Source organism: Manihot esculenta, chromosome 2, assembly GCF_001659605.2.
Source record: "Manihot esculenta cultivar AM560-2 chromosome 2, M.esculenta_v8, whole genome shotgun sequence".
Classification (NCBI taxonomy): Eukaryota; Viridiplantae; Streptophyta; class Magnoliopsida; order Malpighiales; family Euphorbiaceae; genus Manihot; species Manihot esculenta.
Window position 1 is genome coordinate 24,657,187 of NC_035162.2, and position 72,089 is coordinate 24,729,275.

The window sequence follows — 72,089 nt, forward strand, 5'->3', positions numbered from 1 at the left end:
TCTAATAATATATAATTGACTATTATAATTTTATTTAATTTTATGTTATTTCCAATTCAATTTATCATTAATTATTATTTTTTCAAATAAGTATTCAAAATATTTTTAATATTTAATAAATTTAATATTTTTAAGATAATATAATTTAAAAAATTAATAAAATAAATTATTTTTTAATATGTATAAAAATTTATATTTAAAAAATAAATTTTTATAAAAAGTGAATAAACTATTATAATTAAATCATGGTAATTTTTATTTATTATTTATTTATTAAAATATATTTTTAATAATATCATTATCAGCATTTGCAAATATATCTTTCAATTATATATAGTTTATCACTATAAAATTGACTTTTAATAATATTTACGGTAGAGTAAAAAAAATTTCTTTTCATTATTGTTGTAACAGGTAAATTTATAAAAAAAATATTAAAATAATATAATATTTTAATATAGAATTTACTATTAAAATTTATTTTTAAAAAAAATATTTTAACCAATTAAAAATTATTTTGGTATAAATAAATTAATAACGAAGTGAAATAAATAAAAAAAACTATAACTTAATAATAAAAACAGTATATAAAAATAAATTAAATAATGAGTAATAACCTAAAAAAAATTAAGTGGAGACTGAAACTTGAAATCTTGAAAATGAAAAGCAAATTTTTTGGATTGAAAAATAATATAGAAGATGAGGGACTAAATAGTAAAAATTTCTTTGATAAATGAATTAAAAAATTTAAAATTATAAAATATAACGATAATCTAATTAAATAATTTTGAAATAAGGATGAATTGATAAGTTTTTTAAACATGTAGGGACCTAATGATAATTTGTCATGTTTTAAGAAAAATTACCTATATGCTCTTTAAAAATTTAAAAATTTCAGGCGGACCTATAGCCCTCTTGACCATGAATATGGGTCCGTCTCTGGTGAGAAATTATATATTGTAAAATTACATACCTGATATACAAATACATGTTAATCAAAATAAAATAAATAGATAAATATATAAAATCTATAATAAGCGAATAAGTGGACCTTAAAAATATAGTAATAAATTGGTAGGTTTCTTTTAATAAAAAATATAACTACTCTGACCGCGGATTCATTCTCCCTATCAATCTCTCCATTTCTTTTACCCATTCTCTGGCTATTTTATTGGGGGACTTGGTAGTTATAGGTGGATTGGGGTTCAGTAGCGTTGAAACCTTTAGCTGCAGGGAGTACACTCAGGGGTGTGTTGAGGCCCCTCAGCTGCAGCATTTGCCCCAGCCAGTGGGCAATATTTTAGAGCTAAAGAGCCATGGCTTGTAGCTCTTGGTCAGACAAGGTGGTTATGGGTGCGTTCCCTGCCGAGCTCGGTGAGAGATTAAACAGTACAGGTGGTTGGTTTGATGGGGTTGTGGGATTGGAAAATTAAAACTGTTGACCTTCCTGAGTAGAGCTCAGGTCGTTTGGGGTATTGTTGGTGTGATTTTCGTTGTGGTTAATCATGTGGATCTTAGTGGGTGTTATGGAAATGGAAACTGCGGTGATGAAAATATCTCCTTCATTCCTACAGACGGTGCCAATTGATGTTCTGAAATCTAGAGAAAATAGGGTCTACAAGTATGTATCTAAGCTTGGTCTGAGGGGTCACGTATTCTCCCTTTATCTCTCTTTTCATTTATCTTCTAGTGATGCATAACTGCCACCCTCCTACAGTGCCACATGTCCTTGTCATGCAGACCTGTACGTACATACGTACTTGCTCGTCATGCGACCATTTAATTTCCCTTTTGATGCATGCTGGTAGGGCCGAGGCGTAGTCGGGCCTGTTCTCCTACTCTCTATCACATCACTGGTGCTAGGGTCTCCTTTGAGTGATCCAGGTCTTGGGTCAGTCCGGCCTGCTTTAATCACGGGCTGGATGGCGCGTTAATGGATCAGCCTGCTTAGTGGGTTCTATTGGACTTTGGGTCTGTGTAATACCCGGCTAGACTCCGGTATCGGAATTCCTACTGTCCGGTGGAATTTCGGATGTCGAAAACCTCTAGAAGGGTAAAATCATGTTTTTATAAAATGTTTTCATGTATTTTATGTTTTTATTTGAGAAAGAAAATGAGTTTTGAATGGAAATAATCTTGGAGGAAGACCCAGGTTCGGCCGCCAAACCTCAAGTTCGGCCGCCGAACATGCATGCACTTCGGGAGTGCTTTAGGCCCCCGAAGGCATAAGTGAGGGAAGTCCAGGTTCGGCCGCCGAACCTTATGTTCGGCCGCAGAACATGGCATGCATGCGGAGGCACGTTAGGCCCCCGAAAGTGGCCTGGCCAGCCACCTATAAAGGTGTCCCCTTGTCCGAACGGGCGAGCTTTTCTCCCCATCTTCGGCCAAGGTGAGTCTCTGCCGCCCTCATGCCGATCTTAAGTTCTTCCTTCAAATCTTTCATGATTTTCATGAGTTTTCACCTTTGTTTTGAAGATTTTTGAGCAAGGAGCAAGTTTTGGAACTTGGAGATTCAAGGAGCTCGATCTCTCCCATCTCCGAGCTTGAATCGTTTCTCCTCTCGATTTTCAAGAGGTAAGCTTAGATCCAACCCTCCTTGCATGTTTTAAGTAAGTTTTAAGTTGTTTCATGGGGTAGAATGGCATGTATAGGTTTATGTCGAACATATGGGGAATGTATGTTGTTTTTGTGTGTTTAATGCAATATGGTTGGGGCTTAGGCTAGCTTGAGACCCCTATGCGATTATATGTTTGGTTGTGCATGTTTGGGAGTGTTGTAGAATAGGTTTATGCATGTTTGAATGGTTTGGGAGGCATTATGCACAAGAGGAGGCTGAGTTCTGCCATTTGGAAGAACTCAGGTTCGGCCGCCGAACCTGCCTGTGGAGGCAAGCTTTCGGCTGCTGAACCCTGCCCCCGAAAGTTGGACTTTCGGCTCTGGAAGGGAGTTTCAGCCACCGAAGGTGCCGCCGAACTTGCATGAGTTTTGCCTCTGGAGGGAACCTTCGGCCGCCGAAAGTGCCGCTAAAGGTGCATGACTTTCGGCTCTGGAGGGACTTTCGGCCGCCGAACCTGCTGCCGAAAGTGCCCTGTTCAGCCTTCCTTTGCATGATTTCTATGATTGTTTTAAGGTGTTTTAGGGGGTTTTTGGGGAGTATTTTTAGATTCATATTCATGTATGTTTGGTCCCTCATTTGAGTCCACCTGTGTAGGTTCGGACCCGAGGAACCGAGAAACCCAGCAGTAAGTCAGCTGCTTCAGAGTCTTGTCAGAGCTAGCCAGAGGTGAGTGGAATAAACCTTAATACTTTAAATTAATAAAAGTTCTAGCATGATACATGCATCATGAATGCCATGAGATATATTAGGTTGTTTGCATTAGAATTCACGAATATGTTGCATTGCATAATTTGATGTTGATGTGGATGGATGTTGGATGACCCTTTAGTCCTCGTATGATATGATATGATGATGATATGCTATGAAAGTCCAGATGTGGCCTACACGACGCTCCTGGCACCATGTAAGTGAAAGTCCGGATGTGGCTTGCACTACGCCCCGGCATTATTGGATATGTATGCTATGATATGTTTAAGAGAAAGACCAGATGTGGCCTGCACTACGCCCCTGGCATGATTGGACTATGTAGAGGACTATTGGTGACAAATCCATCCTTGATGTGAATTGTTTGTGATGTGATGCATTCCATGAAAGCATGAAATTTTAATATAATGTTTTTACTATTCTGCTCACTGGGCTCTAGTAGCTCACCCCTTTCCCTTAACCCCCAAGTTTGCAGGTACGAGATAGATCAGGAGGTCAGCAGGAATAAGAAGTTATATTTTATGTAATAGTTAGAAGTGGACATGAGAATGACGTAATGTAAAGTATAGTACATGCATGTAATGTAATGATATGTTATTGAGGATTAGTATTGTGCTTGACCCTAGTATGTATAGTTAATCCCCTTTTTGTATACATGATCTATGTTTTATTATGTTTATGTTTAACCAAGCTTAATGTACGATATGATACCCTATTGGAGCATTTGATGAGGGCTCCAATGTGTGGTTTATGTTTATAGTTATGTGCATGCACAGGTTAAGCTTGGTAAAGGAAAGAAAAAGTTTACAGTTTTATGTGTATGTATGATCATGTATGGGATTTGACAGGTATACAGGTTGTATGTTAGGCTTGCTACGGGTCCCGGCGACCTTAAGTCGACCTGGATCCTAGCGCCAGTAGCGATCCGATTTTCGGGTCGTTACAGAGTTGTATCAGAGCCCTAGGTTCATATGGTCGGACCTAGAGTGTCGGGCTCATAGATGTTATAGGAGGTCAAGCATAATAGGAAGGATCATGTCCACTAGGATAGGATGTGGAGTCCTGTCTTGTATGATGATGTGAAATGCCATGATAATATACATGTGCATTAATGCTATGATATCTATGTTATGTATGTGATGCAGGTTCATGTGTTTCCACATGAACCATATGATGCTAATGATCTATGTGTTATGTGCTGTTTTTCAGAAAACAGGATGAGAGGAACTCGTCGATCTGCACGATTGACTGGAGTACCACCTCAAGACGAGGGCACTGATGCCCGTCCTCCTGCATTGCCTAGGGCAATGTCAAGTAGGTCCAGTAGAGAAAGAGTAGTAAGAGACCCTAGAAGGTCTTTGGATCTGGGTAGAAGCAAATCAGTGAGGGGAACAGTTCAGGGAGGAATGTCAGAAGATATGGATGTGGATCAGAGGAGGGATGGCAGTCTGGGAATGAGTATGTCTGAAGAGGGCATGGGAGAGTCACAGGGAGGCACTCAGGCCTCGGGGTTTGCTCAGCCACCCCAATACCCACTCTTTTCTCAGAATCCCGGGTATTCGATGAGAGGTACATCAGATTACCCTAGCTTTAACCCTTATCCTTCCCACATGCCATACCTACCTTTTTACCTACCATACCCACAGTACCCCATGTATCCACCCCCACCTTACTATCCAGGTACAATAAACCCTACATCAGAGAATGTTGCACCTCCTCCACCACCAGTAGAACCCACTGTCCCAGACACCCAAGTACCTAGGCCTAGCTCATCTGGAGGGAGCAAGGTCAAGATGACCGATTACATGAAGCTTGGTGCTCCTCAGTATGAAACAGGTGATGACCCGTTTGAGTACCTTGGGAGGGTCAAGATGATTACAGATGAGATAGGAGCTAATGACAGTAGAGCCATTCAGATGGCTGGGTTCACACTGAAATGCAAGAAGGCCCGTGAATGGTTTAAAAACAACGTGAACCCGAGGGTGGACAGTATGTCCTGGGAAGAATTTGTAAATGAGTTTGCAGGATGGGCTTTCCTTGAAAGCTCTAGGGAGATGAAGATGGTGGAGTTTGAGCAGTTAGGGCAGACAGAAGAGATGAGTGTAGATGAGTACACAGACAGATTCTTGGAGCTGTTGCCGTTTGCAGGGCAAAATCTTGATTCAGATCAGAAAAAGTCAAGGAGGTATATCATAAGGCTTCATTCCAGGTATTTCTCCTTGATCCAGTCAGCAGAGAGGGAGAGTTTTCATGCCATAGTGGATATGGCCCGGAGAATGGAGGCTAGTGCAATTATTGAAGGGAAAGTAAAGCAGTCTGTTGCACAGTCTTCTGGTTCCAAGACCCCAGGTGGGGGAAGGTTAGACTCTTCTTCTTTGAGTGCAGCAGCTTCAGGTGAAAGGAAAAAGTGGGACAGAGGCCCCAGGAAATCCAAGAAGAACAAGTTCTGGAGCAAGATCAAGTCAGGTCTGGGATTAGGAAGTGGCTCAAGCTCTGGTGCAGATAACGCAGTATGTGCGAGGTGTGGTAAGCCACACAAGGGAGTGTGTCAGGCTGGGACGAATACATGTTTAAGATGTGGTCAGGAGGGACATATGGCTCGGGAATGTCCTAGAGCTGCTTTTATGACACAGCCCCAGCAGACAGCTTCTGGTAGTGTGGCACAGCCAGTAGCTCCAGCCGCGACTCAAGCCAGTGGCAGAGGCAGAGGGAGAGGGGCAGCCTCTTCTTCAGCAGGTTATAGAGGTGAAGGTCCATCAGCTCCAGCACGGATCTTCACTATGACACAGCAGGAGGCTAATACATCCAACACCGTGGTGTCAGGTAATCTCATCATTGGCTGTTCAGATGTTTATGCCTTAATGGACCCGGGTGCATCTCATTCTTTTATTGCTCCGAGAACCGTTGAGAGGTTAGGGTTGATGGTCTCTGGGTTAGAGTGTCCCCTATGGGTCAGTGGACCCAAGTGTGACCCGTCAGTGGCAGAGTCAGTCTGCCAGTGTAGTCCAGTTTTTGTTGAGGGAAGATGCCTTTCAGCCGACCTTGTGATTCTAGATTTGACAGATTTTAACGTCATTCTAGGGATGGATTGGCTATCTACCCATGGTGCTACCTTGGACTGCAGGGACAAGGTAGTCAGGTTTAGAGATCAGAACGGGTCAGAGGTCGTCTTCAGAGGAGACAAGAGGGGTACACCTAGAGGTCTGATATCAGCTCTTCAGGCTCGTAGGTTGCTTAGGAGGGGATGTCAGGGGTTTTTGGCTCATGTGAGAGAGCTTAACAGTCAGGTTAGAGAGCCCAGCCTCAGTGCCAGTGGTCAGAAAGTTCTTAGATGTTTTCCCAGACGAGCTTCCGGGTTTACCACCTGCTAGGGAGATAGAGTTCGAGATAGAATTGATGCCTGGAACCAGACCGATCTCTATCCCTCCCTACAGGATGGCACCAGCTGAGTTGAAGGAACTGAAAGAGCAGTTGCAAGAATTGGTAGATAAGGGCTTCATCCGACCGAGTACCTTGTTCAACGGGCACTCCAATGCTTTTTGTGAGAAAGAAGGATGAGTCCCTCAGACTTTGTATCGACTACAGGCAGTTGAACAAGGTCACTACCAAGAATAAGTACCCGTTGCCTAGGATCGACGATCTATTCGACCAGCTAGCAGGAGCGGGTTGTTTCTCCAAAATAGATCTGAGATCTGGGTACCACTAGCTGAGGATAAGAGAGGAGGATGTGCCGAAGACGGCCTTCAGGACTAGATATGGGCATTTTGAGTTCCTTGTGATGCCGTTCGGGTTAACCAATACCCCTGCAGCATTCATGGATCTCATGAACAGAGTTTTCAGACAGTACCTGGATCACTTTGTTATTGTCTTCATAGATGATATCTTAGTGTATTCCAGAAATGCAGAGGAGTATGCCCAGCATCTGAGGACATTTTTGCAGACCTTGAAGGAACACGGCTTGTATGCCAAGTTCTCCAAGTGTGAGTTCTGGTTGAGGAGCATCTCATTCTTGGGGCATGTAGTATCAGAAAATGGAATAGAAGTGGACCCCAAGAAGGTAGAAGCTGTGGCTAACTGGCCTAGACCCACTTCAGTGACAGAGATCAGGAGTTTCTTGGGTTTGGCTGGTTACTATAGGAGGTTCGTTCAGGACTTCTCTAAGATTGCAGCTCCTATGACCAGACTAACTAGGAAGAATCAGAAGTTTGTGTGGACCGACCAGTGCGAAGAGAGTTTTGAAGAGCTTAAGAAGAGGTTAACGTCAGCACCGGTGTTAGCACTGCCAACTAGCAATGAGGACTTCACAGTGTTCTGTGATGCATCCAGAGTGGGTTTGGGTTGTGTGTTAATGCAGAATGATAGAGTGATAGCTTATGCTTCTAGACAGCTAAAGAAGCATGAGCTGAACTATCCTACACACGATCTTGAGATTGCAGCTGTTATCTATGCACTCAAGATGTGGAGGCATTACCTCTATGGGGTAAAATATGAGATCTTCACAGATCATAAGTGTAACAGCCCGGAAACCGAACTGCTACCGGCACTAGGATCCAGATCGACGTAAGGTCGCCGGGACCCGTAGTAAGCCAGCTATATTGTCTGTGTACCTGTGAAATCCCATACATGATCATACATTTTCTGTCAAAACATAAAACTTTTCTGTACTCCAAGGCTTAACCTGTGCATGCACTATATCTCTGCTATTTTATCCCCACTCTAGGCGGATAGAACCCATAATGTTAAGCCTGGTTTTTCTCATATTCACTAACAATAAAAGAAACATACATAAACTGATCATGTGTTTACAACAAGGGAGTACAACTCTTATAAGTCAAGCACACGTCTATACACTGTACATCTCTTTACAATTACATGTCCACACTAGCTATTACATAACTCTTCTTCTTCCACACTCTGCTGGACTCCTCTCTGAACTCTGAACCTGCACAACTGGGGTTAGGGGAGAGGGATGAGCTATACAAGCCCAATGAGCAGAACTATAAAACATAATCTGAAAAGCATGATCTCATGGCATGCACAACAACACATCATCTCAGGGATAGACATGACCACCAAAAATCCCAATACTAAAAGGATGCCTGGCCTAGCCAGGTCTTACAACTTCAATTTGCCTGGCTCAGCCAGGTCTTACTATCTCTGCTGCCTGCTCTAGTCAGGTCTTACCTACAGATGGCTGCCTGGCCCGGCCAGGTCTTATAACAGAGCTTGGGCTATTGGAGTCGCCTTGGTCTATCCACAGCCTCATACGCATCGTATATGCAATGCAGCATATTCGTGAAACTAATGCAAGCATCCTACTAGACTCATTATGATGCATGATATATGCTCAAAAGTAGTTTAGTTCTGAAAAGAGAAGTTCCACTCACCTCTGGCTGACTCTAAACTACTTCTGCAGGTTCTGAACTTGTGCTCACTGCTGCTCTCTGGGGTTCCTCTGGTCCGTTCCTACACAGGTGGACTCAAATGAGGGACCAAACTAACTCAAGAACATCTCTCTGAAACTCCCTAAAAGCCCTCTAAAAGATCCCCAAATAATCACATAAAACATGCAAAAGAAAGCTGGACAGGGCACTTTCGACGGCAGGTTCGGCGGCCGAAACCCCTCTCCAGAGACGAAACTCAACCTTCGGCGGCACTTTCGGCGGCCGAACCTTGCCTCCAGAGACGAAAGTCCCAAGTTTCGGGGGCAAGCTTTGGCAGCCGAAACTGCCTCCACAAGGGGTTCGGCGGCCGAACCTTCCTTCGGCGGCCGAACCTGGTTTTGCCCGTTGGGCAGAACCCTGCTCTGTTTCATGCAAACTCAACACCAAACGTACCCAACATGCATATCAACTACTCCCAACTAGCACATACCAGAAAACATGCATAAAGAGGTCCAAAACTAGCCTAAAACCTCAAACAAACACATCAAACAACACTTCACAAGCTGGACCATAAACATCTCCCAAAAACCTCCCCGAAACCTAATCATGCATACTACCCATACAACTCCCATAAAACCTTCAAAAATCATCAAAGAAGTTCAGGATCCACCCTTACCTCCTTAAGAACTTGAGGATGAGTGATCCTAACGTGGAGATATGAAGAAAAGCTCTTCCAAAGCTCCAAACTTCCAAACTTGCTATTTGTGCTCAAAACCTGCAAAACACACCAAAACCCTTAAAACCCTTGGAAGATTTGGTGAACAACATGAAAAACATGAAAGTCAACTTGGGAGAGGCTGGAACTCACCTCTGGCTGCAAGTGGAGGAGAAATATCCTCCTTCCATCGACCCTTGGCCCTTTTATAGGTGGCTGGCCAGACCACCTTCGGCAGCCGAACGTGAAGCCGAAACCATGCAATGTTCGGCGGCCGAAAGTAACCTTCGGCGGCCGAACCTTTGCATTTCTCCCTTGTTGCTTTTCTATCAAAACTCATTTCCTTTACCACGTGAAAACATGCAAAACTCTGAACAACACATGAAAACATATGTCTTACCCTTCTCGAGGGTTCCGACACTCAAGATTTCCCCCGGTTTACAGAGAGTCCAATGCCGGACTCAAGCAGGGTATTACAATAAGAGCCTGCAGCACATCTTGAGTCAGAGAGAGTTAAACTTGAGGCAGAGACGGTGGGTAGAACTACTTAGTGATTATGATTGCAAGATTCAGTACCATTCGGGTAAGGCGAATGTTGTAGCAGACGCCCTAAGCCGAAAATCACTTGGCAGTTTGTCCCATATCACAGTAGAGAGGAGGCCGGTGGTGAAAGAGTTGTACAAGCTCATTAATGAAGGTCTATAGTTAGAGTTGTCTGGTAGGTACTTTAATAGCCCAAATGAGAGTGACACCTGTGTTCTGGAGCAAGTGGCTCAGAAACAGCACGAGGACCCAGAGCTAGTGAAGATTGCCAAGACCGTGCAGTCAGGTAAGAATGATGAGTTTAGATTCGATGATAAGGGGATCCTCCGTTATGGGAATAGACTATGTGTACCAGATGACATCAGTTTAAAAGGAGACATTATGAGGGAAGCTCATAATGCTAGGTACAGTGTTCACCCTGGAGCCACCAAGATGTATCAGGATCTGAAAAGAGTGTATTGGTGGCCAGCTATGAAGAGGGAAGTGGCATAGTTCGTGTCCGCTTGTGAGGTTTGCCAAAGGGTGAAGCTGGAACATCAGAAGCCGGCTGGAATGCTTAACCCACTACCGATTCCCGAGTGGAAATGGGAGAATATAGCTATGGATTTTGTGGTGGGGTTACCGGCAACGTCCAACAGATTAGACTCCATATGGGTGATTGTGGACAGACTCACCAAATCTGCTCACTTCATCCCTGTTAGGAGCAACTATTCTGTGGACAAGTTGGCACAGGTGTATGTTGATGAAGTTGTCAGGTTGCATGGAGTTCCTGTGTCTATAGTGTCTGATAGAGGGCCCCAGTTCACCTCCAGATTTTGGCGGAGTCTGCAGGATGCTATGGGTACCAGGCTAGACTTCAGCACTGCTTTCCATCCTCAGAATGATGGACAGTCAGAGAGGACCATCCAGATTATAGAAGATATGCTCAGAATGTGTGTGCTAGATTTTGGCGGTTCTTGGAGGCAGCATCTACCCTTGGTGGAGTTTGCCTACAATAACAGCTATCATGCTAGCATAGGGATGGCTTCATATGAAGCTTTGTATGGGAGGAAGTGCAGGTCACCTGTCTGTTGGGAAGAAGTTGGAGAGAGGTCCTTAGCAGGGCCAGAGATAGTTGAGATCACCAGCAAGGTGGTGCCCATTATCAAAGAAAGAATCAAAACTGCTGTGAGCAGGCAGAAAAGCTATGCAGACATCCGCAGAAGACAGGTAGAGTTTTAGGAGGGAGATCTGGTATTGCTCAGGGTGTCTCCTATGAAAGGAGTGGTTCAGTTTGGGAAGAAAGGTAAGCTAGCTCCACGGTACATTGGACCCCTTGAGATCTTGCAGAAGATCGGGAATGTATCATATAAGTTGGACTTGCCTGCTTCCATGGAGAGAATCCATCCGGTTTTCCATGTTTCTATGTTACGAAAGTTCGTGTCAGATCCGGGCAAGGTTCTTAGTGAGCCTGATATGGAGATCCTTGGAGATCTCACTTATGTAGAGTAGCCAGTACGGATCCTAGACACTCAGATCAGAAAGCTAAGGAACAAGGAAATCCCGATGGTGAAAGTTCTTTGGAACCACCACAACATCGAGGAGTGTACTTGGGAGACACAGAAGTCTATGCTCCAGCAATATCCTCATCTCTTTTAAGGTTAGTATCTATGTGTTTTATGTGTTTTGTTTGTATGATATGCTTTATGCTATGCATGTGCTAGTTGAGGAACATTCGGGGACGAATGTTCTTAAGGGGGGAAGAATGTAATACCCGGCTAGACTCCGGTATCGGAATTCCTATCGTCCGGTGGAATCTCGGATGTCGAAAACCTCTAGAAGGGTAAAATCATGTTTTTATAAAATGTTTTCATGTATTTTATGTTTTTATTTGAGAAAGAAAATGAGTTTTGAATGGAAATAATCTTGGAGGAAGACCCAGGTTCGGCCGCCGAACATGCATGCACTTCGGGAGTGCTTTAGGCCCCCGAAGGCATAAGTGAGGGAAGTCTAGGTTCGGCCGCCGAACATGGCATGCATGCGGAGGCACGTTAGGCCCCCGAAAGTGGCCTGGCCAGCCACCTATAAAGGGGTCCCTTTGTCCGAACGGGCTAGCTTTTCTCCCCATCTTCGGCCAAGGTGAGTCTCTGCCGCCCTCATGCCGATCTTAAGTTCTTCCTTCAAATCTTTCATGATTTTCATGAGTTTTCACCTTTGTTTTGAAGATCTTTTAGCAAGGAGCAAGTTTTGGAACTTGGAGATTCAAGGAGCTCGATCTCTCCCATCTCCGAGCTTGGATCGTTTCTCCTCTCGATTTTCAAGAGGTAAGCTTAGATCCAACCCTCCTTGCATGTTTTAAGTAAGTTTTAAGCTGTTTCATGGGGTAGAATGGCATGTATAGGTTTATATCGAACATATGGGGAATGTATGTTGTTTTTGTGTGTTTAATGCAATGTGGTTGGGGCTTAGGCTAGCTTGAGACCCCTATGCGCTTGTATGTTTGGTTGTGCATGTTTGGGAGTGTTGTAGAATAGGTTTATGCATGTTTGAATGGTTTGGGAGGCATTATGCACAAGAGGAGGCTGAGTTCTGCCCTTTGGAAGAACTCAGGTTCGGCCGCTGAAGGGGCTTTCGGCCGCCAAACCTGCATGTGGAGGCAAGCTTTCGGCTGCCGAACCCTGCCCCCGAAAGTTGGACTTTCGGCTCTGGAAGGGAGTTTCGGCCGCCGAAGGGGCCACCGAACTTGCATGAGTTTTGCCTCTGGAGGGAACCTTCGGCCGCCGAAGGTGCATGACTTTCGGCTCTGGAGGGACTTTCAGCAGTCGAACCTGCCGCCGAAAGTGCCCTGTTCAGCCTTCCTTTGCATGATTTCTATGATTGTTTTAAGGTGTTTTAGGGGGGTTTTTGGGGAGTATTTTTAGAGTCATGTTCATGTATGTTTGGTCCCTCATTTGAGTCCACCTGTGTAGGTTCGGACCCGATGAACCGAGAAACCCAGCAGTAAGTCAGCTGCTTCAGAGTCTTGTCAGAGCTAGCCAGAGGTGAGTGTAATAAACCTTAATACTTTAAATTAATAAAAGTTCTAGCATGATACATGCATCATGAATGCCATGAGATATATTAGGTTGTTTGCATTAGAATTCATGAATATGTTGCATTGCATAATTTGATGTTGATGTGGATGGATGTTGGATGACCCTTTAGTCCTCGTATGATATGATATGATGATGGTATGCTATGAAAGTCCAGATGTGGCCTACACGACGCCCCTGGCACCATGTAAGTGAAAGTCCGGATGTGGCCTGCACTACGCCCCGGCATTATTGGATATGTATGCTATGATATGTTTAAGAGAAAGACCAGATTTGGCCTGCACTATGCCCCTAGCATGATTGGACTATGTAGAGGACTATTGGTGACAAATCCATCATTGATGTGAATTGTTTGTGATGTGATGCATTCTATGAAAGCATGAAATTTTAATATAATGTTTTTACTATTCTGCTCACTGGGCTCTAGTAGCTCACCCCTCTCCCTTAACCCCCAGGTTTACAGGTACGGGATAGATCAGGAGGTCAGCAGGAATAAGAAGTCATGTTTTATGTAATAGTTAGAAGTGGACAAGAGAATGACGTAATGTAAAGTATAGTACAGGCATGTAATGTAATGATATGTTATTGAGGATTAGTATTGTACTTGACTCTAGTATGTATAGTTAATCCCCTTTTTGTATACATGATCTATGTTTTATTATGTTTATGTTTAACCAAGCTTAATGTACGATATGATACCCCATTGGAGCATTTGATGAGGGCTCCAGTGTGTGGTTTATGTTTATAGTTAGGTGCATGCACAAGTTAAGCTTGGTAAAGGAAAGAAAAAGTTTACAGGTTTATGTGTATGTATGATCATGTATGGGATTTGATAGGTATACAGGTTGTATGTTAGGCTTGCTACGGGTCCCGGCGACCTTAAGTCGACCTGGATCTTAGCGCTAGTAGCGGTCCGGTTTCCAGGTCGTTACAGTTTGCTTCCTTCTCCAAGGTCCGACCTCAGCCCGGGTGTCAGAAGTCCAACGGCCATCAAAATACATCATGGTTAAGAGACTAAAATTTTTTTTGTCTACTTTTAAACACATATACACGACGGAAATCACAAAGAATTCAAAGAGAGAGATTTAGAAGATTTAGAAAGAGAAATAAATATATTTAAAGTTTTTCTTTTTTATCTTATTCTTTTGATTTGTTATTCACGATTATTTTAAGATGATTTTTGAATAATTTTTCAATAGAGTTTCTTGTTGAATTCTTTGAGCAACTAAATTTTTTTTTAAAGGATTTGATATAACTTGGATTATTGATTCTTTTTAATTTATTTGAATTGATTTTTTTTATCAATTTATTATTTAATTCTTGAGATCAATATACTTATGAGATATTTAAATGATTTTATAATGAAATTAATACTATATAGAATAATTTTAGGAGTGAAATGAGAATTGAATAATATAAAAATATTAATTGTATTAGGAATGAAAGATTTGACTTGTAGAATTTTAAATAAAATAATTATTTATAAAATTAATTAGAAAATTATTGATTACCATAATATTAGAAATTAAAAGTATATCATGTAGTGGTAATTTAATTAATAATAAAATTTATTTGTATTATTATTCAAAATAAATGCAAGAATACATAAAAAAATTTAATAACTTTATGGGTAATGAGAATTTTGATTTTAAATTTTATAAGAGAAATTCAGATCCTTTTATCTTTTTACAATTTCGATCTCTGAGAAAAATTCAGGAGTAATGTATACTACTCAATCATAAAAAAATTTAAATTTTAATTTTAATTTTAATTTTTTATTAATAAAATTAATAATTATATAATTAAAGCACTCTAAGACTTAGCCTGGTGGAAAGTGCAAAGGTTCGACTCTCCCAATCCCTATTTCAAAAAAAAATAATAATAATTATATAATTAAAATCCACGCAAGCCCAAGTGTCAACTAATTAATTAATAATGTCACATTTCATTTAACGTCCATCCGCTGGAATTGCAAGTTGTCTTCATCTCCGTTTGATCTTCTTTTTCTAATTATATTATTAGTAAAAGAAGATTCTGAATTCTATTTTCGAGTTTTTCTTTTTCTTTTTTTCCTTTTTTTTTTTTTTTTTTTCTTTTTACCTTTTTTCAAGCAAGCTTGGGATGAAATACAAATATGATATTTGGTTCGTCAAAGCTACTTCTTGCATTTATTTTGAACCCATAAAAGAAAAGAAAAGAAAAGAAAGTATTAAAAATTGTAAAGCAACCACGAATGAGAACTATATATAATTACCGATACTGGGGGAGAGATAATATACTCCATAGGAATATAATAATAATCAAGATGAGATGTGGAGTTTGGACCTTCTCATATACTTGTTTTTTAATATTTATAATTATAATAAATTTTACTCGCATTTGTGTATTTTTTAAATTTAAAAAAAATATATATTTTAAATTATTAATTTTTATATAAATAGAAAAATTAAATAATTAACAATTTGAAATTAAAGAGACTAAATACTTAACTATTTTGAAAACTAGAGAATGTATTTTTAAAAGTAGGAGTACATAATTGTGCATGCCAGTTCTTGACCTGGTCTTAAAATTAAGTTTCTCGTCTATACAACCCTGGAAAGAAGTTTTACTCCCTGCCAAAGATTTATTCAGATTCGTTGCCAGAATTTTTTCTCTGGTTAAGCTCTTTCTGTGGAGAATTCATTTCACTTGATGATTGTACCTCCAAAAGATTGAAATTGGACACTGCTAGAAACTATCATTTCAACGTCATTATTGGATTTCATACACAAAGTGATCACAGTGGATGTTAAGGAAACCAAGTTCCATAAATCGATTATTGAAGAAGAAGGCACTGAAGCTTTCCTGACCACTATAACTTGGCAAACGAAACTGCCCTCTGTAGCATGCTCCAAACTTGCATCTGATAATAATGATGTGTGTTTGGGGTGTGCTGAGTTCGGCTTAGCGGGTGATGGGGTAAGCAAATGGGATTTAAGGTTTGCCTCTCCCTTGTCAGGTGATGTGGAAAATCACAAAGCCACGTTTGGCAGCTATGGTTTTAGTTTATAGTCCACTCGTCTCTCAATCCAAAAAATGTTTGGATGAGGATAACAATGAGGAACAAAGTTTCCACTCAAGCCTTTGCTCTTTTAACAATGTTGTGCTAGTTTCTCGGAGGGGTTTTGTCTTTTTTGAATTAAAAAAAAAAAATTAACATTTTAAATCCAGCCTAACTTATTTGTCAAAAAGAGAATTGATCATCCAAGTAGTAGCCAGACTCCACATTAAAGCTGTCAGACAGACACCTTCATCAAAAATATATATATATATATATATAACCAGCTCACCGCCCAATATTCAAATCTGCCTAGCAGGCTTTAGAAATGTAAAGCGAATTAGGGAGGTTATAAAATTTTAAAATTATTATTATTTATTTATTATTATATTATAAGAATATATTTAATATTATTTTAAAAATATATATTTATTAATTATTTATAATATAATAATAAATATTTTTAATTATTTTTTATAATATATTTTATTATTTATAAGATTTACTGATAAATCGTTACCATAATTTTTTTTATAAAATTTTATTTAATTGTTATATTATATATTATAGTAATATATTTTATTATTACATATTATAAAATATATTTAGTCATGTTAATAAAAAAATTTATAAAAAATCTGTTCTTCGCTTTTTAAATATAAATAAAATATATTTAGATAGTTTTGTTATATTTTTAGTACTCTCTAATTTTTATAATATAATATTAAATATATTTTATATAATGGTTAAGGTTGTTAATATAATATATTTTTAATTTTATATTATATATATTATAATAAAAACACATTTTATTATTTATATTATAAAATATATTTAATTATATTATTAATATTTAAATAAAAAAATTTTTGATACTATCTAATTAAGTGCTATAAAATTAATATTATTAATGTAGCCGAAATTAATATCAAAATCGCACTAATAAAAAAATTTCATAAATAAAATTTTCAACGACCATAAAATTTTCGACGATTATCAAATCTTTTAAAATTTAAATTCATTTTACAATAATTTTTCACATATTTTAAAAAATTTGTTATTAGATTTGTTATTGCTGAATTTAAAAATTTAGTATATATATTTCGAATTTGGTACCTTTTGGACTATGAATCAGACCTAGATTAATAAGACTTAAAATAAAGAGTAATTGGTGAAACTTTTATTTCTATAAACCAAAAACTCTTTTTTGTATGCTAATATCTCATCAATTTCATAACACTCCAAAGATCTTGTTGTCAATGTTATTTTACGCTAATAGGCCATATACACGCCTGATATTTCATAAGTACTCTAGAGATTGTGTCATAATCTCATAGAAGCAGTCCCATGCCATACTTGTATAGGTGATATCATCAAATATATATTGTAATTTATACACCACCCATAAGGGATGTGAATATCATTAAAAGTTTTCATCTCATCCTCTCATTAATCCAGTCTAGCACTTCTCACATCATAAGAAACAACAACGTTAAATTATGCTAACATAACTAACAAGTGACTTGTTGAGTTTCTATCACTATTAATTTCAGATTGGCTAACTTTCATTCCCCTTTATGTTTCATTTATTAACTTCTTTCTTAAAAATTTAGTCAGAGGATTGGCAGAATCCACTTTTAACTCCACATAAATAATGAATATAATTTCACTTCTCAGCAGCTTGCTCAATCATATTATGTGTTAGACAAATATATCTATTTTTATTATTGAAAGTTCTATTATTTGTAATAGTTATTGCCATTTGGCAATCACAATACACGAAAGATATTGATTTTATTCTCAACATAATATTTGCTAAGAAACTTCTTAACCACTAAAACTTCATTGTGATATAATTTCAGAGCAATAAACCTTGACTCCATAGTAGTTTTGACAATAATAATTGATTTCGAGTAATTGCACCACTAATTAAATATATAATTACTAGTGGATTTTATTTCATTTGAATAGAAATTTCAATTAGTATCACTGTATTCTTCTGATACAGTGGGACATCCACTATATAGAATACCATAACTCATGGTATCTCTCAAATAATTCTTTAACTTTGACTAAAGTAGCCCAATGATCATGATTGGATTATTTATAAATTTACTCAATCTACATAGCATAAGCTATATCAAGTATGAAAAATTCATTCAATGCAACAATATTCTATTAATATGTGCATATCTAAATTGAGTAATAATATCATCTCTATTCTTCTTTGAGAATTAGCATTATATGGGATATTCACTAGTTTGACATTGAGATGTTTAAACTTCTTTGCTTTTGTGATATAATTATACTATCATTCCAATTTTAATTCCCCAAATCACATTTATTCCCATTATATATTTTATATTAAATTTATATATGCTATATCATAATTTGTATTGAATATAAGCATATGACCACATATAACAAGTAACCACCCATTCATCATTTATAAACTTTATAAACATGTACTTATCAACTTCAATAGAAAAAATAATGACTTAATCAAACTTGGTCAAATTTCTCATGGTCCTGTTTAAGTGCTTGTTTCAAAATATATAAAGATTCAAGAATTTTATAAACTTTATTTATTCTTTCCTCAAGTTGTATCACAAACTTTTTCTTTCAAATCTCTAAAAAATAAAAAACCAATTGGTAAATAAAACTCTATACAATGAAGCTAAAATAATTAAATTTGAACCCCTTATTTTAAGGATCAATAGACATAATTTTAGCAAAATACCTCCACACTTTTAAATATTTTAGCTCAAACTTATAATTTTTTATAATTCATAGGAGTCTTATCAATTTATATATATATATATATATTATTTTCTTCCATTATAGTACTCTTAATATTACTATGAATAAAAATAAATAAATAAATATAAGTCTATCATTCAAAATAATAGTATAAGAAAAGACCGTCATAGGACTTATAAGTTATAAAAAGATAAGATTTTTAAATTTATTTATTTGGTTCATGGATTCCTAGCTAAGTAGATATATCAATTAACCAAGAAAATAGTTTGGTATTTTAGAACTAATAGGAATAACCATAAGATTAAAAAAAAAATTATTGATATTAAGGCACTTATACGCTCTTATTCAAATATTCCGTACAAAAAATAATTTCTCTCCTTTTTTTATTATTTTGGTCATAAAGCATATTTTTAAAAAGATACCTCCACACTTTTAAATAATTTAAGCAAACTTATTATTTTTTCCATAATTTAAATGGGCTTTTCATTACATATATATAATTCTACTTTCATTTTCTTTATAATACTCTTACTATAAATAAAAATAAAAAATAAATAAATAAATTTAAGCCTATAATTAAAATAAATATATATTTTATTTTATTCTATTACAGTGCTCTTAATGTTATTGTGAATAAAAATAAAAATAAATAAATGCAAGTTTATCCTTTAAAATAAGAGTATAAGAAGAAAGGACGATTATAGAACTTAATAAGTTATAAAAAGATAAGATTGTAAAATTTATTTGTTTAGTTCATGGATTCCTAACTAAGCAGGTATATCAATTAACCAAGAAAATGGTTTGGTATTTTAGAACTAATAAGAATAACTATAAGATTAAAAAATAAAAATAAAAGGAAAAAAATATTGATATTAAGGCACTCATATGCCCTTATTCAAATATTCAGTACAAAATCTTATCCAAAGAAAATAAAAATTCTACTTTAGGATCTCGATTATTGAAAATTATTAATGTTAAAAATTGGTGGTAGACAATGAAATTTGGTGAGTTTATTATTATCATTATTATTATTATTATTATTATTCTTTAATTTTTTTTTTGTCTTCCTTCGATCTACCAGAGAGAATAGATATAGATCAAATTTTAAATATTTGGACTCAATTTGAAAATAAGTGTTGAACAAAGAGCTGACAAACGATAAGAAGAAAGACAAAAAAGAAAGAATATATAACTCACAAAACAGGAGGAATAAAGCTGCGAAGGAGATTATATATTATTCAATGAAATGACCGCCTATTTATAGGCTTACAAAAGACACGTTGCACCAACATTTTACTGAGTCATAGGAACGTGGCAAAACAGATTTACTATCAACTAAAGAATCGGTAACAGCAAAACGACTAGGTAACTAAAGCTAGCTAATAATTCGGTAGACCACTAAGCCATTAGCTAACAAATAAATAAATAAATAAAAGAAGATGGTAATAAGCTTGGTCAACAAATGACCACGTGTTGGTGGCTGGTGTTGATATCTTCAATACTCCCCCTCAACATCAGCTTCTTCTTTGTTCGCCCCGCCAAGCTGATGATAAAAACTTTCGAACTTGTTGCCACTCAAGCCTTTTGTAAATAAATCTGCAGCTTGATTTTCTGTTCTGACATGCTTCAACTCAATTTCCTCTTGCAAGACTTTCTCTCGGATAAAGTGGTAATGCACCTCCACATGCTTAGTTCTTGCATGAAAAACTGGATTTTCCGCCAAACATATTGCTGACAAATTATCGCAATACAGAGGAATTGGATACGTCACCGATTAATGCAAGTCCTCTAACAGTTGCATAAGCCAACTGCTCTCTTGAGCTGCCATCGCTGCTGCTCGGTACTCCGCTTCGGTGGTTGACAAAGACATTGTTGGTTGTCTTTTGCTACACCAAGAAATTGCTCCCGACCCAAGCATGAAAACATACCCGGTAGTTGAGCGTCGAGTATCATAGTCACCTGCATAGTCAGCATCACAATAGCCAACTAGTTTACAACCTCCTCCTCTTTTGTACATAATACCATAGCCAAGCGTATTCTTCACATATCTCAGAATTCGACGAACTGCATCCAAATGAGGCTTCTTCGGATGTTGCATGTACCGACTCATCACACCAACTGCAAAAGAAATATCTGGTCTAGTTAAAGTTAAGTAGATAAGACTACCCACCAACTGCCGGTACATTGTAGCATCTTCTAAATCTTTCCCTTCATGAGCACATATTTTGGCGTTTGGCTCCATTGGTGTTGAGATTGGCTTACACTTAAGCATTCCAAACTTCTTCAGTAAATCTTTGGAATACTTTTGCTGATGGAGAAATATTCCTTCTTGAGAATGATCGACCTCTATACCAAGAAAATGCTTGAGCTGTCCAAGTTCTTTCATCTAAAAGCGAACTGACAAATTCTCCTTGGTTCGAAAATTTTATTCTTCACAATCTCCTGTGATGATTAAATCATCCACATATACTAGCACGATAGCTAGCTTCTCTCCTTTAGCTTTGACGAACAAGCTAGCATCCGCACTTGTCACCAAATAACCACTATGAGTAAGAAATTCAGCAATCTTGCCATACCAAGCCCTCGGTGCTTGTTTTAATCCATAAAGCGCCTTCCGTAGCTTACACACATACTCAGGATGATCTTGATTCTGAAAGCCCATCGGCTGGTCCATGTAGATCTCCCGATCCAGCTCCCCATGCAAAAATGCATTCTTCACGTCCATTTGCCTGAAAGCTGCAAGTGCTAATAGGACTCGTACAGTTGTAAGCTTTGCAACTGGACTGAACGTTTCATCATAGTCTAGTCCATATTGATGAAAGAACCCTCGAGCTACCAGGCGAGCCTTGTGTCTCTCTATTGATCCATTTGTGTGGCGCTTTATCTTGTATACCCATTTGCAAGAAATAGGCTTAACATCTCTTGGCTTTGGCACGAGCTCCCAAGTCTGATTTCTGTCTAGCGCGGCAATTTCTTCTTCCATAGCTTTAATCCATTCTGGATTCCGGAATGCTTCCTCGAATGTCTCCGGCTCTTTTGCATCTGCTTCTTCCACTATGGCGGCATTGGCATACTTTGGATTTGGCTTTCTAATTCTTGTTGACCTTCTTAGTGGAGTTGGTACTTCCACTCCATTAGGCTCATCTTGTTCGCTTGGTTGTTGATACACACCAGTTTGCCAAGGACTTTGGGCTACACCTTCTTCGACATTGCCTTCGTCATCTACATCTTTAGCTTCACCTAAACCCAATTGAATTTGAGAAGATTGCACCACGTCTTTAAAAACATCTGAGTTTGGCAATTCTTCCTTGTCTGAGAACCACCATGAAGAAGCTTCATCGAACACCACATTCCGGGATGTGTAGCACTTTCCGGTTGTAGGATCACAACATCTCCACCCTTTTCTTTGACTGTCATATCCTACAAAAATGCATCTAACAGCCTTCTTGTCCATTTTGCTACGTAAATGATCAGGTACAAATACATAGCAAACACATCCGAAAACTCTGAAATAACTAACTAAAGGTTTCATGTTCCACAATTTTTCAAAAGGTGAAGTAAAACATAACCTTTGTTGAGGAAGCCTATTGATCACAAATGCAGCCGTCCTCATTGCTTCAGCCCAAAAACGTCCTGGTACATTCTTCGCGTGAAGCATGCTTCGACAAATTTCTGCCAGATGCCTGTTCTTCCTTTCGACTACGCCATTCTATTGTGGAGTGCTAGCACATGTGAACTGATGGCGTATTCGGCATTCTTGAAGGAATTCACAAAACTCGTCTGAGGTATACTCTCCCCCATTGTCACTACGTAGACAACGAATTCCTTTGCCAACTTCCGCTTCTGCTACCTCCTTAAACTCTTTGAACTTTGAAAAAGTTTCAGATTTTTCCTTCATGAAGTAAATCCACACATACCTTGAGAAGTCGTCAATGAAAGTCACCATGTATTTCATCCCAACAATGGAAGCTTGTTTAACTGGTCCAAACACATTCGAGTGGACCAACTCTAGTGGTTTCTTTGCTTTAAATTTGGACTCTTCGTACGGCAACTGGTGTGCTTTTCCATACTGACAGCCTGCACATACCGTGTCTTTTCTCACTTCAAGTTGTGGAAGTCCCTTCAACATCGACATCTTCATCATCACATCTAATTTGGAATAGCTAACGTGACCTAGCCGCATGTGCCACACGTCTGTCGTTTCATTCCTTCTTGTCTTGTCTACATATGCGGTTTCTGCAGACATTACGTAGACTGATTCCAACCTCTGTCCCTTCATCACCGGTTCTTCTATAATCTCCAGGTCCCGATAAACCTTCACATCTTCTGGACCAAAGAGAACAAAATGGCCAGAAGATGTTAATTGTGCCACCGAGAGAAGATTTTTCTTCATACCTGGGACATGGTAGACATTTTGGAGCGGCACCTCGGTATCACTATGTTGAGGAGAGACTACCGTATTACCGATGTGAGCTATCGGTAGCTTTGAGTTGTTCGCCGTTACGACCACCCGGCTTCCCTTATACTCTGACAGGTTCTGCAGCTTCTCTTTATCACCCGTCATATGATTTGAGCATCCTGAGTCAACGATCCAATCTCTCTAGTAATCAATCTGTTCAGATGTTGTTGCTGTGAAAGCTAACTCCTCTCCTTTTGCAGCAAGTAGTGCCTCAGCATCTCATTCATCTTCAATCTGTTCAGACGTTGTTGTTATAAATAATGCCTTAGCATCCCATTCATCTTCGCTTTTAGAAGCAGCCACGTTACTCTCCACCGACTTTTCCTTTGACCAACAAGTTTTTGCCATGTGACCCTTCTTCTCGCAATTGTAGCAGTTCCCTTCAAACTTTTTGCCATTGTCTTGATTCTTCGAAGCTCCCCCTGCACGAACGCTCCCTTCGCCTTGATGACTTCTTGCCTTGTCATCATTCTTTTTGAATCTACCGGTGGCATGCTGCTTGGAATTCCACCTGCCTCTATTGGCATAGAGTGCCTCTTCTTCCTTCTTCAACGAGACTCCTCCCATTTGCTTAGCTAAGGCTTCTTGACTAGCTAGCAAATTTTCGAATTCTACAAGCGACGGTTGAGTTTGCCATCCTTGTATGGCAGCAACGAAACTCCTGAATTCTGGCTTCAACCCATGGATGATGATTCGCTTCATCCTCGTATCACCAATAAGAGCCTCTGGATCCAACTCAGAAATCTCCCGGCATAGCGTCTTTACTTTATGAAAGTACTGTGCGACCGTCATGTCGCGTTGTGCCACCGACAGCAACTCACTCTCTAAAAGTTGGAGCTTCGTATCGTTCTTCTTTGAGAACAGCTTGGCGAACGTATCCCAAGCTTCCTTCGGAGTTTTGGCATCACGTATATGCTCTAGCACATCTTCTTCGACTGTGGTCTTCAAGGCGAACATCGCTTTACCCGCTTTAATTCTCCACTTCCGTAAGATACCATTCGTGTCTTCTGCTTCTGGCGACGTAACCTCATTTCCATTTACTACTTCCCACAAGTCTTGGCCTTGCAAGTACGACATCATGCATGTAGACCAAGAATTGTAGTTTTGGTTGTTGAGTTTCTTTGATTCCACCAACCACTTGAAGATCGCCCATCCTGACAGCGCAACTTGTCTTCAAACACGACGCCTACTGATGCTGACCCACGAAACTAATATAGAGTGCCCAGGAGAAACCTTGCTCTGATACCAGATTGTTGAACAAAGAGCTGACAAACGACAAGAAGAAAGACAAAAAAGAAAGAATATATAACTCACAAAACAGGAGGAATAAAGCTGCGAAGGAGATTATATATTATTCAATGAAATGACTGCCTATTTATAGGCTTACAAAAGACACGTTGCACCAACATTTTACTGAGTCATAGGAACGTGGCAAAACAGATTCACTATCAACTAAAGAATCGGTAACAGCAAAACGACTAGGTAACTAAAGCTAGCTAATAATTCGGTAGACCACTAAGCCATTAGCTAATAATTCGGTAGACCACTAAGCCATTAGCTAACAAATAAATAAATAAATAAAAGAAGATGGTAATAAGCTTGGTCAACAAATGACCACGTGTTGGTGGCTGGTGTTGATATCTTCAATAATAAGTCCTTAAAATTATTGAAAAAATATGACAGAAGAATAAAATCCGAATCGTGTTAGATATTATCTTTAAAGATTTATTTTGTAATTCCCCAGTATCAAACAGATTCTTCTGAAATTTTAATTTCTATGGTTAAAATAATAAAAATTTATCTTTAATTTATAATCCAGCAGAAAGCATAAAGGAAAAAATGAAAAAAGTAGAAAATATGAATAATTTTCTTTGAGAAAATACATGTTATTTATAGTGAAAAAAATAATTATTGTAAACTGTTGTAAAAATCTTGAAATAATATAATAAAATCATAATGGTATATAATATTAAATTTAAATATCAAATTTGTAACGGTAAAAAATTTTATAAATAAAATTTTCAACAACCATAAAATTTTTTAAATTCTAAATTTATTATATAACAGATAGTAGTTAAATAAATCACATGATAAATAATATAAGTTTTTCCAGTTCTTTAGATATATCTGCCAAGACTAAAGTGAGAATGGAAATGGAAAATTTATTCAGCTGAAAGAAAAGGTTCAAATTTTACTTTAGATAAAGAAATGAAGCTCATTGATGTTTTCTTTATTCCAAAGCTTGATTATATACTTATTGTTGCTCAAATGATGAAGAAGGAATATTCTATGGTATTTAAAAAATACTTTTATTCTATTTATGACTATAATTATAGGATTGGTGATGCAAGATTAGAAAACCTTTTTTTTTTAAATTTGGGAGATAATTTAATGATGGAGTTGATAATGAATAAAATAAAATTTCAAACTTATAAAATTGATTTTGCTGATATTGAAATTTAAGAAGGTCGAAGCAGAGTATCTATTTTTGATATTATTGTGATCGTTAAAGTCTTAAAATTAAATGGTTACTGCAATGAAATTAAAATAGAGTTCAAGAATGCTAAATCAGATGCAAAATTCTAAATGAGAATGCTAAAAAAATGATTGTTACCTCAAGAGCAAAAGTTATTTGGTATGGAAAAAAAAAACCAAGTACATTGGATTGTTGTTATATTCATTCAAAATTCCCAGCTTGAAGAATCTCTTTGAGATGGCGACCTCATTGCTGGCATGCATCTGAATCCTCTTGAAGCTCAAATGTCTTAGCAGCAAAATCACATCATACACCTTTAATCAAAACTAGTACCGGACCCTATGAACCCATCCTGCAGAAGGTCAAAGAGAAAGTTCAAAGAATAATCAGAGTTTAAGAAACAAAACACCCAATAATAAACAGTGCCAAGGACAAGACATACGACTCCAAACAAAAGACAACTGTTCATTTAACTACTTTTCCACGTTGTCAAGCCCACATAGCTCCTTCGCGAGTACTCTTAGTATTTTTACATTCCATCACTGTCCCTTAATTAATAATTTCTTTATAAGTACCGCTATAATTTTTGAACTGCAATCATTTTACATTTAAAATTTCTTTAATTGAAATTTTATGAATTTTAATGATCTTACTAAAGATATACTGATGAACCGCTTTGGAACTAGGCAAATAAATAAGCATATATGTGCCAAAATGCCACTTCAAGTCAAAGCATAAAACAAGTGGATTTTTTAAGTTGATATGGTTCTGGTATTCTTTTTCAATGAGATTGTCTTTCGAATGTGTAGTAATAGAATATTATTATTTCTACAGGACAAAATGTTGTACTACTAGAATTTGGTCTGGTTATGATCAATTCGGCACATGGCTAATTGGTGCTGAAAATGGGTTCGGTGTCAGAGCTTGGTTTGCGTTTATATGGTGGCTCCATCACTATAATATATTGAAAAAGTTATGGGTCCACTTTTCTTTTTGGTGCTTATGGGTTTGTATATGTTTTGGGATGTTGAGCTTATGTTTTTAGTGTTTAATTACATGCTATATAATTAAAAAATAAAATAATATAATATGTTCATAAAAAATTATTAATAAAATATTCTTTTTTTGATATTAAAAATTTAAAATTATTTGCATTTTTAAAATGGATTTAGGAATTGTAACCCTATACGTATAAATTACAATTTAGAAATATACCTAAAATAAAAATTATTTAAAATAAATAGAAATTAAAGTCGAAATTTAATTTTGCGTATAATTCTTAAACATCAAACAGGTTATTTTTTTTTTATTTGTTTTCTATTAACATGTCTAAACTGGAATCAACAACCCTAAGATTTATTACATATTTATTACCTCATATAATTGCTTTTAGGATTGTACAATCGATGAATTTGGTTCTGAATCGAATCAAATTAAAAAACTAAAAATTAAATTGTAAAAATATTAAAAATCAAAAAATCGATTATAAAAATATAATCGAATCGAATTGAACTGATAAAAATCAATTCAATTCATTTCAATTCGATTCAAATTGAAATCTATAATTTTTTTAATTTTTTACTTTTAATTTTAGTAGAATAATTTAATAAATATTTCACATAAATTTACCAATAAATATTATCTAAATACATAATAATAATATTTAAAAAATTTATAAAAATTCATGTAAAATTTAAAAATATGTATAAAATTAATATTTTATATAATAAAAATATGTATAAAATTGGTTATTCGGTTTATCAGTTATTTAACACATTTAAATCAAACTGAACTGAAAACCAAATAAGTTAGAAAATATTAATCGAACCGAATCGAATATTTTGATTAATCAAATTATTAAATCGAAATTAATTAGTTGAATTTGATTTTTCGGTTCAAACCGATTTATGCTCTCCCCCAATTGCTTTTAGCGGCAGAGGGAAGAGGCGGGTGGGAACGTGGCTCCCCAAACCTTCCTAATCCACCTTACACACACATATTTATTTTTCATTGTATATTTAATAAGTTTTTATAATATTGATTTTTTTAATTATACTTAAATTATTATGGTATTTTTAAAATAGATAATATTGATATTCTTTCAAAATTTATAAAAATATTATAATCATTTTTCTTAATTCACTGAAAAAAACTCGATTTTATTTAACATTTTAATTTAAATATTTAAATTTTAAATGAATTAGACAATTCTAATTTTCACTAATTTTTAAAAAATTAAAGTATACAAATTTAAATGAAATGATAAATATAATATTTATTATTATTTAAATGTAAACTAATTTACATATAAAAATAATATTATTTATATTTATTATAATTAATTAATATATTTAATTTTAAAAATAATAATAATCTAACTATGTATATCAAAGTTCCCACATGGATTTAGTTTTTCAGTAATAATGATAAAGATTTTATATCATACCTATTATCTTTAATTATTGCATATGTTGCTAATTTTGAATTAAATTATAAAATATTAATAATTATTATAATAAAATAAAATTTATCATGAATTATATATTTAATAATTAAATTAATTATTTTTAATTTTAATTTTAAAAATTAATCAAATTTATATTTAAATGTAAGCTTTACGTTAATTTATTTAAAATTTAAACTTTAAAATTAAAATACAAACGTTATATTTTTTCGGTCAATCAATCTTTTTTTAAAGTAATTTTATACATAATATTAATCTTAAAAAAGATTATTTCATGAGATCATTTTTTAATTATTCAAATCAACTATATATATATATATATAATAAAATTAGCCAATTATAATACAAAAAATTTGTATTTAATAATATAAAAATAATTATATAAAATTAAACCCAACTGATTATTCAATCTAGTTTAATCTAGACCTGACCTCTGAAAAAAATATTATGCTAAATACTAGAGCTTGGTCTTAAGACCTCTTTGAATAATTTATACATCTCTCACCACCAAAATCATCTTAAATACTTATTACAATATTACAATAAATTATATATCTTTAATTTATATTTATATAAACAATTATTAATTTATAAATAGTCATTATAAAAATAAAAATAGGATTTAAATAAGCAGAAATAACTCTTTTAAATCTTGGTAAACTAAAAAAAGTTAGATTTAAAAATAAAAATTATAACTTTAATTTTAATTTTTTAGAAATTTAATAAAAAATTAAAATAATTTCTACATATTATTTTAATTATTTTCATAAATATAACTAATTTAATGTAAAAATTAAAAATAAAATATATTTTGTATATTATTTTAACTCTTTTTTTTTAAATGTGAGTATTTTAAATTATGTATTAATTTAAATTTTTTTTATCAATGTGATTAATTTTAGTTTTATAGAAATTAAAAAATTATTGCATCTGAAATAATTACAGAAAAATAAAGTAATATACTTGTAAAATATATTACAGGTGTAAAAATGTGATTAATTTTTAATTTTTTAAAAATTAAAAAATAAAAATAAAATAATTAAATTGAGATATTACATCCTAATAATAATAGAGATATAAAAAAATTTAATTACTATTATATTTAAACTAAAATTAAAAATAAAACAAAATAAAATTAGAATTTAAGATATTTATATGAATATAAAATAATTATTTATTGATTAATCAATAAAAAATATATATAAATTGAATAAAATATTCAAACCAATCCAAAATAACTATTTAATCAAACACCCGCTATTAGTTAAACTCTAGAACGATCTGATTAAATCTCAAATGGTTAACTTTTTACTATCATATATTCAATCACGTTTTAAAATATTGATGAGAATATGTAATTAATTGTTTTGACTTCAATTGGAATAGAATGGAAATTGATTTTTTTTATTTTTAAATTGAATTGAAATTAATTTTTTTTTACTTCAAATCAAATCAAATTAAATTTATTTATTTCTATTTTAAACCATATTTGATTGTTTTAATTTAAAATTAAATTAAATCACTATAAGCTAAATAATTATTTTTAAAAAAAATAAATTAAAGTTATATGTAAATCAAATCTAACTAAAAAAATAAATTGGGATAAAAAATTTATTTTTAAAATAAATTAAAATCAAATTAATTTATAAAAATTCAAATCAACTAACAAACAATTGAAACGGTTAATAAAAAAATCAAATTGAAAAATTAAATTAAATTAGTCTATTTAAAATATAGAAACATAATTTTTTAAATTAATATAGAATTTAAATTTTTCATACTTTGGTCATACAATTTTTACACTTATATAATTAGAAGACACTTATATTTTGTATATGGAGATTTTTTTTTAAAGTAAAATTATTAATTGTATTAATAAAATTTCATCAAATAAGGAGGTATATCATCTCAAACAGAGAAACGATCATACAGTCTCTCTAGCCAAAATATGAGCAGTTAGAGTGAAATGACGATAAACTTATCTAACAGAAATATCAGTTTTAAAATCTAATAAAAATTTACAATCATTCAAAATTAAACCCAATTCAGAAATGTCTAAATGTGTAGACCAAAAAGTTTGAATTACCTACAAACAGTCCATAAGAATGCAGTCATTAAAAGGCAAAAATTTCGTCGCAAAGAGCAAACAGTGACGGAGAGCTAAAGTTTCAATAATTACCTGTGTACCATTACCTTCCGAGAAACCAGAAACACCTCGTTGAAATATACTTTCAGAGTTTTTCACAACAAAACCATAGCCAATAAAATTTTAAACTTGAAACAAAACCCTATCAACTTGATAAAACCAACTGAAATTGTCCAAATTTAAAAATAACGAACGAATTTGGGGAGGAATGGATTCAGGATCACAAGTACGGTTGGAGAAATAAAACAAGTTCTTGCCCTGATATAAAGTAGCAGTAGTATTTTCATGCAAAGTACCGGCGCGGTTAGCAGTTTCCTAATTCAAAATATGATGCATGACGTATCAAGAGATTTTTATCTAGGAGAAAATTATATACCAACATATATTTTTTCTAATCCAAAATATGATGTATGACATATCAGGAGATTTTTATCTAGGAAAAAAATTATATACCGACATATATTTTAAAGCGTCAATATATAATCAAAATCCGATAACTCTTATAATTTATGTTGGAAAATATTTATATTTATATAATTTGTAAACACTTGTATATTGCATCGGCAATTTTTATTGCGATATATTGCGGTTTATGTATATAATTTTAATCACAATTAAAATATAAAATAATTATAAAATAAGAAATTAATTTTAAAAAATAATAATCAAGACATTTTACTATTTATTTGTTTAGTACATTAAAGTATTAAAATGATAATTATAATTAGGGGTATTTTCTAGTTATATATGGTGCCTATAAGAATTTAAACATAAAATATTTTTATGTAAATCTCAAATTTCTTATATATTAGTTTTAAAATATAAAACCAACCCTTTTTATGAAGTTATAATGAAATTTTATTAAAAAAATATATTATATATTATACACGTTTTTAAAATTTCTTTTTTTTTTGTAAATGAATAAATCAATTGAAAACAATTAATAGCATACTATTCCATATTATATGTTGACCCTTTAAAAATAATTTTGTAATTCTGTCTTGGTTGCTTTGCTATCCTCTAAAATCTCACAAGTAACTCTGCTACAAATAAAACTTCTTCAACTTTATATTCATGCATTTATGCTCTAGAGCATACTAAATTTGAACTGATGATGAAAGTTATTTATGCACAAAAGAGTACTGCTGATTTGTGAATGTGACCAAATGGGATTAGCATGAGTTTGTTTCCCTTTTCTATATTTGCATAATCCTCATATAGCCATTTCACATTAGTTGTATATGAATTTAGAAAGTTATATGTAATAACTAGCTCAAGAAAATAAATCATTATAAAAATCTATTCGGAATAATAATGAATATGAATAATAAATTTAAATTTGTTATAAATTAATAACAGATTAGTGATGGATTTTGTGTTCTGTTACTAATTTTTATCATTTAGTAACGGAGTAATAAATCTATTATTAAATTTTTTAATAAAATTATTTATAAATTTAATAACTGATTTTAAAATTCTTTATAAATCCATATTAACAAAAAATTAATAATGAATTTCAATCCATTAATAAATTTATTGCTAAATCGATTACTAAATAAATAAATTATTTAAGTAATAAATCAATAAAATAATAACAGATTTAATAATGAAATGCAATCTATTATAAAAATAATAATGGATTTAATATGTTCGAATTTTTTTGAATAAAAAACTAATTTTTATTTATTTAAAATTTCATACTTTCTTTTTAATTTAATATCAGGCATGATTCGCTACTACATCCATTATTAATTCAAAAATTAATAACGAATTTTGTAATTCATTACTAAATTTTAAAGAAAAAATATCACACTTTTATTTTAAAATTTCGTACTTTTGCTTTTTAATTTATTAAAAAAAATTTACAACTGAATTAATTATTAATCTTCGTACTTTTGCTTTTTAATTTATTAAAAAAAATTTACTACTGAATTAATTATTAATCTAAAAATTAGTAACGAAGTAAGAAATTCTTTATTAAAATTTAGAGAATAATACCAACTTTTACTTTTATTTACCTATATATTTTTTTTAAATTTAATAATAAATTCAATTCATTATTAATTCACGAATTTATATATTTATATACCTTATCTTTCTTCATTCATTTTCTTTTTCCTCTTTTCTCTTCGTTACTTTATTTTTCTCTTATTTTTTTAACTCATTATTCACTATATTTTTTTCTTCCATTTCCTTTCATTTTATTCCATTTTTTCTTCAATTTTCTACCATTATTAATCTTTCTTTTATCTCTTAATTTTTATTTCATTTTCTTTATTTTCTCTCATATTACTTTTTTTTCTTTCATTTTCTTCTATTTTATCTTGTACTTTCTATCATTTTCTTTTTTTTTTTTCATTTTCTTTTCTTTCTCTCATATTCTCTAACTTTTTTCTTTGGTTCTTTTTTATTTTATTCTATTTTCTTAATTTCCTCTTCATTTTTCTCTCACTTTCTTCCATTTTGTTTTTTTCCCTCTTTTTTCTTTCCTTTTTCTCATTTTCTTACCATTATTTTAATTTTCTCTTCATTTTTATCATTATTTTCTTCTATTTTTTTCTTATTTTCTCTTTTATATCTCATTTTCTTTCATTCTCTCATTTTTTTATTTTCTTAGATTTTTCTCATGTAATTTTATAATAATTTTCTCATAAAATTAATAAAATTTAAAATATTAAAGTTAATATTTAATGAAAAATATAATAAAAAATTAATAATTTATCATGATTAAATTAATATTTAATATAAAATATAATAAAATAAATTAATAGTTTAATATAATTTTTTATTTTTTAAAAAATTAATAACAAATTTAATAACGAAATATAGTTTCAATATTTTTTTTATTTTTTATTTTATCAAGTAGTAACGGATTTCTATCCATTACTAAATTTAGTAACATATTTAATTTTTATATATTTTTATTTTTTAAATTTTTATCAAATTTATAATGAATTTTGAATTCGTTACTAAATTTCATTATAAATCTGTTACAAAATTAATAACGGATTGATAATCTATTAATGCAATGAGGTTCATAATAATGTATTTTTCATTAATTAGTAATGAAAAAATCTGTTACTAATTCAGAAAAATCTTGCAATGAATTGTACAAAATTAATGAGTATGCAGTGAAAGAATTATCCGTGGGATTAAGGTATTCTCTTTATGATAGATTCTTTCCTATAAGATTTCGGTCAAATAGATAACTTGGCTCCTTACTTTTATACAAGAAGTTAATAAGTTAATCTCTGAGTTTTTAACTTTTGATATCTGATTTTTACCAAAAAAAAAAGTAACTATTCAATTTCTAAAACTTTATAAAATAAAACTATTTAACATCTAAAAATTCTAAAGATATATAACTCATATCTATATATAAGTTTTAAATGGTTATTAATATTGCTGAGATTAGATTAATGACATGGCTGGAATGGAGCTGTGTTGCGATTAGTTAGAACCTACAAAAGAGGAAGCGTGGGGTGGTGGTGGGTGCCAACGGCAGTCATTCCGATGTTCAAGTCAGTATTCTGAAGAATAGAGAGAAAGTAATGGACTACTTAGAGCTTGAGTAGTATTAGAGATAACGTACATTTGTCTCTGTAATTGCTCCCCTTTTATATTGTAAGAAAATGGAGATAAACATATCATTTTCTAAGAATTTGACGATGATATGGATGGCTACTTGATAAGGGACATCGTTAGCTAATAAGTTGGTAATCCCGCAATCTCAAGTGAGACGGGAGTGTGCCTAATAACAATAACTCTATGCCAAGACCCAGTCTATTGAGGCAAGGCGAGCCATGACGATAATCCGGGTGTTAAAGTATCTGAGTCTCCCTTTTCTTAGGCAGGACCGTATTTCTCACTCATCAGATCCTTGCCACGTAACCCCTGTTTTATGGTGACAACTTATAGCTTACTTTGGACGAATGTTATATAACATCAGAGGTCCCCCACTAGTCTTTGTTTATTTAGATTTGAAGAGAACATTCTTTACCGAGGTCTAAGACACGTGGCCTTTGGGGATTGGCTCCTTGCTACCCATATCGCTTCGCGTACTGACCTTTTTTATAGGTGTTGCGATGTTTATTGTGCCGCATTTAATGCCTGTCATCGAAACCACCTTTATAAAGGTCCATCATCTTCTCCAAGCATCTCTTTTGTATTTTTTTGCAAATTCTTTTTTCAAAGGAATTCACTCTTGCAACTCCCTTCTTGCTTCTGTTAAAGTCCTTGCTTGTTTTACGATAACTTTATTATCCTTTTAATATGGATAAGAACACCTCTTTCTCCCCTAGTAGGGCCTTTATTTTTAGTTCCTCCTCTGATGGCCCCATCCGAGTGTCAGCCGCCATTGTTCCATTGAGGGAGACCTCTGAGAATGAGGATGGCTTCCTTGGTGATATCTCGTCTGTTTTCTCGAATAGCAACGTAGATTGTTTGTATGATACCTATTACATTCCTCATGATTCTTTTCAAATTTTTGCTCCCACTCCCCGCGTTCATGCTAACGACTTGATTCCTACAGGCAACACTATTATGGTCTTCAAGGAGCAGTTGAAGGCGGGTCTTTATTACCCTTTAGACCCCTTCTTTGTAGAGGTCTTTTGGTTTTACAAGCTTTCTGTCACTCAACTTCATCCTAACAGCTGAAGAATCTTGGTAGCCTTTCAGCTCGTGTGTTTTAATAATCACATTGAACCTAGCATATCACTTTTCTCCAGCTATACCAACTGGATACTCGTAAGAATGAGAAGTTTTGGTACTTTAGCAGTCGAAAGTACTTGAATATTTTTTATTAGATGCCTTCTTCTTTAAAATGGTGGAAGAATAAGTTTTTTGTCCTCCATCGTACTTTAGGGGGTTTTGGGCGCTTTCAAATTAGTTGGCACTATTGGGTAGAGTTGAAGAAGGATGGAGTCCACTAGAGGAGAGAGGAAGACGAGGCTTTAGCTTCTCTTATGGCAATGGCTAAAGCCTTAAGGAAGATTGGTATCACTCATGTGGTGATGAATGTAGTTTTGTCCTGGCAGAGTCATCTGCAGACAAGTTAGACCTACGCTCCTCTCCTGCCCAGTGCACCCTTACCTTAAGATCGGGGTACTTCTTTGCTCATTCTTTTTATTTTCTGAACTGACTATCTTACTTACTTTTTCTCTTTTTTACAGATATGATCAGGTCAAGTAGATTCGCTGAGGCGGTATGTGCTGCTTGAAAGGGCAAGGCTGTTGCTGCCAGTCCCCCTGCTAAATGTGCTCGCCCTTTGAAGGAGGTGATTATACTTCTCCCTCCCCCTTCTCGAGGAGTTGGCACTCCTTTAGCCTAAATCTTTGGTCTTGAGCGTTGCTGCTACCACCTCAGCCCCTGTGCTCCCTACAGATGCCCCTTCTTCCTCTGTTTATGTGAGCATTGGGGTCGAGTCTTCCTAGCCTGCTGGCAACGTTTGGCCTTGGTGCTAAAAAGGGCACCTTCTCTCCTTGATGACCCTTCTTTAGGTCTCTTGCTAATCTAGAGTACCTTAAGGCTTGCAAATCACTGTCACATAAATGAGATTGAGACAAACAGCTATTTGTTAATGCTATTCATTCTGTGTTGGAGGGTGCCCTTTACACCTATGTGGTCAAGGAGCGTTTTAGAGCATTGAGGTGAGGATTTGGCGCAAATGAGATGCATAGGAAGCTTTTGGCCGAGGAATGCTCAAACTTGAAGGCTCGGGTGGCCAAAGTTGAGGGTACGATAAAGGAGACCTTAGAGTCAGTGGAAAAGCTTCAGGCTGACCTTAACGTGGCTCTTGCCTCAAACATGGGTCTTGAAAATTGGGCTAAAACTACTGAGGATCAAGTGGTTTTGTTGCAACTCTAGGTCTTGGAGCTACAAGCTCAAGCTGAGAAGGCTCGGGTTACCTCCACTAGGGTAATCGAGCTTAAGGCGGAACTCCAGGAGGCAGTAGCCCAAGGCGGGGAGATGTTTATTCAAGGCCATGATTTCATGAAGAGGGAGCTAATGAAGCATTTCCTTTCTAAGGACTTCTCCTGGATAGATGACATCCTCCCGAGGAAGAAAATGAGAGTGGACGGGAGTGTGCTGAAGATACTCCCCTTGAGGATGAGCATGATGAAGATGTACCCCCTGACTGGGTTTCTCCTCTAATAAACGCTGAAAATATCAATGTAACGGAGACTTGGGCGGAGGATGTTGATGACCCTGCCCTTTTGTAATCTTTTCATAATTTTCAATGAGAATGTTGCCTTTATTTTCGTTAGGTGTTTATCATTTTCTGCATACAATATTTTTTTTTTTAGGGAAAAAGGATTGCTCAGGGGGTTAACACCCATTTATGACGCCAAGTCACTGACCCATCTTGAGGCCGTGAAATAAGAAACTTAATGAATTTCCCGAATGGAGCTAACGCCCCGAACATAAGGTAAGGTGGATGCCCATCTTATGGTTATAATTCGTGACTTGATAAAAATTGTCTTGTACCTTGACTCGTGGGACCGACGCCCGAATGGTCTAACGGGAACGCTTTGTGATCTTGTGTAACAGCCCGGAAACCGAACTGCCACCGGCACTAGGATCCAGATCGACTTAAGGTCGCCGGGACCTGTAGTAAGCCTGCTATCCTGTCTGTATACCTGTGAAATCCCATACATGATCGTACATTTACTGTAAAAACATAAAACTTTTCTTTATTCCAAGGCTTAACCTGTGCATGCACTCTCTCTGTGCTCTACCAATCCCTACTAGAGCTCCTCATGGCTCTAGGCGGATCAATCTCATAATGTTAAGCCTGGTTTTGCTCATAAACATACAACAATAAAGCAACATATATAAACTGATCATGTGACGCCACAAAGGGATTACAAGTCTTATAAATCAAGCACCATTCTATACATTGTCCATACACTGTACATATACATTATCTCTATACATATACATGTCCACACTAGCTATTACAAAACTCTGTACTCTTCCTGTACCCTGCTGAGTTCTCTCTGACCTCTGAACCTGCACAACTGGAGTTAGGGGAGAGGGATGAGCTACGATAGCCCAGTGAGTAGAAGAGGCAAATAACAGGTGATAAAACATGCTCTCATGGAATGCAACACATAATCACATAACCTCGGCCGGACGGATCAAAACTCCCTCTATCTCATCTGGGGTACCTAAGTACCATGTGCCTGGTCCCCGTAGGGCTGTTCCAGGTCTTTATATATGTGCCTGGTCCCCGTAGGGCGGTTCCAGGTCTTTCCTCTGAGGGCTAATGAATCCTCACGAAGTCTGTGCCGTCTCACATAAGCAATGTACAAGGAGCAATGCCAAGTACAAGGATAAATGCAATGCATCATCTTTGTGTACACTAATGCACTCACCCTATAGCATATTCATGATGCATGAAGCATGAGAAAATATTCAGTTCTCATATTAAAACATTAAGTTAATTCCACTCACCTGTAGTTCTCTCTGAACTGACTCTGCAGGTTCTGACTCTGGACTCACTGCTGACCTCCCTGATTCCTCTAGTCCGTACCTACACAGGTGGACTCAAATGAGGGACTAAACTCACTCAAGAACATCTCTAAGAAACTCCCCAAAACCCCTCTAAACAAATCTCAAACCATCACATAACACATGCAAAAGAAAGCTGGACAGGGCGCTTTCGGCGGCAGGTTCGGCGGCCGAAACCCCACTCCAGAGACGAAACTCATGCATGTTCGGCGGCACCTTCGGCAGCCGAAGGTCTCGTCCAGAGACGAAACTCACACACTTTCGGCGGCCGAACTCCCTCTTTCGGCGGCCGAAAGTCCCTTTCTAAACCGAAAGCCTAGCTTTCGGGGGCAACCTTTGGCAGCCGAACTGCCTCCACAAAGGGTTCGGCGGCCGAACCTTCCTTCGGCGGCCGAACCTTCCTTCGGCGGCCGAACCTGGTTTTGCCCGAAGGACAGAACCCTGCTCTGTTTCATGCAAACTTTGCCCAAAAACCTACAAACATGCATATCAACTACGCTCAACTAGCATATACCCATAGATATGCACAAAGGGGTCTAAACCTACCCTAAAACCCCAAACAAACATAGCACATAACACTTAAACATGTTTGAACACCACAAATCACCAAAAACCTCACCTAAACCTACACATGCATACTACCCATACAAACTTCATAAAACCTTTCAAAATCATCAAAGAAGCTCAGGATCTTCACTTACCTCTTACACAACTTGAGGATGAAGGATCCTAACGTGGAGATATGAAGAAAAGCTCTTCCAAAGCTCCAAACTTCAAAACTTGCTTCTTTTGCTCAAAACCTTCATAAATCACCAAAACTCTTAAAACTCTTGAAAGATTTGATGAAAATCATGGAAAACATGAAAGTCAACGTAGGAGAGGCTGAAACTCACCTCTGGCTGCAAGTGGAGGAGAAATAACCTCCTTCCACCGACCCTTGGCCCTTTTATAGGTGGCTGGCCAGACCACCTTCGGCAGCCGAACGTGAAGCCGCAACCATGCAATGTTCGGCGGCCGAAAGTTACCTTCGGCGGCCGAACCTTTGCATTTCTCCCTTGTTGCTTTTCTTTCAAAACTCAAGTCTTTTAACCCTTCAAAACATGAAAACCAGTGAAAATGCCTTGAAAAACATATGCATTACCCTTCTCGAGGGTGCCGACACCCGAGATTCCACCGGACTACAGGAATTCCGGTGCCGGACTCGAGCCGGGTATTACATTCTCCCCCCCTTAAGAACATTCGTCCCCGAATGTCCCTAACACAACATAAACACATAGAAAAGGGGAAAAACTAACCTTAAAACAGATATGGGTATTGCTGGAGCATGGACGCTCGAGTCTCCCAAGTGCACTCTTCTAGGTTGTGGTGGTTCCACAGAACTTTCACCATTGGTATCTCCTTGTTTCTCAGCTTTCTGATCTGGGTGTCAAGGATCCGCACTGGCTGCTCTACATAGGTGAGATCACTTAAGATTTCCACCTCAGGTTCATTAAGAACCTTCTCTGGATCTGACACAAACTTTCTCAACATAGAAACATGGAATACCGGGTGAATTCTTTCCAGAGAAGCCGGTAAATCTAGCTTATATGATACAGGCCCGATCTTCTGTAAGATCTCAAAGGGACCAATGTACCGTGGGGCCAGTTTACCCTTCTTTCCAAACCGAACCACTCCCTTCATCGGAGACACCTTAAGCAATACCATATCCCCCTCCTGGAATTCTATCTGCTTCCTACGGATGTCTGCATAGCTTTTCTGTCTGCTTACAGCTGTTCTGATCCTCTCTCTGATGATAGGCACTAACTTGCTGGTTATCTCAACTAACTCTGGCCCTGCAAGAGTTTTCTCTCCTACTTCTTCCCAGCAAACAGGTGTTCGGCACTTCCTCCCATACAAAGCTTCATAAGGAGCCATCCCTATGCTAGCATGATGGCTGTTGTTGTAGGCAAACTCCACCAGAGGTAGATGCTGCCTCCAAGAACCGCCAAAGTCTAACACACACATTCTCAGCATATCTTCAATGGTCTGGATGGTTCTCTCAGACTGACCGTCTGTCTGTGGATGGAAAGCAGTGCTGAAATCCAACCTTGTGCCCATTTCATTTTGCAGACTCCGCCAAAACCTGGAGGTGAACTGAGGTCCTCGATCTGATACGATCGACACTGGAACTCCATGCAACCTTACGATCTCGTCTACATACACCTGCGCCAACTTGTCCACAGAGTAGTTACTCCTAACTGGAATGAAGTGAGCAGATTTAGTGAGTCTATCCACAATCACCCATATGGAGTCTAGTCTGTTAGACGTCGCCGGTAACCCCACTACAAAATCCATCGCTATGTTCTCCCATTTCCATTCTGGAATCGGCAGTGGGTTAAGCATTCCAGCCGGCTTCTGGTGCTCTAGCTTCACCCTTTGACATGTCTCGCAGGCTGACACGAACTGTGCCACTTCTCTCTTCATTGCTAGCCACCAATACACCCTTCTCAGATCTTGATACATCTTGGTGGCTCCCGGGTGAATGCTATATCGCGCATTATGAGCTTCCCTCATAATGTCTGCCTTCAAACTGCTATCATCTGGTACACATAACCTTTTACCGTGCCGAAGAATCCCCGCATCGTCAAATCTGAACTCTGTACTGTTGCCCGACTGAACAGTCCTGGCAATCTTCACTAACTCGGGGTCTTCATGCTGTTTCAGAGCCACTTGCTCTAGAAACACTGGTGTCACTCTCATCTGTGCGAGCAAAGCACCTGTACCAGATAACTGCAATTGTAACCCTTCTTCCACCAGCTTGTAGAAATCCTTCACCACCGGTCTTCTCTCTACTACAATGTGGGATAAACTGCCAAGTGACTTTCGGCTTAAGGCATCAGCTACAACATTAGCCTTGCCCGGATGATACTGGATCTTACAATCGTAATCACTGAGCAATTCTACCCACCGTCTCTGCCTCAAGTTTAACTCTCTCTGACTTAAGATGTGCTGCAGGCTCTTATGATCCGTATAGATCTCACATTTTACCCCATAGAGGTAATGCCTCCACATCTTAAGTGCAAAGATAACAGCTGCCATCTCCAGATCGTGTGTCGGATAGTTCAGCTCGTGCTTCTTCAACTGTCTAGAAGCATAAGCTATCACTTTGTCATTCTGCATCAACACACAACCTAATCCCACGCGGGATGCATCACAGAACACTGTGAAATCTTCATCACTAATCGGCAGAGCTAACACCGGTGCTGAAGTTAACCGTCTCTTCAACTCTGCAAAACTCTCCTCACATTCCTCTGACCACACAAACTTCTGATGTTTTCTAGTCAGTATGGTCATAGGAGCAGCTATCTTCGAAAAGTCCTGAACAAACCTCCGATAGTAGCCTGCCAACCCCAGAAAACTCTTGATCTCGGTCACTGTAGTGGGTGTAGGCCAGTTGGCTACTGCCTCTACCTTTTTGGGATCTACTGCTATACCGTCCTCTGATACAACATGTCCCAAAAAGGAAATGCTCCTTAACCAGAACTCACACTTGGAGAACTTGGCATATAAGCCATGCTCTCTCAAGGTTTGCAGCACTATCCGCAGATGCTGGGCATGGTCCTCTGCATTCCTGGAGTACACCAAGATATCATCAATAAAGATGATCACAAAACGATCCAAGTACTCCCTGAAAACCCTATTCATGAGATCCATGAATGCTGCAGGGGCGTTAGTCAACCCGAACGGCATCACAAGGAACTCATAATGCCCATATCTGGTTCTGAAAGCAGTCTTGGATACATCTCCTTCCCTGATCTTCAACTGGTGGTATCCGGATCTCAGATCTATTTTAGAAAAACAACCTGCTCCTGCCAGCTGGTCGAATAGATCATCGATCCTGGGTAAAGGATACTTGTTTTTGATAGTGACTTTGTTCAACTGTCTGTAGTCGACACAAAGTCTAAGAGGTCCATCCTTCTTTCTGACAAATAATACTGGAGCACCCCAGGGTGAGGTACTCGGGCGGATGAAACCCTTAGCTACCAAATCCTGTAACTGGTCTTTCAATTCTCGCAACTCTGCTGGTGCCATCCTGTAGGGAGGAATAGAGATCGGTCTAGCATTGGGCATCAACTCAATCTCGAACTCTATTTCCCTATCCGGTGGTAGTCCTGGAAGCTCTTCAGGAAACAAATCTGGGAAGTCTCTAACAACGGGTACTGAGGATGGTTCCCTAACCTGACTGTCTAGCTCTCTCACATAAGCTAGGAACCCCTGACACCCCTTCCTTAACATCCTACGAGCCTGGAGGGCTGATATCAAACCCCTAGGTGTCCCTCTCCTGTCTCCTCTAAAGACACACTCTGACCCATCCTGGTCTCTGACACTGACTACCTTGTCTCTACAGTTCAGGGTAGCATCATACGTAGATAACCAGTCCATCCCTAGAATGACATCAAGATCTGTCAACTCTAGAACCACCAGGTCAGCTGGAAGGTATCTACCCTCTATGCCCACTGGACTGAACCGACAGACTGACTCTGCCAAAGATGGATCACATTTGGGTCCACTGACCCATAGAGGACACTCTAACTCAGACACCATCAGACCCAACCTCTCTGCAGCTCTAGAAGAAATGAAAGAGTGAGAAGTACCGGGGTCCATTAAAGCATACACCTCTGAACACCCAATGATGAGTGTAACAGCCCGGAAACCGAACTGTCACCGGCACTAGGATCCAGATCGACTTAAGGTCGCCGGGACCCGTAGTAAGCCTGCTATCCTGTCTGTATACCTGTGAAATCCCATACATGATCATACATTTGTTGTAAAACATAAAACTTTTCTTCATTTCAAGGCTTAACCTGTGCATGCACTCTCTCTGTAATCCCTACTAGAGCTCCTCATGGCCCTAGGCGGATCAAACTCATAATGTTAAGCCTGGTTTTGCTCATAAACATACAACAATAAAGAAACATACATAAACTGATCATGTGACTCCACAAAGGGATTACAAGTCTTACAGTCAAGCACCATTCTATACACTATACATAAACCTTATCTCTTTACATTTACATGTCCACACTAGCTATTACAAGACTCTGAACTCTTCCTGTACCCTGCTGAGTTCTCTCTGACCTCTGAACCTGCACAACTGAAGTTAGGGGAGAGGGATGAGCTACAATAGCCCAGTGAGTAGAATAGGCAAATACAGGTGATAAAACATGCTCTCATGGAATGCAACACATAATCACATAACCTCGGCCGGACGGATCAAAACTCCCTCTATCTCATCTGGGGTACCTAAGTACCATGTGCCTGGTCCCTGTAGGGCTGTTCCAGGTCTTTGTGTATGTGCCTGGTCCCCGTAGGGCTGTTCCAGGTCTTTGTATATGTGCCTGGTCCCCGTAGGGCTGTTCCAGGTCTTTGTATATGTGCCTGGTCCCCGTAGGGCTGTTCCAGGTCTTCCTCTGAGGGCTAATGAATCCTCACGAAGTCCGTGCCGTCTCACATAAGCAATGTACAAGGAGCAATGCCAAGTACAAGGATATATGCAATGCATCATCTTTGTGTACACTAATGCACTCACCCTAAAGCATAGTCATGATGCATGAAGCATGAGAAAATATCAGTTATCATATTAAAACATGAAGTTAAATTCCACTCACCTGAGTTCTCTCTGAACTGACTCTGCAGGTTCTGACTCTGGACTCACTGCTGATGTCCCTGATTCCTCTGGTCCGTACCTACACAGGTGGACTCAAATGAGGGACTAAACTCACTCAAGAACATCTCTACGAAACTCCCCAAAACCCCTCTAAACAAACATAAAACCATCACATAAAACATGCAAAAGAAAGCTGGACAGGGCACTTTCGGCGGCAGGTTCGGCGGCCGAAACCCCACTCCAGAGACGAAACTCATGCATGTTCGGCGGCACCTTCGGCAGCCGAAGGTCTCGTCCAGAGACGAAACTCACACACTTTCGGCGGCCGAACTCCCTCTTTCGGCGGCCGAAAGTCCCTTTCTAAACCGAAAGCCTAGCTTTCGGGGGCAACCTTTGGCAGCCGAACTGCCTCCACAAAGGGTTCGGCGGCCGAACCTTCCTTCGGCGGCCGAACCTGGTTTTGCCCGAAGGGCAGAACCCTGCTCTGTTTCATGCCAACTCTGCCCAAAAACCTACAAACAGGCATATCAACTACTCCCAACTAGCATATACACAGATATATGCACAAAGGGGTCTAAAACTACCCTAAAACCCCAAACAAACAGAGCACATAACACTTCAACATGCTTGAACACCACAAATCACCAAAAACCTCACCTAAACCTAAACATGCATACTACCCATACAAACTTCATAAAACCTTTCAAAATCATCAAAGAAGCTCAGGATCTTCACTTACCTCGTAAAGAACTTGAGGATGAAGGATCCTAACGTGGAGATATGAAGAAAAGCTCTTCCAAAGCTCCAAGCTTCAAAACTTGCTTCTTTTGCTCAAAACCTTCATAAATCACCAAAACTCTTAAAACTCTTGAAAGATTTGATGAAAATCATGGAAAACATGAAAGTCAACGTGGGAGAGGCTGAAACTCACCTCTGGCTGCAAGTGGAGGAGAAATAGCCTCCTTCCACCGACCCTTGGCCCTTTTATAGGTGGCTGGCCAGACCACCTTCGGCAGCCGAACGTGAAGCCGCAACCATGCAATGTTCGGCGGCCGAAAGTAACCTTTGGCGGCCGAACCTTTGCATTTCTCCCTTGTTGCTTTTCTTTCAAAACTCAAGTCTTTTAACACTTCAAAACATGAAAACAAGTGAAAAGACTTTGGAAAACATATGCATTACCCTTCTCGAGGGTTCCGACACCCGAGATTCCACCGGACTACAGGAATTCCGATGCCGGACTCGAGCCGGGTATTACATTCTCCCCCCCTTAAGAACATTCGTCCCCGAATGTCCCTAACACAACATAAACACATAGAAAAAGGGAAAAACTAACCTTAAAACAGATATGGATATTGCTGGAGCATGGACTCCCGAGTCTCCCACGTGCACTCTTCTAGGTTGTGGTGGTTCCACAAAACTTTCACCATTGGTATCTCCTTGTTTCTCAGCTTTCTGATCTGGGTGTCAAGGATCCGCACTGGCTGTTCTATATAGGTGAGATCCCTTAAGATTTCCACCTCAGGTTCACTAAGAACCTTCTCTGGATCTGACACAAACTTTCGCAACATAGAAACATGGAATACCGGGTGAATTCTTTCCATAGAAGCCGGTAAATCTAGCTTATACGACACAGGCCCGATCTTCTGCAAGATCTCAAAGGGACCAATGTACCGTGGGGCTAGTTTACCCTTCTTTCCAAACCGAACCACTCCCTTCATCGGAGACACCTTAAGCAATACCATATCCCCCTCCTGGAACTCTATCTGCTTCCTACGGATGTCTGCATAGCTTTTCTGTCTGCTTACAGCTGTTCTGATCCGCTCTCTGATGATAGGCACTAACTTGCTGGTTATCTCAACTAACTCTGGCCCTGCAAGAGTTTTCTCTCCTACCTCTTCCCAGCAAACAGGTGTTCGGCACTTCCTCCCATACAAAACTTCATAAGGGGCCATCCCTAGGCTAGCATGATGGCTGTTGTTGTAGGCAAACTCCACCAGAGGTAGATGCTGCCTCCAAGAACCGCCAAAGTCTAACACACACATTCTCAGCATATCTTCAATGGTCTGGATGGTCCTCTCGGACTGACCGTCTGTCTGTGGATGGAAAGCAGTGCTGAAATCCAACCTTGTGCCCATTTCATTTTGCAGACTCCGCCAAAACCTGGAGGTGAACTGAGGTCCTCGATCTGATACTATCGACACTGGAACTCCATGCAACCTTACTATCTCGTCTACATACACCTGCGCCAACTTGTCCACAGCGTAGTTACTCCTGACTGGAATGAAGTGAGCAGATTTAGTGAGTCTATCCACAATCACCCATATGGAGTCTAGTCTGTTAGACGTCGCCGGTAAGCCCACTACAAAATCCATAGCTATGTTCTCCCATTTCCACTCTGGGATCGGCAGTGGGTTAAGCATTCCAGCCGGCTTCTGGTGCTCTAACTTCACTCTTTGACATGTCTCGCAGGCTGACACGAACTGTGCCACTTCTCTTTTCATTGCTGGCCACCAATACACCCTTCTCAGATCTTGATACATCTTGGTGGCTCCCGGGTGAATGCTATACCGCGTATTATGAGCTTCTCTCATAATGTCTGTCTTCAAACTACTATCATCTGGTACACATAACCTCTTACCGTGCCGAAGAATCCCCTCATCGTCAAATCTGAACTCTGTACTGTTGCCCGACTGAACAGTCCTGGCAATCTTCACTAACTCGGGGTCTTCGTGCTGTTTCAGAGCCACTTGCTCTAGAAACACTGGTGTCACTCTCATCTGTGCGATCAAAGCACTCGTACCAGATAATTGCAACTGTAATCCTTCTTCCACGAGCTTGTAGAAATCCTTCACCACCGGTCTTCTCTCTACTGCAATGTGGGATAAACTGCCAAGTGACTTTCGGCTTAAGGCATCAGCTACAACATTCGCCTTGCCTGGATGATACTGGATCTTGCAATCGTAATCACTGAGCAATTCTACCCACCGTCTCTGCCTCAAGTTTAACTCTCTCTGACTTAAGATGTGCTGCAGGCTCTTATGATCCGTATAGATCTCACACTTTACCCCATAGAGGTAATGCCTCCACATCTTAAGTGCAAAGATAACAGCTGCCATCTCAAGATCGTGTGTCGGGTAATTCAGCTCGTGCTTCTTCAGCTGTCTAGAAGCATAAGCTATCACTCGGTCATTCTGCATCAACACACAACCTAATCCCACTCGGGATGCATCACAGAACACTGTGAAATCTTCATCACTGAGCGGCAGCGCTAACACCGGTGCTGAAGTTAACCGTCTCTTCAACTCTGCAAAACTCTCATCACATTCCTCTGACCACACAAACTTCTGATTCTTTCTGGTCAGTCTGGTCATAGGAGCAGCTATCTTCGAGAAGTCCTGAACAAACCTCCGATAATAGCCTGCCAAACCCAGAATACTCTTGATCTCTGTCACTGTAGTGGGTGTAGGCCAGTTGGCTACTGCCTCTACCTTTTTGGGATCTACTGATATACCGTCCTCTGATACAACATGTCCCAAAAAGGAAATGCTCCTTAGCCAGAACTCGCACTTGGAGAACTTGGCATACAAGCCATGCTCTCTCAAGGTTTGCAGCACTATCCGCAGATGCTGGGCATGGTCCTCTGCATTCCTGGAGTACACCAAGATATCATCAATAAAGACGATCACAAAACGATCCAAGTACTCCCTGAAAACCCTGTTCATGAGATCCATGAATGCTGCAGGGGCGTTAGTCAACCCGAACGGCATCATAAGGAACTCATAATGCCCATATCTGGTTCTGAAAGCAGTCTTGGATACATCTCCTTCCCTGATCTTCAACTGGTGGTATCCGGATCTCAGATCTATTTTCGAAAAACAACCTGCTCCTGACAGCTGGTCGAAGAGATCATCGATCCTGGGTAACGGATACTTGTTTTTGATAGTGACTTTGTTCAACTGTCTGTAGTCGACACAAAGTCTAAGAGGTCCATCCTTCTTTCTGACAAATAATACTGGAGCACCCCAGGGTGAGGTACTCGGGCGGATGAAACCCTTAGCTACCAAATCCTGTAACTGCTCTTTCAATTCTCGCAACTCTGCTGGTGCCATCCTGTAGGGAGGAATAGAGATCGGTCTGGCAGTGGGCATCAACTCAATCTCGAACTCTATTTCCCTATCCGGTGGTAGTCCTGGAAGCTCTTCAGGAAACAAATCTGGGAAATCTCTAACAACTGGTACTGAGGATGGTTCCCTAACCTGACTGTCTAGCTCTCTCACATAAGCTAGGAACCCCTGACACCCCTTCCTTAACATTCTACGAGCCTGGAGGGCTGATATCAAACCCCTAGGTGTCCCTCTCCTGTCTCCTCTGAAGACACACTCTGACCCATCCTGGTCTCTGACACTGACTACTTTGTCTCTACAGTTCAGAGTAGCATCATACGTAGATAACCAGTCCATCCCTAGAATGACATCAAAATCTGTCAACTCTAGAACCACCAGGTCAGCTGGAAGGTATCTACCCTCTATGCACACTGGACTGAACCGACAGACTGACTCTGCCAAAGATGGATCACATTTGGGTCCACTGACCCATAGAGGACACTCTAACTCAGACACTATCAGACCCAACCTCTCTGCAGCTCTAGAAGAAATGAAAGAGTGAGAAGCACCGGGGTCCATTAAAGCATACACCTCTGAACACCCAATGATGAGATTACCTGACACCACCGTGTTCGACGTGTCTGCCTCCTGCTGAGTCAGGGTGAAAATCCGTGCTGGGGCTGACGGACCTGCACCTCGGGAACCCATCCCTGATGAAGAGGCTGCCCCTCTTCCTCTTCCTCTGCCACTGCTTGGTGGTATGGCTGAAGCTACTGGCTGTACTACACTGCCCGCACTCATCTGCTGGGATGGTGCAACTAAAGTCGCCTGAGGACATTCTCGTGCATAATGTCCCTCCTGCCCACATCTATAGCAGGCTGTGGATCCCAACTGACAAGCTCCTCTATGCTGTTTGCCACACCTTTTGCACACTGGAAAATCTGCGCCAGAACTGGAGCCACTACTCATTCCCAGACCCGACTTAAGCCTGTTCCAGAACTTGCCTCTCTTTCCTCTGAATTTCTCCCATCTCTTTTTACTTGCACTTACTGTACCCTGTGAGGAGGAACCTGGTTTAACACCAGAAGCCTGTGCCTTGACTACACCTTGACTTATGGCACTGGCCTCCATCTTTCTAGCAGCATCCACAATAGAGTGGAAACTTTCCTTCTCCGCATGAAGAATCAAAGAGAAATACCTGGGATGAAGCCTTGTGGCATATCTCTTTGCCTTCTTCTGATCTGTATCATATGCCTGACCGACATATGGCAACAATTCCAGGAACTTATCTGTATAGTCATCAACGCTCATCTCCTCCGTCTGTCGCAACTGCTCAAACTCCACAACTTTTAGTTCCCTGGAACTGTCAGGAAAAGCCCATCCAGCAAATTCGTTGGCGAACTCTTCCCATGTCATACTCTCAAGTCTCGGGTCCACATAGTTCTTGAACCATTCTCTAGCTTTCTTGCACTTTAAAGTGAACCCTGCCATCTCAATGGCTCTACCGTCATCAGCTCCCAACTCACTTGTTATCATTCTGACTGCACTGAGATACTCAAAGGGATCATCTCCTGTATTGAATTTCGGAGCATCCAACTTTAAGTACTCGGTCATCTTCACCTTACTTCCCCCTGAAGAACTGGGTTGCTGTGCTTCCACAACAGGGGCTACTGGTTCAGGAGGTGGTGGTGGAGGAACTGGTTCCCTCACTTCAGGTTGTACTGGACTTGGATGAACAGGTGGGGGTGGATACATGTGATATGGTGGATAAAAGGAAGGATAGGGCATATAGGGCATGTAGGGTGGATATGGGGCAAAGCTGGAGTAATCCGACGTGCCTCCCATCGGATACTCTGGGCCCTGTGGAAAGGGTGGATAGCCAAACCCCGAGGTCTGCATGCCTCCCTGGGACTCCCCCATACCTTCTTCTGACCTTCCTACACCCATGCTTATCTCTCTACTCTGATCCTCTTCCAGCACACCTCTTTCTTCTACTGACCTTCCCCCTCTGCTTACTCCTCTCCTACTCTCGTCAGAAGACCTTCTAGGGTCTCGTGACGTTCCCTCCCTGCTTGACCTGTGAGATCTTGCCCTTGGCAAGGCAGGTGGACGAGCAGCTGTACCCTCACTTACAGGTGGGACTCCCGTCAATCTCGCGGATCGACGAGTTCCTCGCATCTTCACTCTCTGGAAAACAACATCACATAACACATCAGTAACACATAAAAACATGCACATGCATAACTCAAGGCAGTGCACATCAGCATATAGCGACAGGACTGACATCCTATCCTAGTGGACATGTTTTTCCTATGGTGCTTGACCTACTAAACTTCTCTATGAGCCCAACTCTCTCTCTATAGGTCCGACCATGTGAACCCAGGGCTCTGATACCAATCTGTAACAGCCCGGAAACCGAACTGTCACCGGCACTAGGATCCAGATCGACTTAAGGTCGCCGGGACCCGTAGTAAGCCTGCTATCCTGTCTGTATACCTGTGAAATCCCATACATGATCATACATTTGTTGTAAAACATAAAACTTTTCTTCATTTCAAGGCTTAACCTGTGCATGCACTCTCTCTGTAATCCCTACTAGAGCTCCTCATGGCCCTAGGCGGATCAAACTCATAATGTTAAGCCTGGTTTTGCTCATAAACATACAACAATAAAGAAACATACATAAACTGATCATGTGACTCCACAAAGGGATTACAAGTCTTACAGTCAAGCACCATTCTATACACTATACATAAACCTTATCTCTTTACATTTACATGTCCACACTAGCTATTACAAGACTCTGAACTCTTCCTGTACCCTGCTGAGTTCTCTCTGACCTCTGAACCTGCACAACTGAAGTTAGGGGAGAGGGATGAGCTACAATAGCCCAGTGAGTAGAATAGGCAAATACAGGTGATAAAACATGCTCTCATGGAATGCAACACATAATCACATAACCTCGGCCGGACGGATCAAAACTCCCTCTATCTCATCTGGGGTACCTAAGTACCATGTGCCTGGTCCCCGTAGGGCTGTTCCAGGTCTTTGTGTATGTGCCTGGTCCCCGTAGGGCTGTTCCAGGTCTTTGTATATGTGCCTGGTCCCCGTAGGGCTGTTCCAGGTCTTTGTATATGTGCCTGGTCCCCGTAGGGCTGTTCCAGGTCTTCCTCTGAGGGCTAATGAATCCTCACGAAGTCCGTGCCGTCTCACATAAGCAATGTACAAGGAGCAATGCCAAGTACAAGGATATATGCAATGCATCATCTTTGTGTACACTAATGCACTCACCCTAAAGCATAGTCATGATGCATGAAGCATGAGAAAATATCAGTTATCATATTAAAACATGAAGTTAAATTCCACTCACCTGAGTTCTCTCTGAACTGACTCTGCAGGTTCTGACTCTGGACTCACTGCTGATGTCCCTGATTCCTCTGGTCCGTACCTACACAGGTGGACTCAAATGAGGGACTAAACTCACTCAAGAACATCTCTACGAAACTCCCCAAAACCCCTCTAAACAAACATAAAACCATCACATAAAACATGCAAAAGAAAGCTGGACAGAGCACTTTCGGCGGCAGGTTCGGCGGCCGAAACCCCACTCCAGAGACGAAACTCATGCATGTTCGGCGGCACCTTCGGCAGCCGAAGGTCTCGTCCAGAGACGAAACTCACACACTTTCGGCGGCCGAACTCCCTCTTTCGGCGGCCGAAAGTCCCTTTCTAAACCGAAAGCCTAGCTTTCGGGGGCAACCTTTGGCAGCCGAACTGCCTCCACAAAGGGTTCGGCGGCCGAACCTTCCTTCGGCGGCCGAACCTGGTTTTGCCCGAAGGGCAGAACCCTGCTCTGTTTCATGCCAACTCTGCCCAAAAACCTACAAACAGGCATATCAACTACTCCCAACTAGCATATACACAGATATATGCACAAAGGGGTCTAAAACTACCCTAAAACCCCAAACAAACAGAGCACATAACACTTCAACATGCTTGAACACCACAAATCACCAAAAACCTCACCTAAACCTAAACATGCATACTACCCATACAAACTTCATAAAACCTTTCAAAATCATCAAAGAAGCTCAGGATCTTCACTTACCTCGTAAAGAACTTGAGGATGAAGGATCCTAACGTGGAGATATGAAGAAAAGCTCTTCCAAAGCTCCAAGCTTCAAAACTTGCTTCTTTTGCTCAAAACCTTCATAAAATCACCAAAAACTCTTAAAACTCTTGAAAGATTTGATGAAAATCATGGAAAACATGAAAGTCAACGTGGGAGAGGCTGAAACTCACCTCTGGCTGCAAGTGGAGGAGAAATAGCCTCCTTCCACCGACCCTTGGCCCTTTTATAGGTGGCTGGCCAGACCACCTTCGGCAGCCGAACGTGAAGCCGCAACCATGCAATGTTCAGCGGCCGAAAGTAACCTTCGGCGGCCGAACCTTTGCATTTCTCCCTTGTTGCTTTTCTTTCAAAACTCAAGTCTTTTAACACTTCAAAACATGAAAACAAGTGAAAAGACTTTGGAAAACATATGCATTACCCTTCTCGAGGGTTCCGACACCCGAGATTCCACCGGACTACAGGAATTCCGATGCCGGACTCGAGCCGGGTATTACAATGAGATTACCTGACACCACCGTGTTCGACGTGTCTGCCTCCTGCTGAGTCAGGGTGAAAATCCGTGCTGGGGCTGACGGACCTGCACCTCGGGAACCCATCCCTGATGAAGAGGCTGCCCCTCTTCCTCTTCCTCTGCCACTGCTTGGTGGTATGGCTGAAGCTACTGGCTGTACTACACTGCCCGTACTCATCTGCTGGGATGGTGCAACTAAAGTCGCCTGAGGACATTCTCGTGCATAATGTCCCTCCTGCCCACATCTATAGCAGGCTGTGGATCCCAACTGACAAGCTCCTCTATGCTGTTTGCCACACCTCTTGCACACTGGAAAATCTGCGCCATAACTGGAGCCACTACTCATTCCCAGACCCGACTTAAGCCTGTTCCAGAACTTGCCTCTCTTTCCTCTGAATTTCTCCCATCTCTTCTTACTTGCACTTGCTGTACTCTGTGAGGAGGAACCTGGTTTAACACCAGAAGACTGTGCCTTGACTACACCTTGACTTATGGCACTGGCCTCCATCTTTCTAGCAGCATCCACAATAGAGTGGAAACTTTCCTTCTCCGCATGAAGAATCAAAGAGAAATACCTGGGATGAAGCCTTGTGGCATATCTCTTTGCCTTCTTCTGATCTGTATCATATGCCTGACCGACATATGGCAACAATTCCAGGAACTTATCTGTATACTCATCAACACTCATCTCCTCCGTCTGTCTCAACTGCTCAAACTCCACAACCTTTAGTTCCCTAGAACTGTCAGGAAAAGCCCATCCAGCAAATTCATTGGCGAACTCTTCCCATGTCATACTCTCAAGTCTCGGGTCCACATAGTTCTTGAACCATTCTCTAGCTTTCTTACACTTGAAAGTGAACCCTGCCATCTCAATGGCTCTACCATCATCTGCTCCCAACTCACTTGTTATCATTCTAACTGCACTGAGATACTCAAAGGGATCATCTCCTGTATTGAATTTCGGAGCATCCAACTTTAAGTACTCGGTCATCTTCACCTTACTTCCCCCTAAAGAACTGGGTTGCTGTGCTTCCACAACAGGGGCTACTGGTTCAGGAGGTGGTGGTGGAGGAACTGGTTCCCTCACTTCAGGCTGTACTGGACTTGGATGAACAGGTGGGGGTGGATACATGTGATATTGTGGATAAAAGGAAGGATAGGGCATATAGGGCATGTAGGGTGGATATGGGGCAAAACTGGAGTAATCCGACGTGCCTCCCATCGGATACTCTGGGCCCTGTGGAAAGGGTGGATAGCCAAACCCCGAGGCCTGCATGCCTCCCTGGGACTCCCCCATACCTTCTTCTGACCTTCCGACACCCATGCTTGCATCTCTACTCTGATCCTCTTCCATCACACCTCTTTCTTCTACTGACCTTCCCCCTCTGCTTACTCCTCTCCTGCTCTCGTCAGAAGATCTTCTAGGATCTCGTGACGTTCCTTCCCTGCTTGACCTGTGAGATCTTGCCCTTGGCAAGGCAGGTGGACGAGCAGCTGTACCCTCACTTACAGGTGGGACTCCAGTCAATCTCGCGGATCGACGAGTTCCTCGCATCTTCACGTTCTGGAAAACAACATCACATAACACATCAGCAACACATCAAAAACATGCACATGCATAACTCATGGCATTGTACATCAACATATAGCGACAGGACTGACATCCTATCCTAGTGGACATGTTTTTCCTATGGTGCTTGACCTGATAAACCTCTCTATGAGCCCAACTCTCACTCTATAGGTCCGACCATATGAACCTAGGGCTCTGATACCAATCTATAACAGCCCGGAAACCGAACTGCCACCGGCACTAGGATCCAGATCGACTTAAGGTCGCCGGGACCCGTAGTAAGCCTGCTATCCTGTCTGTATACCTGTGAAATCCCATACATGATCGTACATTTACTGTAAAAACATAAAACTTTTCTTTATTCCAAGGCTTAACCTGTGCATGCACTCTCTCTGTGCTCTACCAATCCCTACTAGAGCTCCTCATGGCTCTAGGCGGATCAATCTCATAATGTTAAGCCTGGTTTTGCTCATAAACATACAACAATAAAGAAACATATATAAACTGATCATGTGACGCCACAAAGGGATTACAAGTCTTATAAATCAAGCACCATTCTATACATTGTCCATACACTGTACATATACATTATCTCTATACATATACATGTCCACACTAGCTATTACAAAACTCTGTACTCTTCCTGTACCCTGCTGAGTTCTCTCTGACCTCTGAACCTGCACAACTGGAGTTAGGGGAGAGGGATGAGCTACGATAGCCCAGTGAGTAGAAGAGGCAAATAACAGGTGATAAAACATGCTCTCATGGAATGCAACACATAATCACATAACCTCGGCCGGACGGATCAAAACTCCCTCTATCTCATCTGGGGTACCTAAGTATCATGTGCCTGGTCCCCGTAGGGCTGTTCCAGGTCTTTATATATGTGCCTGGTCCCCGTAGGGCTGTTCCAGGTCTTTCCTCTGAGGGCTAATGAATCCTCACGAAGTCCGTGCCGTCTCACATAAGCAATGTACAAGGAGCAATGCCAAGTACAAGGATAAATGCAATGCATCATCTTTGTGTACACTAATGCACTCACCCTATAGCATATTCATGATGCATGAAGCATGAGAAAATATTCAGTTCTCATATTAAAACATTAAGTTAATTCCACTCACCTGTAGTTCTCTCTGAACTGACTCTGCAGGTTCTGACTCTGGACTCACTGCTGACCTCCCTGATTCCTCTGGTCCGTACCTACACAGGTGGACTCAAATGAGGGACTAAACTCACTCAAGAACATCTCTAAGAAACTCCCCAAAACCCCTCTAAACAAACCTCAAACCATCACATAACACATGCAAAAGAAAGCTGGACAGGGCACTTTCGGCGGCAGGTTCGGCGGCCGAAACCCCACTCCAGAGACGAAACTCATGCATGTTCGGCGGCACCTTCGGCAGCCGAAGGTCTCGTCCAGAGACGAAACTCACACACTTTCGGCGGCCGAAAGTCCCTTTCTAAACCGAAAGCCTAGCTTTCGGGGGCAACCTTTGGCAGCCGAACTGCCTCCACAAAGGGTTCGGCGGCCGAACCTTCCTTCGGCGGCCGAACCTGGTTTTGCCCGAAGGACAGAACCCTGCTCTGTTTCATGCAAACTTTGCCCAAAAACCTACAAACATGCATATCAACTACGCTCAACTAGCATATACCCATAGATATGCACAAAGGGGTCTAAACCTACCCTAAAACCCCAAACAAACATAGCACATAACACTTAAACATGTTTGAACACCACAAATCACCAAAAACCTCACCTAAACCTACACATGCATACTACCCATACAAACTTCATAAAACCTTTCAAAATCATCAAAGAAGCTCAGGATCTTCACTTACCTCTTACACAACTTGAGGATGAAGGATCCTAACGTGGAGATATGAAGAAAAGCTCTTCCAAAGCTCCAAACTTCAAAACTTGCTTCTTTTGCTCAAAACCTTCATAAATCACCAAAACTCTTAAAACTCTTGAAAGATTTGATGAAAATCATGGAAAACATGAAAGTCAACGTAGGAGAGGCTGAAACTCACCTCTGGCTGCAAGTGGAGGAGAAATAACCTCCTTCCACCGACCCTTGGCCCTTTTATAGGTGGCTGGCCAGACCACCTTCGGCAGCCGAACGTGAAGCCGCAACCATGCAATGTTCGGCGGCCGAAAGTTACCTTCGGCGGCCGAACCTTTGCATTTCTCCCTTGTTGCTTTTCTTTCAAAACTCAAGTCTTTTAACCCTTCAAAACATGAAAACCAGTGAAAATGCCTTGAAAAACATATGCATTACCCTTCTCGAGGGTGCCGACACCCGAGATTCCACCGGACTACAGGAATTCTGGTGCCGGACTCGAGCCGGGTATTACATCTGGTTTGGTGAAGATTTGCATTGTGGCCTTGATTCATAGGACCAATGTCTGTGTGGTCTTGCGGAAACTGCCTTATGATATGGCCTAGCAAAGATTTGCCTTATGGCCTTGATTCATGGGACTGACACCTGAGTGCTCTAGCGGGAACCGCCTTGTGACTTGGCCTGGCAAAGATTTGCCTTGTGGCCTTCATTCATAGGACCTATACCCAAGTGGTCTGGTGGGAACTGCCTTATGACCTGGCTTGGCGAAGACTATCTTACGGCCTCAATTAGTGGGACCAACGCCTGGGTAGTCTGTTGCTCCTTTTCATCGAAGAAAATACATGTAAAAATATTTCATTAGTTTTATTATTAAAAGAATATCCTCCATTTACATACGAGGGTAAAACTAAATTACTGTCAAAATGTGAAAAATACCAGAATTGATACTTCGGGCGGACGACCCTCATAGGCGAATGTTTTCCCAAGACTTATAAAGTTCCCTACCTTTTCGATAATTAAGTTTGTAACCTGTTTAAGTCTCTCTGGGTCCTTTTCTTATCACATGTATGACTCCTACAGTTCTCTATCAGGAATTGTCTTGGGTGTTGTTTCCTCATACTCAGACTTTTTCCTTTCTTTTTCTTTTCTCGTGAATTTTCGGAGGGTGCTGTAACGATCTGAAAACCGGACCGCTACCGGCGCTAGGATCCAGATCGGCTTAAGACCACCGGGACCCGTAGCAAGCCTCCTATACTTGCCATATACCTGATAACATCCCATACATGATCATACATTTTCATAAAAACTTTAATCTTTTCCATTCACCAAGCTCAACCTGTGCATACACTGAACATTAACTATACAAAACCCAGACTAGAGCCCTCATTAAATGCTCTAGTTGGGTCATCATCACAATAATCAAGCTTGGTTTTCATAAAACATCATTAAAACATTTCATTAAAAAGATCATGTACCAAAAGGGATTGACATACACTGTAACGACCCGAAAATCGGACCGCTACCGGCGCTAGGATCCATGTCGACTTAAGGTCGCCGGGACCAGTAGCAAGCTTGCTATACTCTCTGTGTACCTGTACAATCCCATACATGATCATACATTTTCTGTAAAAGCATAAAACTTTGCTCTGAACCAAGGCTCAACCTGTGCATGCACTATCTCTGTACTATAGAACCCCTTACTAGAGCTTGCTCCAGACGGGTTAAACTCATACATATTAAGCCTGGTTTTCACATACTCATAAACACATTTACATAAAACAAACCATGTACACAAAAGGGATTTACAATACAAATGGGTCAAGCACAATACTAATACATCTCTTCACAATAGTACATGTCCACACTAGCTATTACACTTCTCTTTACTCTTTCTGTACCCTGCTGACTCCCCTCTGAACTAAGATCCTGCAAAACTGGGATTAAGGAGAGGGATGAGCTACTATAGCCCAGTGAGTAGAACCAATAAAATCATGTTAATAAACATGCTCACATGAAATGCGTCACATCACAAGTAAATCACCCATCTCAGACGGACTGATTCAAAAATCCCTCAACTGTGCCCGGTCCGCGAAGGAGCTCCTCAGGACTTTATTACGCACCCTAGGGTGCCTGTGCCCGGCCCTCTCAGGGCTCCTCAGGACTTCACTATGAGGGCTAATGAATCCACTATGTCTGATCCGTACAAGCATAGAATACTGCAATGCGTCACATTAGTGTAGTCTAGTGCACTCAACCTATTACATATCATGATGCATGGAACATGCTCAAAGCATTTAATGTCTCAATTGAAAACATAAGTTTAGTTCCACTCACCTCTGGCTGATTCTGAACTGACTCTGAATACTCTGACGCAGTGCTCACTGCTGCTCTCTTCGGTTCCTCTGGTTCGTTCCTACACAGGTGGACGCAAATGAGGGACCAAACTAGCTCAAGAACAACTCTATAAAACTCCCCAAAAGCCCCTTACACCATCCTCAAACAATCACATAAAACATGCAAAAGAATGATGGACAGGGCACTTTCGGCGGTAGGTTCGGCGGCCGAAAGTCCCTTCCAGAGCCGAAACTCAAGCACTTTCGGCGGCACTTCGGCTGCCGAAAGTCCTCTCCAGAGACGAAAGTCCCCAACCATCGGCGACACCTTCGGCGGCCGAAACCCCCCCTCCAGAGTCGAAAGTCCAAACTTTCGGGGGCAAGCTTAGGCAGCCGAAACCACCTCCTTAGCACGTTCGGCGGCCGAACCTTCCTTCGGCGGCTGAAACTGGGTTTGCTAGGAAGGCAGAACCCTGCTCTACTTCAAGCAAAACTCACCCAACTTCACACATACATGCAACCCAAACTTCCACAACCTGTATATACTCAAGTATAGGCACAAAGGGGTCCAAAACTAACTTAAAACCCCAACAAACATCACAACTCAACATATATACAAGCTTTGACCACAAATCAACCAAAAACACAACTAAACCTAAACATGCATCCAACTCTATAAAACCTTCATAAATCATGAAAAGAAGTTCAGGATCTTCACTTACCTCTTACAAACAAGAAGATAAACGATCCCAACATGAAGATATGAAGAAACTCTCCCTCAAAGTCTCCAACTTCAAAACTTTTGGTTGCTTTGCTCAAAAGCTTCAAAACAACATAAAACTCATCAAAACTTTGAAAGATTTGAAGAAAACATGAAAATCACCCAAGGAAGATCATGGTCTCACCTTTGTCTGTGAAAATGGAAAAAATCTTATCCATTCACCGACCTAGGGCCTTTTATAGGTGGCTGGCCAGCCCACCTTCGGCGGCCTAACATGAATCCAAACTCATGCCTGTTCGGCGGCCGAACTTTCACCTTCGGCGGCCGAACCTGGCATTTCTTTATTGGCTCTTTTCTTTCAAAAACTCATTTCCTTTTCACTTAAAAACATTAAAACATACTAAACACTTTTAGAAAAACATAAATCTTACCCTTCTAGAGAATTCCGACATCCTGGATTCCATCGGACAGTAGAATTTCGATGTCAGACTCTAGCCGAGTATTACATTCTCCCCCCCTTAAGAACATTTGTCCCCGAATGTTCCACAAACAATGAAACACATAAAAAGGATGAAAACTAACCTTAAAACAGATATGGATATTGCTGGAGCATAGACTCCTGTGTCTCCCAGGTGCACTTTTCTAGATTGTGGTGGTGCTATAGGACTTTCACCATTGAAATTTCTTTGTTTCTTAGCTTTCTGATCTGCGTGTCAAGGATCCTCACTGGCTGCTCTACATAGGTGAGATCTCCAAGGATCTCTATATCAGGCTCACTAAGAACCTTACTTGGATCTGACACGAACTTTCGTAGCATAGAAACATGGAAAACCGGGTGAATTCTTTCCATAGAAGTAGGTAAATCGAGCTTATAAGACACATTTCCGATCTTCTGCAAGATCTCAAAAGGTCCAATGTACCGTGGAGCTAGTTTACCTTTCTTCCTAAACCGAACCACTCCTTTCATTGGAGACACCTTCAGCAATACCATATCACCTTCATGAAACTCTATCTGCTTCCTGCGGATATCTGCATAGCTTTTCTGTCTGCTCTGAGCAGTCTTGATTCGCTCTCTGATCATGGGCACCACTCTGCTGGTGATTTCTACTAGCTCCGGCCCTACAAGAGCCACCTCTCCTACTTCTTCCCAGCAAACAGGTGATCTGCACTTCCTCCCATACAAGGCTTCATAAGGGGCCATCCCTATGCTAGCATGATGGCTGTTATTGTAGGCAAACTCCACCAAAGGTAGATGCTGCCTCCAAGAACCGCCAAAGTCTAACACACATATTCGGAGCATATCCTCTATGGTCTGGATGGTCCTCTCTGACTGTCCATCAGTCTGTGGATGGAAAGCAGTGCTGAAATCCAACCTTGTGCCCATAGCACTTTGCAGACTCCGCCAAAATCTAGAGGTGAACTGAGGTCCTCTATCTAATACTATAGACACTGGAACTCCATGCAACCTTATTATCTCTTCCATATAAACCTGTGCTAACTTGTCCACAGAGTAGTTACTCCTAACCGAGATGAAATGAGCAGATTTCGTGAGTCGGTCCACAATCACCCATATGAAGTCTAACCTGTTGGACGCTGCCGGTAAGCCCACTACAAAATCCATAGCTATGTTCTCCCATTTCCACTTTGGAATCGGCAGTGGGTTAAGAATTCCAGCCGGCTTCTGATGTTCCAGTTTCACCCTCTGGCAAATTTCACAGGCGGACACAAACTGTGCCACTTCTTTCTTCATAGCTGGCCACCAATATACTCTTTTCAGATCCTGATACATCTTGGTGGCTCTAGGGTGAACACTGTACCTTGCATTATGAGCTTCCCTCATAATGTCTCCCTTCAGACTGATGTCATCTGGTACACATAGGCGATTCCTATAGCGGAGGATCCCTTTGCTGTCAAATCTGAACTCTGCACTATTGCCTAACTGAACAGTCCTGGCAATCTTCACTAACTCCGGGTCCTCATGTTGTTTCTGAGCTACCTGCTCCAGAAACACAGGTGTCACTCTCATCTGTGCTATCAATGCACCTATACCAGACAACTCAAGCTGTAACCCTTCGTCGATGAGCTTATAAAACTCCATCACCACTGGTCTTCTCTCTACTGTTATATGGGACAAACTGCCAAGTGATTTCCGGCTTAGGGCGTCTGCCACAACATTCGCCTTACCCGGATGATACTGAATCTTGCAATCATAGTCACTGAGCAGTTCTACCCATCTTCTCTGCCTCAAATTCAGCTCTTTCTGACTCAAGATGTACTGTAAACTCTTGTGATCTGTGAAGATCTCGCATTTAACCCCATAAAGGTAATGCCTCCACATCTTGAGTGCAAAGATGACTGCCGCCATCTCTAGGTCATGGGTGGGGTAATTCAACTCGTGCTTCTTTAGCTGTCGAGAAGCATAAGCAATCACCCTATCATTCTGCATCAAAACACAACCCAATCCCACTCGAGACGCATCACAGAACACTGTGAAGTCCTCATTACTGACTGGCAGAGATAACACCGGTGCTGATGTTAATCTTCTCTTTAACTCTGCAAAGCTCTCTTCACATTGTTTCAACCACACGAACCTCTAATTCTTTTGAGTCAGTTTGGTCATAGGAGCAGCTATCTTGGAGAAGTCCTGAACGAACCTCCTGTAGTAACCTGCCAAACCCAAAAAGCTTTTAATCTCTGTTACTGTCGTGGGTCTGGGCCAGTTAGCTACAGCCTCTATCTTCTTGGGGTCTACCTCAATACCTTCTGCTGATACAACATGCCCCAAGAATGAAATGCTCCTCAACCAAAACTCACTCTTAGAGAACTTGGCATACAAGCCATGCTCTCTCAGAGTCTGCAGAACTGTCCTCAGATGCTGGGCATGCTCCTCTGCAGTTTTGGAATATACTAAGATATCATCGATGAAGACAATAACAAAGTGATCCAGATACTCGCTGAAAACTCTGTTCATGAGATCCATGAATGTTGCAGGGGCATTAGTCAACCCGAACGGCATTACTAAGAACTCATAATGCCCATATCTGGTCCTGAAAGCTGTCTTTGGCACATCTGCTTCTCTGACTCTCAGCTGATGATACCTGGATCTCAGATCTATTTTAGAAAAACAACCGGCTCCAGCTAGCTGGTCAAATAGATCGTCGATCCTAGGTAGAGGATACTTATTTTTGGTAGTGACCTTGTTCAACTGCCTGTAGTCGATACAAAGTCTGAGGGATCCATCCTTCTTTCTGACAAATAGCACTGGAGCACCCCAAGGTGAGGTACTAGGGCGGATGAAACCCTTCTCTACCAACTCCTGCAACTGCTCTTTCAGCTCTTTTAATTCTACTGGTGCCATCCTGTAGGGAGGAATAGAGATAGGTCTGGTACCAGGCAACAATTCTATTTCAAACTCTATCTCCCTATCAGGTGGTAGTCCTGGAAGCTCATCTGGACAGACGTCTAGGAATTCTCGGACTACTGGTACTGAGGCTGGTTCCCTGACCTGACTATCTAACTCTCTCACATGAGCTAGAAACCCCTGACAACCCCTCCGAAGCAAACGACGAGCCTGAAGGGCTGAGATCAAACCTCTAGGTGTTCCCCTCCTGTCTCCTCTGAAGACACACACTGACCCATCCTGATCTTTGAGACTAACTACATTGTCTCTACAGTCCAAGGTAGCACCATATGCAGATAGCCAATCCATCCCTAGAATGACATCAAAATCTGTCAAATTTAGAACCACCAGGTCAGCTGGAAGGCATCTACCCTCTATGAACACTGGACTGAAATGACAGACTGACTCTGTCACTGATGGGTTACATTTAGGTCCACTGACCCAAAGAGGACACTCTAACTCAGAAATCATCAGACCCAAACTCCCCACGGCTCTCGAAGCAATAAAAAAGTGAGAAGCACCGGGGTCCATCAAATCATACACCTCAGAACACCCAATGATGAGATTACCTGACACCACTGTGTTCGACGTGTTTGCCTCCTCCTGTGTCACAGTGAAGATCCGTACTGGGGCTACCGGACCTTCACCTCGAGAACCTGCTACTGAAGAAGAGGCTGACCCTCTCCCTCTGCCTCTGCCACTGCTCTGAGGTATGGCTGGAGCTGCTGGCTATGCCACACTGCCTGAGCTCATCTGCTGGGATGGTGCCATAAAGGTCGCTTGAGGACATTTCCGAGCAAAATGTCCCTCCTGCCCACACTTAAAGCAGGCTGTAGATCTCATACGACAAACTCCTTTGTGCGGCCTTCCACATCTCATGCACACTGTACTGCCTGTGCCAGAGCTTGAGCCACTACCCATTCCCAGACTAGACTTGATCTTATTCTAGAACTTGCCTTTCTTTGCTTTAAACTTTTCTCCCTTCCTACTGCCAGAAGCTGCTGCACTGGGGGTCTTAGAACCCGAAGACTGTGCCACATGCTATTTTACTATTCCCTGAATAATGGCACTCGCCTCCATCTTCCTGGCGCCATCCTCTATAGAGTGGAAACTCTCTTTCTCTGCTGGAAGAATCAAGGAGGAATACCTGGGATGCAGTCTCATGGTATATCTCCTTGCCTTCTTCTGGTAAGTTTCATAAGCCTGACCCACATACTAAAGCAGATCCAGGAACTTATCTGTGTATTCATCTACACTCATCTCCTCAGTCTGCCTCAGCTGCTCAAATTCTATCACTTTTATCTCTCTGGAACTGTCAGGAAAAGCCCACCCAGCAAATTCATTGGCGAACTCTCCCCAAGACATACTGTCCAACCTGGGTTCCACATAATTCTTGAACCACTCTCGAGCTTTCTTGCATTTGAGTGTGAACCCCGCCATCTCAATGGCTATGCTATCGTCAGCTCCTAACTCATCGGTTATCATCTTAACCATTCTGAGGTACTCAAATGGATCATCTCCCGTATTGAATTTGGGAGCATCCAATTTCAGATACTCTGTCATTTTCACTTTACTTCCCTCAGCTGAGCTAGGTTGAGGTACTTGGACAACAGGGACTACTGGTTCTGGTTCTGGTGGTGCAGAAGGTGCTGTATCACTTGGATCTGGGTATGTTGTACTGGGATGGAAAGGTGTGGGTGGATACATGGGATAAGGTGGGTAAAAAGGAGGATAAGGCATATAAGGCATATAGGTAGGATATAGGGCAAAGCTAGAGTAATCCGACGTACTCCCCATCGGATACCTTGGGCCCTGTGGAAAGGGTGGATAGTGGGGTGGATAACCAAACCCCGAGGCCTGAGCGCCTCCTTGAAACTCTCCCATACCCTCTTCAGACCTGCCCATAGCCATGCTTTCCTCTCTTTGCTGATCCACATCCATAGCCTCCCTCACTTCCTCTGAGCTCCCTCCTCTTTCTGCTCCTCTTCTGCTCTCGTCAAAAGACCTTCTAGGGTCCCTTGACGTACCCTCCCTGCTCGATCTCTGAGACCTCGTCCTTGGCAATGCAGGAGGACGAGCATTTGATCCCTCATTCACTGGTGGGACTCCAGTCAATCATGCAGATCGACGAGTTCCTCTCATCTTAACTTTCTGGAAAACAACACATAACATAACACATTAGCATGAATACTTCACATAACAACAATGCACATGCATAAGTCATGGCATTACACATCATCATATATACATGACTCAACATCCTATCCTAGTGGACATGATTTCCTATTGTGCTTGACCAACTATAACCTCTATGACCCGACACTCTATCTAGGTTCGACCATATGAACCTAGGGCTCTGATACCAATCTGTAACGATCCAAAAATCGGACCGCTACCGGCGCTAGGATCCAGGTCGACTTAAGGTCGCCGGGACCCGTAGCAAGCCTGCTATACTCTCTGTGTACCTGTACAATCCCATACATGATCATACATTTTCTGTAAAAGCATAAAACTTTGCTCTGAACCAAGGCTCAACCTGTGCATGCACTATCTCTGTACTACAGAACCCCTTACTAGAGCTTTCTCCAGACGGGTTAAACTCATACATATTAAGCTTGGTTTTCACATACCCATAAACACATTTACATAAAACAAACCATGTACACAAAAGGGATTTACAATACAAATGGGTCAAGCACAATACTAATACATCTCTTCACAATAGTACATGTCCACACTAGCTATTACACATCTCTTTACTCTTCCTGTACCCTGCTGACTCCCCTCTGAACTAAGATCCTGCAAAACTGGGATTAAGGAGAGGGATGAGCTACTATAGCCCAGTGAGTAGAACCAATAAAATCATGTTAATAAACATGCTCACATGAAATGCGTCACATCACAAGTAAATCACCCATCTCAGACGGACTGATTCAAAAATCCCTCAACTGTGCCCGGCCCGCGAAGGAGCTCCTCAGGACTTTATTACGCACCCTAGGGTGCCTGTGCCCGACCCTCTCAGGGCTCCTCAGGACTTTACTATGAGGGGTAATGAATCCACTATGTCTGATCCGTACAAGCGTAGAATACTGCAATGCGTCACATTAGTGTAGTCTAGTGCACTCAACCTATTACATATCATGATGCATGGAACATGCTCAAAGCATTTAATGTCTCAATTGAAAACATAAGTTTAGTTCCACTCACCTCTGGCTGACTCTGAATACTCTGACGCAGTGCTCACTGCTGCTCTCTTCGGTTCCTCTGGTTCGTTCCTACACAGGTGGACGCAAATGAGGGACCAAACTAGCTCAAGAACAACTCTATAAAAATCCCCAAAAACCCCTTACACCATCCTCAAACAATCACATAAAACATGCAAAAGAAGGCTGGACAGGGCACTTTCGGCGGCAGGTTTGGCGGCCGAAAGTCCCTTCCAGAGCCGAAACTCAAGCACTTTCGGCGGCACTTCGGCTGCCGAAAGTCCTCTCCAGAGACGAAAGTCCCCAACCTTCGGCGGCACCTTCGGCGGCCGAAACCCCCCTCCAGAGCCGAAAGTCCAAACTTTCGGGGGCAAGCTTAGGCAGCCGAAACCACCTCCTTAGCACGTTCGGCGGCCGAACCTTCTTTCGGCGGCCGAACCTTCTTTCGGCGGCCGAAACTGGGTTTGCTAGGAAGGCAGAACCCTGCTCTGCTTCAAGCAAAACTCACCCAACTTCACACATACATGCAACCCAAACTTCCATAACCTGCATATACTCAAGTATAGGCACAAAGGGGTCCAAAACTAACTTAAAACCCCAACAAACATCACAACTCAACATATATACAAGCTTTGACCACAAATCAACCAAAAACACAACTAAACCTAAACATGCATCCAACTCTATAAAACCTTCATAAATCATGAAAAGAAGTTCAGGATCTTCACTTACCTCTTATAAACAAGAAGATAAACGATCCCAACGTGGAGATATGAAGAAACTCTCCCTCAAAGTCTCCAACTTCAAAACTTTTAGTTGCTTTGCTCAAAAGCTTCAAAACAACATAAAACTCATCAAAACTTTGAAAGATTTGAAGAAAACATGAAAATCACCCAAGGAAGATCATGGTCTCACCTTTGTCTGTGAAAATGGAAGAAATCTTATCCATTCACCGACCTAGGGCCTTTTATAGGTGGCTGGCCTGTAATACCCGGCTCGAGTCTGGCGTTGGAATTCTACGTTCCGGTGGAATTTAGGATGTCGGAATCTTTTAGAAGGGTAAGCTTTATGTTTTTCTAAAGTAATGTAGTATGTTTTAATGTTTTAAAGTTAAATGGAACGAAGTGTTTGAAAGAAAAGCACCAAGGAAGAAAAGCCAGGTTCGGCCACCGAAGGTGAAAGTTCGGCCGCCGAACATGCATGGCTTTCGGTTTCACGATAGGCCGCCGAAGGTGGTCTGGCCAGCCACCTATAAAAGGCCCTCAGTCGGTTGAAGGGATAAGGACATGCACCATGATTATGCAATAGGTTGCGTGCATTAGAAACCACGAATATGTTGCATTGCATACTTACTTATGGATGTGGGTGGATGCTGAATGATCCAATAGTTCCTGAGAAAGTCCAGGTGCCCATTCTACGCCCTGGCAGGTATAGTAAAGTCTAGGTGCCTAGTCTACGCCCTGGCAGGTATAGAAAGTCCAGGTGCCCAGTCTACGCCCTGGCACAATGGTAAGTACAGGTGTTATATACACATATAGATATACATGACAGGAAGACCAGGTGCCCATTCTACGCCCTGGCACGGATATGATGTTGGGACTATTTGGTGATAGGTTTACCCTTGATGTGAATTGTCTGTGATATGATGCATTCCATAAGATCATGTTTTAATGACCTGTTTTGTTGTTCTACTCATTGGGCTATAGAGCTCATCCCACTCCCTTAACCCCAGTTTTGCAGGATCAGTGTACAGGGAAAGATCAGCAGGGTACAGGAAGCGAAAAGAGTTTTGTAATCATATAGTGTGGACATGTCCTATTAAAGAGATGTAATAGTTGTATATAAGTTAGAATTGTGCTTGACTTAATTAGTTTGTTTTTGTAAATCCTTTTGTATACATGGTCTGTGTTTATGTATATGTCCAGTTGATGAGTATGACCAGGTTTAACATATACTGTGTGGACTTAGCTAGAGCTTTGATGAGTGCTCTGGCAAGGAGGTCTGTGTACATAGATAGTGCATGCGCAGGTTGAGCCTTGGTTTAGAGAAAAGTTTTTACTTTCACAGAAAATGTATGATCATGTATGGGATTTACAGGTACACAGAGAGTATAGCAGGCTTGCTACGGGTTTCAGCGACCTTAAGTAGACCTAAATCCTAGCGCCAGTGGCGGTCCGATTTTTGGGTCGTTACATGGCCAGCCCACCTTCGGCGGCCTAACGTGAATCCAAACTCATGCCTGTTCGGCGCCGAACTTTCACCTTCGGCGGCCGAACCTAGCATTTCTTCCTTGGCTCTTTTCTTTCAAAAACTCATTTCCTTTTCACTTAAAAACATTAAAACATACTAAACACTTTTAGAAAAACATAAATCTTACCCTTCTAGAGAATTCTGACATCCTGGATTCCACCGGACAGTAGAATTCCGATGTCAGACTCTAGCCGGGTATTACATACACTAGGGCCAAGCACAATTCTATCCTCAATACAATTCTTTACATTACATCACATTATAACATTTTACAATACATGTCCACTACTACTATTACATAGACATAACTTCAACCTGGAAGACTCCCCAGTCTATCCCGTACCTGCAAACCTGGGGGGTTAAAGGAAAGGGGTGAGCTACTAGAGCCCAGTGAGCAGAATAGTAAAACATTATATTAAAATCCATGTTTTCATGAAATGCATCACATCACAAATAAATCACATCAAGGACGGATTTGTCACCAATAGTCCTCTACATTCCAATGTGCCGGGACGTAGAATGGGTCAACTGGACTTTCTCTTAAACATCACATATTATAACATTCCAATGTGCCGGGACATAGATGGGTCAACCGAACTTCCACATTATATCATCATCACATTATATCAAGGACTAATGGGTCATCCAACATCCATCCACATCAACATCAAAGTATGCAATGCAACATATTCGTGAATTCTAATGCAAACACCCTAATATATCTCATGGCATTCGTGATGCATGAACATGCTCAAATTTAGTTTGCTTTGAAACATAAAGATTCATTCTACTCACCTCAGGCTGACTCTGAAATAGCTAGCTCACTGTTGGGGTCCTCGGTTCCTCGGGTCCGAACCTACACAGGTGCACTCAAAATGAGGGACCAAACATACACTAACATGACTCTAAACAACTCCCCAAAAATCCCCTAAAACATCACAAAACAATCATAGAAAGCATGCAAAGGAAGGCTGGACAGGGCACTTTCGGTGGCAGGTTCGGCGGCCGAAAGTCCTTCCAGAGCCGAAACTCAGCCACTTTCGGCGGCACCTTCGGCGGCCGAAAGTCCCTTCCAGAGACGAAACTCATGCATCTTCGGCGGCACCTTCGGCGGCCGAAACTCCCCTCCAGAGCCGAAAGTCCAACTTTTGGGGGCAGGGTTCGGTAGCCAGAAGCTTGCCTCCACAGGCAGGTTCGGCGGCCGAAAGTGCCTTCGGCTGCCGAACCTGAGTTCTTCCAGAAGTGGCAGAACTCAGCCCTTATGCACATCCATGCCTCCAAAACCTTCCAAACTCAAACACAACACTCCTAAACATGCATAAACACATTCATAAGCATATAGGGGTCTCAAACTATCCTATACCCTAACAAACATCACATAGCAACACAATAATCATGCATTTCATACTTAACCCATAAAAACCCTAACATTTAACAACTAGCCTAATCATGCATCAATACCCCTTAAAACCCCTTAAAACATGCTCAAAACATCAAAGACGTGAGGATCGACGCTTACCTCTTGAAGATCGAGAGAATGCGTGACCCAACTTGGAGATTTGGGGAAAATGAGTTCCGGAGGTCTCCAAGCTTCACAACTTCAGTTTGAGCTCAAAATCTTCAAAACCAAGTTAAAACTTGTTAGAAACTTGAAGGATTTGAAGGAAAACGTCAAAACCAACCATGGGAGGGCATGAACTCACCTTTGCCCGAAAATGGAGGAGAAAGCTCGCCCATTTTCGGACATGGAGCCTTTTATAGGTGGCTTGCCAGACCACCTTCGGAAGCCAAAGGTGACTCCAAAACTCCACCAAGTTCGGCGGTCGAACCTGGATTTTCCTCCATGGTGTTTTTCTTTCAAAACTCAATTTCTTTCATACTTAAAACCTTGAAAACATGTAAAAATATTTTAAAAAAACATATTCTTACCCTTCTAGAGAATTCCGACATCCGAGATTCCGCCGAACGGTAGAAATCTGATGTCGGAGTCTAGCCGGGTATTACATTCTCCCCCCCTTAAGAACATTCGTCCCCGAATGTTCACCAAACAAGCATAGCAAGGCATAACACCTAAAAACACATAAAAACACATAGATACTAACCTTAAAAGAGATGAGGGTATTGCTGGAGTATAGACTCCCGTGTCTCCCAGGTACATTCTTCTATGTTGTGGTGATTCCAAAGGACTTTCACCATCGGGATTTCCTTGTTCCTCAACCTTCTGATCTGTGTGTCTATAATCCGCACTGGCTGCTCAACATAGGTGAGATCTCCTAGGATCTCCACATCAGGCTCACTAAGAACCTTGCCCGGATCTGACACGAACTTTCACAACATGAAAACATGGAAAACTGGATGGATTCTTTCCATGGAAGCAGGCAAGTCCAACTTGTACGATACATTCCCGACCTTTTGCAAGATCTCAAAGGGTCCGATGTACCGTGGAGCTAACTTACCTTTCTTCCCAAAACGAACCACCCCTTTCATAGGAGACACCTTGAGCAACACCAAATCTCCCTCCTGAAACTCTACCTGTCTTCTGCGGATATCTGCATAACTCTTTTGCCTGCTCACAGCAATCTTGATCCTTTCTCTGATAATTGGTACTACTCTGCTGGTGATCTCTACTAGCTCAGGCCCTGCCAAGGCCCTTTCTCTAACTTCCTCCCAGTAGACAGGTGACCTGCACTTCCTTCCATACAAAACTTCATATGGAGCCATCCCTATGCTAGCATGATAGCTGTTATTGTAGGCAAACTCCACCAAAGGTAGATGCTGCCTCCAAGAACCGCCAAAATCTAGCACACACATCCTGAGCATATCTTCAATTGTCTGGATTGTAACGACCCGGAAATCCGGACTGCTACCGGCGCTAGGATCCAGATCGGCTTAAGGCCGCCGAGACCCGTAGCAAGCCTGCTATACTCTCTAGGTACCTGTAACATCCCATACAACAGACCATGTATACATAAGAGGGATTTACATCACATCTGGGTCAAGCACAAAACTATACATAGCTCGTTATAATTTTTACATCTCTTTACAATTTTACATGTCCACACTAATCTATTACATATTTCTTTACTCTTTCTGACTTCTGCTGATCCTCCCCTGACCTTTGAGCCTGCACAAAACTGGGATTATGGGGAAGGGGTAAGCTATAAAGCCCAATGAGTAAAAACAAGGAAAACAGTTCATTAATGACATGCTCTTATGAATGCGTCACAGCACAAACATTTCATATCACGGATGGACATGACCACCAAAACTCCCTCCTATGTCAGTATGCCTGGCCCGGCCAGGTCTTATAACCCCTGTATGCCTGGCCCAGCCAGGTCTTACAACGTCCGTATGCCTGGCCCGGCCAGGTCTTACAACAGCTCTAGGGCTATTGGGGTCGCCTTGGTCCATCCACATCATCATATGCATCATATTATGCAATGCGCCATATTCGTGAAACTAGTGCAATCAACCTACTATAATCATCATGATGCATGAACATGCTTTAGGCATTCAATTTCTTTAAAAATAACAGATTAAATCTATTTCTACTCACCTCTGGCTGACTCTGAACTGACTCTAACTACTCTGAAGCAGTGCTCACTGCTGCTCTTTGCGGTTCCTCTGGTCCGTTCCTACACAGGTGGACTCAAATGAGGGACCAAACTAGCTCAAGAACAACTCTATAAAACTCCCCAAAACCCTCTTAACACATCCTACAACAGTCACATAAAACATGCAAAAGAAGGCTGGACAGGGCACTTTCGGCGGCAGGTTCGACGGTCGAAAGTCCCTTCCAGAGACGAAACTCAAGCACCTTCGGCGGCCGAACTTTACTTTCGACAGCCGAACCCTTTCGGGGGCAAGATTCGGGGGCTGAAAGGCACTCCAGAGACGAAAGTCTCTAACCTTCGGCAGCACCTTCGGCGGTCGAAACCCCGCTCTAGAGCCGAAAGTCCAAACCTTCGGGGGCGAGCTTAGGCAGCCGAAACCACCTCCTTAGCACGTTCGGCGGCCGAACCTTCCTTCGGCGGCCGAAACTGGATTTGCCAATCAGGCAGAATCCTCCTCTTCTCATGCACAACTTCCCCCAAACCAACCTCAACATGCATTTCAACACTCCATAATACACATATCCTCAAGTATATGCACAAAGGGGTCCAAAACTATCCTAAAACCCCAAACAACATCAACAAACACAACACATAACATGCTTGTACACAAACCTCACATAAAACCTACTTAACTTAAATATGCATATCTACCCAACCAACTTGCATAAAACTTGCTTAAAACATTAAAAGATGTCAGGAAACTTCACTTACCTCTGGTAAACAAGAGGATGAAGGGTCCTAACGTAGAGATATGGGGAAAACACTCCTCAAGTCTCCAAACGTCAAGTCTTGGGTTTTATGCTCAAAAACTTCAAAAAGAACAAAAATCTTGTTAAAACCTTGAAAGATTGAAGCAGATCATGAAAGTCAACTTG

General features: G+C 40.2%; 2 protein-coding genes across 2 annotated transcripts; both read right to left on the reverse strand.

Moving 5' to 3' along the window:
* Positions 1-20,327: 20,327 nt before the first annotated feature.
* Positions 20,328-21,218, reverse strand: LOC122723077 (uncharacterized mitochondrial protein AtMg00810-like). Its single transcript, XM_043953831.1, has 2 exons — positions 20,642-21,218; positions 20,328-20,563 (listed from the first exon to the last, which is right to left on the reverse strand). The coding sequence occupies exons 1-2, from the start codon at positions 21,216-21,218 to the stop codon at positions 20,328-20,330; spliced, it is 813 nt and encodes a 270-aa protein (XP_043809766.1).
* Positions 21,219-23,510: 2,292 nt separating this feature from the next.
* LOC110608897 lies at positions 23,511-24,368 on the reverse strand. Its single transcript, XM_021748179.1, has one exon. The coding sequence runs from the start codon at positions 24,366-24,368 to the stop codon at positions 23,511-23,513; it is 858 nt and encodes a 285-aa protein (XP_021603871.1).
* Between the last annotated feature and the right edge of the window lie 47,721 nt (positions 24,369-72,089).

Excerpts from the sequence above, each read along its gene's own strand:
- LOC122723077 (XM_043953831.1), bottom strand. The coding sequence starts at position 21,218 with ATGAAAGAACTTGGACAGCTCAAGCATTTTCTTGGTATAGAGGTCGAT. Across the intron at positions 20,564-20,641 it reads GATGGCAGCTCAAGAGAGCA|CAATATGTTTGGCGGAAAAT; the intron begins GTTGGCTTATGC and ends ATAATTTGTCAG.
- LOC110608897 (XM_021748179.1), bottom strand. The coding sequence starts at position 24,368 with ATGTCGTACTTGCAAGGCCAAGACTTGTGGGAAGTAGTAAATGGAAAT.